General features: G+C 48.9%; 2 protein-coding genes across 8 annotated transcripts; both read right to left on the minus strand.

Moving 5' to 3' along the window:
* Window positions 1-31,868: 31,868 nt before the first annotated feature.
* Window positions 31,869-37,454, minus strand: ECM1 (extracellular matrix protein 1). Its single transcript, XM_003817305.5, has 10 exons — window positions 37,151-37,454; window positions 35,848-35,898; window positions 35,667-35,768; window positions 35,427-35,507; window positions 35,247-35,327; window positions 34,230-34,552; window positions 33,596-33,970; window positions 32,857-33,077; window positions 32,617-32,704; window positions 31,869-32,192 (listed from the first exon to the last, which is right to left on the minus strand). Exons 1-10 carry the CDS (start codon window positions 37,218-37,220, stop codon window positions 31,962-31,964), a joined length of 1,623 nt encoding a protein of 540 aa, XP_003817353.3. The 5' UTR covers window positions 37,221-37,454; the 3' UTR covers window positions 31,869-31,961.
* Window positions 37,246-58,142, minus strand: TARS2 (threonyl-tRNA synthetase 2, mitochondrial). Of its 7 annotated transcripts, none has more exons than XM_063605548.1 (18): window positions 57,930-58,081; window positions 57,392-57,588; window positions 56,359-56,482; window positions 54,723-54,847; window positions 53,938-54,055; window positions 53,787-53,851; window positions 52,961-53,039; window positions 48,785-48,931; window positions 48,505-48,603; window positions 47,666-47,883; window positions 46,752-46,914; window positions 46,382-46,519; window positions 46,123-46,200; window positions 40,971-41,071; window positions 40,674-40,775; window positions 40,429-40,501; window positions 39,702-39,816; window positions 37,246-37,451 (listed from the first exon to the last, which is right to left on the minus strand). In XM_063605548.1, the coding sequence occupies exons 1-18, from the start codon at window positions 57,993-57,995 to the stop codon at window positions 37,246-37,248; spliced, it is 2,214 nt and encodes a 737-aa protein (XP_063461618.1). In that variant the 5' UTR covers window positions 57,996-58,081. The 7 variants fall into 7 exon arrangements, with proteins under 7 accessions (XP_063461618.1, XP_063461623.1, XP_063461630.1 ...); XM_003817303.4 differs by lacking the exon at window positions 37,246-37,451 and adding an exon at window positions 37,828-38,505 and having other exon boundaries at window positions 57,930-58,142; XM_063605553.1 differs by lacking the exon at window positions 40,674-40,775 and having other exon boundaries at window positions 57,930-58,059.
* Between the last annotated feature and the right edge of the window lie 7,169 nt (window positions 58,143-65,311).

Below are 65,311 nucleotides of genomic sequence, written 5' to 3' on the forward strand. Positions count from 1 at the left end.
AGACTCTGCCTCAAAAAAATAAAGAAAAGAAAAGAAAATGTAAGAATTGTGTCCCGAGCTGGGTACAATTGCAGGCACCTGTAGTCCTGGTGATTTGGGAGGCTGAAGTGGGAGGATCACTTGAGGCCAAGAGTTCAAGTCCAGCCTGGGCAACATGGCAAGACCTCATATCTAAAAAAAAAAAAAAAAGAAGAAAAAAGAAAGGAGAAAAAGAATTGTATCATTATTTGAAATTTAACATGCATATTTTTTTCTCGGTAAATCACTAAGTTCTTTCAGAATAAAGGACTATTTGTGCTACTTTGTATCATCTATACTTTTTCCTATTTTATATTAGAGTTTTGTTTTTTTGATAAGTCACTGAAACAACAACAACAACTTGAAAACACGAAGTACACCACGAAACATGAAGCGGGTCAGATCGACCTGCGCCTCTGGGAGGTGCCTCTCCTCATCCTCCATCTGAGTCCTGAGTTCCTACATGGGTTGAGAAGATAAAAGGTTAATGCCCCTCCCAGAGGGGTGGTTTATCTAGGGACTCCTGGTGACAACCTGGAGACATATTTATAGTGCTAGCTTTGAAGGGGAAGCCCCTTTCCCCAGACCTCAGAGTATGATATAGATGATGAGAAGCCCAGCCTTCTGGGCAGAGGAAGATATTTTAGGCCAGGGACCCTTCAGTCCTGGCCCAGTCACACCCCATCAGCATTCACTTATCTACAGGGAGGGAAGCTGCAGGACAGGAGTGTGGGAGGGGAGCCTGGGAGGAGAGAAAAGGTCTGCCTTTGACATTTGTAACTGCTGAGAACTGAAGGTCAGATACAGTCCTTTCCACTAAGAAATGGCTGCTGACCGAAGAGCTCATGAGATTTGCTACTGCTGTCACCTCTCATGGCTTGGTGGTCTGAAAATATTGTAGAAAGAAAAGAGTTTCCTATGCCTCAGCAACTTGTGAAATACCAGATTAAGTTTGTGGACACTGTCTCCAGGATAGAAAGTTTTTAGGCTGGGTGCGGTGTCTCACACCTGTAATCCCAGCACTTTGGGAGGCTGAGGTGAGTAGATTGCTTAAGCCCAGGAATTTGACACCAGCCTGGGCAACATAGCAAGACCCTGTCTCAAAAATAAACAAATACATAAATAATTTTTAAAAAGAAGTTTTTAAGGCCGGGCACTGTGGCTCACACCTGTAATCCCAGCACTTTGGGAGGCTGAGGTGGGCGGATTACCTGAGGTTGGGAGTCCAAGACCAGCCTGACCAACCCTGTCTCTACTAAAAATAGAAAAGTAGCCAGGCGTGGTGGCGCATGTCTGTAATCCCAGCTACTTGGGAGGCTGAGGCAGGAGAATCACTTGAATCTGGGAGGCGGAGGTTGCGGTGAGCTCAGATTGCACCATTGCTCTCCAGCCTGGGCAACAAGAGTGAAACTCCGTCTCAAAAAAAAAAAAAAAAGAGAAGTTTTTTAAAAGATTATGTAATAAGTAGATGTTCATCCAGCCTGTAATCCCAGCACTTTGGGAGGCCAAAGTGGGCAGATCGCTGAGGACAGAAGTTTGAGACCAGTCTGGCCAACATGGTGAAACCCCGTCTCTACTAAAAATACAAAAATTAGCCAGGCGTGGTGGCAGGCGTCTGTAATCCCAGCTACTCGGGAGGCTGAGGCAGGAGAATTGCTTGAACCCGGGAGGCGGAGGTTGCAGTGAGCCGAGATCGTGTCATTGCACTCCAGCCTGGGTGACAGGGCTAGACTCCATCTCAGAAAAAAGAAAAGTAGATGTTCATCCAAAATTATCTCTAAAGATTGGACAGATAAGGAAAAAAAGAGGGGACAGGCTGACATTGGTCTGACTTTGAGCTCAACATACTGATTTAATAATAACAATATAGCTAACATGTATATAGCACTTACTTTGTGCCCCTGACCGGGCTGTTAGAAGAGCTTTACACACATTACCTCACTCTGTCCTCATTGTAACCCTGTGAGGTGGAGACTGTTACACCATTTACAGATTTGCAAACAAAGACACAAAGACAAATCCACTAATTTGTCTCTAATCTCTCAGCTAGAAAGTGAGAGAGCCAGGATTCTAAATTAGGCGCTGTTATTTGTATACATTGTATGCAAATAAAATTTCCAGAAATTTAGCTGAATTTACTTAATAATTTTTTCCCCTGGCAGTAGCATAAGGAAGTTTTATAAATTAAATAACATTTTGAATGAGTGCCTCATATAAGACGTTGTCCCTATTCCAAGATAATGCTGATGCTAATACCAATAATATGTACAGTTGGGGCCCAGAAATGAACATGCCGCTGTCTGTCTTTAGGTTTGTGGTCATAGCAACCATTTTCGGAAAGCCTGGTGTTTGCTTTTCTGCCTCTCCGAATCATGGTTGCTCAACTCCTTTGTTCCAAAACAGACACCCCATTCCCAATTGCTGCGCGCCAGGCTGGCTTCCAGCCGTTGAGTCCGTGTCCTGTCATGCTGTCTCCACTGTTTTGTCTCACTGATGCTGTTCTTCTGACCATTCCGCTTTGGCTTGACCCAGCCGCCCATACTAGGCAGCTGCTATGAGAGCAGCCAGTGGTGACCTGTGCTCTTCCAGGGACTGGAGGGTGAGACCACCTTGCTGTGTTTACCTTTGTATTCACCACCTCACTCTGCACACAGTAGGCATTTAATGAATGTGTGTGGGGTGAGCACTGCCTCAGCTCTGGCCACATTCCAGCATTTTCTGGTTGTTGTCCTGCCCCATCACGGCCCAACTGCCTTGCACCTGATGAAATGATGAAGAAACAGGATGTGATCCATTTGGTACGATGAGGACCAAGACATGAATGGGATATTCTGGTCTCCCAGTCACCGCTATGTAGACTTTATTTCTTTATTTATTTTCTTTTTAAAAAAAGATATACTCGGTCAGGCGCGGTGGCTCACGCCTGTAATTCCAGCACTTTGGGAGGCCAAGGCGGGTGGATCACGAGGTCAGGAGTTCGGGACCAGCCTGGCCAACATAGTGAAACCTCGTCTCTACTAAAAATACAAAAATTAGCTGGGCATGGTGGAGGGCGTCTATAGTCCCAGCTACTCGGGAGGCTGAGGCAAGAGAATTGCTTGAACCTGGGAGGCGGAGGTTGCAGTGAGCCGAGATCACGCCACTATACTCCAGCCTGGGCAACAGAGCGAGACTCCATCTCAAAACAAAAAACAAAAACAACAAAAAAAGATATACTCCTATATTTTTTTCTTTTCTTTTTTTTTTTTTTTGAGATGGAGTCTCGCTCTGTCACCCAGGTTGGAGTGCAATGGCAGGATCTCGGCTCACTGCAACCTCACCTCCCAGGTTCAAGCAATTCTCCCGCCTCAGCCTCCCAAATATGTGCCACCACCAGCTAATTTTTGTATTTTTAGTAGAGACGGGGTTTCACCATGTTGGCCAGGCTAGTCTCAAACTCCTGGCCTCAGGTGATCCACCCGCGTCAGCCTCCCAAAGTGCTGGGATTACAGGCGTGAGCCACTGTGCCTGGCCAACTTCACAGGTTTTCATAAAACCCCAAATACAACTGATGGAATATGTATGAAAGCCGTGGAGTCATATACAAAACGAAGGCAGCACTATTGTTAATGATGCTGTGCAAAATTATTTTGTAGCTGATGTTCTAGGTAGATCAAGACTGCATTAAAGGAAGACTTCATGCTGCTCCTCTGTGATGCTCAGAGTTCTTTGCTGGGGATGCTCTCAGAGTCCAACAAGACTCTGGTCAGGATTTGCCAGTGACAGAGAGGACATAATGTCTTTTCACAGTAGGTTGACAATAATGGCTCAGCCTCTGTGCCAGGAATTGGGGGGAAAAAATGATGCTGCCATCTGTACAGGACCTTTCTTTTCTTTCTTCTCTCCTCTCCTCTTTCCTCTTTCTTTCTTTCTTTTTTTCTTTCTTCTTTCTTTCTTTCTCTCCTTTTTATTTCTTTTCCTTTTTTTTTTTGAGACAGAGTTTCACTCTTGTTGCCCAAGCTGGGTGCAGTGGCGCAATCTCGGCTCACTACAACCTCTGCCTCCCAAGTTCAAGTGATTCTCCTCCCTCAGCCTCCTGAGTAGCTGGGATTACAGGCGTGCACCACCACGCCTGGCTAATTTTTTGTATTTTTAGTAGAAACGGGGTTTCACCATGTTAGCCAGGCTGGTCTCAAACTCCTGACCTCAGGTGATCCGCCCCCAAAGTGCTGGGATTATAGGCGTGAGCCACCGCGCCGGCCCTTTCTTTTCTTTCTTTCTGTTTTTTTTTTTGAGACGGAGTTTTGCTCTTGTTGCCCAGGCTGGAATGCGATGGCATGATCTCAGCTCACTGCAACCTCTGCCTCCCTGATTCAAGCGATTATCCTGCCTCAGCCTCCCGAGTAGTTGGGATTACAGGCCTGCACCACTACATCCAGCTAATTTTGTATTTTTCGTAGAGACAGGGTTTCTCCATGTTGGTCAGGCTGGTCTTGATCTCTTGACTTTGTGATCCACCTGCCTCGGCCTCCCAAAGTGCTGGGATTACAGGTGTGAGCCACTGCACCTGGCTTTTTTTTTTTTTTTTGAGATGGAGTCTCGTTGTGTTGTCAGGCTGGAGTGCAGTGGCGTGATCTCAGCTCACTGCAACCTCCGCCTCCTGGGTTCAAGCGATTTTCCTGCCTCAGCCTCCCGAGTAGCTGGGACTACAGGTGCACGCCACCATGCCTAGCTAATTTTTTTTTGTATTTTTAGTAGAGACAGGGTTTCACCATGTTGGCCAGGATGGTCTCGATCTCTTGACCTCGTGATCCACTCGCCTTGGCCTCCCAAAATGCTGGGATTACAGTCATAAGCCACCACTCCTGGCCTTCTTTTTTCTTCTTTTTTTTAGATGGAGTCTTGCTCCGGTCACCCAGGCTGGAGTGCAATGGTGTGGTCTCAGGGCTCACTGCAACCTCCACCTCCTGGGTTCAAGCGATTCTCCTGCCTCAGCCTCCCAAGTAGCTGGAATTACAGGCACCCACCACCATGCCCAGCTAATTTTTGTATTTTTAGTAGAGACGGGGTTTCACCATGTTCGTCAGGCTGGCCTCGAACTCCTGACCTCAGGTGATCTGCCCATTTCAGCCTCCCAAAGTGCTGGGATTACAGGCATGAGCCACCACGCCTGGCCCCTCTATTATCTCTTTTCTTTTTCTTTCTCTCTCTCCTTCCTTCCTTCCATCTCTCTCTCTCTCTCTCTTCCTCCCTTTCTTGCTTTCTCTCTCTCTCTTTCACCCTCTTCTCCCTCTTTCTTTTCTTCTTTTTTTTTTTTTGGAGTCTCGCTGTGTCACCCAGGCTGGAGTGCAATGGCGCGATCTCGGCTCACTTTAAGCTCCACCTCCCAGGTTCAAGTGATTTTCCTGCCTCAGCCTCCTGAGTAGCTCGGATTACAGGTGTGCACCACCATGCCCAGCTAATTTTTTGTATTTTTAGTAGAGATGGGGTTTCCCCATGTTGGCCAGGCTGGTCTCGAACTCCTGATCTCAGGTGATCCACCTGCCTGGGCCTCCCAAACTGCTAGGATTATAGGAGTGAGCCACCATGCCGGGCCTTCGTGCCTGCCTGCCCTCCTGCCTGCCTGACTGCCTTCCTTCCTTCCTTCCTTCCTCCCTCCCTCCCTCCCTCCCTTCTTTCTTTTCTTTCTCTCTCTCTCCCTCCCTCCCTCTACTTCCCTCCCTTCCTCCTTTCCTTCCTCTCTTTCTTTTCTTTTCTTTCTCTCTCTCTCTTTCTTCTTTCTTTCTTTCTTGATGGAACCTTGCTCTGTCGCCCAGGCTGGAGTGCAGTGATGCAGTCTCAGCTCACTGCAACCTCCACCTCCCAGGTTCAAGCCATTCTCCTGCCTCGTAGTAGCTGGGATTGCAGGAGCCTGCCACCACATCCAGCTAATTTTTGTAGTTTTAGTAGAGATGGGGTTTCACCATTTTGGTCAGGCTAGTCTTGAACTCCTGACCTCAAGTGATCCACCCACCTCAGCCTCCCAAAGTGTTGGGATTACAGGCATGAGCCATCATGCCTGGCCCTTTCTTTCTTTCTTCTTTCTCATTTTTTTTTTTTTTTTTTTTGAGACAGGATCTCACTCTGTTGCCCAGGCTGGAGTGCAGTGGTGTGATCATAGCTCACTGCAGCCTCAAACTCTGGGGCTCATGCAACCCTTCTGCCTCAGCTTTCTGAGTAGCTGGGACTATAAGGTGTGCACAACCGCGTCCGGCTAATTAAAAAAATTTTTTGTAGAGACGGAGTCTTACTATGTTGTGCAGGCTGGTCTCGAACTGGGCTCAAATGATCCTCTCACCTTGGCCTCCCGAAGTGTTGGGATTACAGTCATGAGCCATGCACCCAACCAGAACCTGTCCTCTTTACTGCGAATTCTGGTGGCAGATATGCCAGTAGAACTGAGTTCTGTGATGACTTCTCAGCTTGGCAGGCTCCTTGTGCTTGGGGGTTCTGGACAGAATGTGAGGTGGTTGTGAGGGCAGATGCTCTGGGAAGAGGGGTGAGACCACAGAGGAAGGATAGGCGCTGCCTAGTGGTTGGGGGGCCAGGCCTGAGGACTCAAGGCATTTTGAGAAAACAGAGCATCCTATTGTTTTGTTCTGGAGTCTGGAATCACACTACTGTCCTGACCCCATGGCACTGCACCCAATTCCCAGGACAATTGTAGATGCTGAATTAAGAGCAGGAAATAGTACATTTTGTCTCAAATAAGGAAGGTGAGAGAAACCCAGTTTCCTTCCCCAAAGAGGCTCCTCCGAGAACATAAACATCCAACCATGATGGCCCCAAATTGCAATCTGTCGCCCCAGTCCAAAAGTAAATGAATACTTTTTTTCCAGCAGAGCAGAGCCTTACAGAGAGGTGAGCTCTGGGGGTGAGAAGGGCCCTAGTCATACTTTGAGGAGGGCCTGTCTCTCTCTGTCAGGAGCAGGGCACAGGGTTGGAGGGGGGGCGGGCGGGTGCAAGACCCTGAGCGAGCTGTTTCCCTCCAGACAGGGCCTCCCCCTCCAGGGTGCTATCCCGGCCTGGGTCGGGTCAAGGACTCCAACCCCAGGACTGCCTTGAGGAAGGGGCCATGAGCATTTTCCCCAAAGGAATTTTGCTCTTGTGCCTAGAAGTTTCCTTGAATTTCCAGAGAAAGCCAATTTGGTGTCAAATTAATCTTGACACATTGGGCTGAAGGCCTGAGAAAGGCAGACATAAAAGGGTAGGAACAAGGGACAAAACTGTAACTGCAGCCAGGGAGGCAGGCAGGGCGGCCAGAGGAGAGGCAGGAATTTCATACATACCAAGGACTTGAAGTCAGAGGCAGGAGAGCCCGGGCCTGCTGGGAAGGAAATGCAAGTTGAGGCAGGAGGTGCTCACCCCTCCCACCACAGGCCCAGCTCATCTCAGTGGACAAAGGGTGGACGGGAAGGTGTGTATCTGCTTTTTGTTTTTTGTTTTTTTTTTTTTTGAGATGGAGTCTCGCTCTGTTGCCCAGGCTGGAGTGTGGTGGCATGATCTCAGCTCACTGCAACCTCCGCCTCCTGGGTTCAAGTGATTCTCCTGCCTCAGAAAGGCCTCCCGTCCCTGCTCACAGCGCCCCCTGTCCCGGCAGCTTCAGGATCTGACCCTGGCCCCTTGCTCAGCTGCAAAGCCTGTGCCCTCCGGCCTCCACTGCCTCTCCAGCTTCAGCCCCTCTGCCCAGGGCCACCCTCCCTCCCCTGCCCTCTGTGGAGAGACAGCTCAGTCTCACTCTGAGGAGCCTGTTGCCTCTTTGGAGGGCCCCTGCCCCACCGCTCTCCCAGCCCAAACCCTCTGGGCAGCTCTATCCACCCCAAAGAGTCTCTCACTTTAGTGTGCCTAACAAGTGCCTGGGAGGCTATGAAAATAAAGGTGCCTGGTCCCCTCCTCTGGGTGGTCCTGTTCATGAGCTCCACAGGGGTTCTTCTTTATTTTTTGGGACAGGGTGTCTGTCACCCAGGCTGGAGTGCGGTGGCATGATCTTAGCTCACTGCAGCCTGGATCTCCTGGGCTCAAGCGATCCTCCCGCCTTGGCCTCCCAAAGTGCTGGGATTACAGTTGTGAGTCACTGTGCCCAGCCTCCACAGGGGCTCTTATACACACCCAGTATGAGATCTGCCCCGTTTGTTGGAAAGTTTGCCTGTGAACCAGGTATGAGCTAATTGGGGCCCTCAAACAGAAGTATGCAGGGACCATATGTTAACTGATTTCTCAATAACAGCCTGTTTCTGTTTCCAGTGCCCATTTCCCTGGGGTAAAGGAACTTAATTGTGAATTTAGGGGATCCCCACCTTCACCTGCAGGCTCTCCAGTGCTATCGTGGCAAGATGGTGTTGGTGATGATGGTGCTTCCTCATTGGGGAAAAGCTGGGGCAAGGGCCACTGCCTCTCATTGCTCTGGCCTTGATGTAGCCAGGCTCACATCTCAGGGAGAGATGTAGGGAGGCAACACACGTCCCATGCAAGTCTGAGAACAGGTCAGCCTGTGGCAGCGCTGGAGGACCCCAGCAGAAGGAAGAGTCGTGAAGGGGTCCACGCATTTTATCTAAAGCCGAAGGCCTCTCCCCAGATCTGCTGTTCTCCAGACTCCTCACCTCCTGCTGCTGGGCCTGTTCTTCAAAATCCTAAAGTCATCTTCACTCCTTTCTACCCTGATTCTAAAGTAGTAAGGAACTTTGTTACTTGTTTATTTATTTATTGCCCAGGCTGAAGTGCAGTGGTGTGATCACAGCTCACTGCAGCCTCGACCTCCCAGGTTCAAAATATCCTCCCCCCTCAGCCTCCTGAGTAGCTGGAACCACAGGTCCTGCCACCATGTCCAGCTAATATTTTTAATTTTTTGTAGAGACAAGGTTCTCCCTGTGTTCCCCAGGCTGGTCTTGAGGGAGCTCCAGTGATCCTTCTGCATCAGCCTCCCAAAGTATTGTGAAGATAGGCGTGAGCCACTGCACCTGGCCCTAGGAACTTTAGAGACCGTCTTGCCCAGTCCCTTCATTTTACAGGTGAAGAAACTGCCTCGGAAGAAGGGTGACTTGCCTTGGGTTTACAGACAAACACAGGGTTAGATTCCAGGTCCTCACAGGTGTCAAGTCTTGGCCTTTTAACCCAAAGGCTACCTTCTTTCTCCACATATTTATGTGTCCACCTCCATTCTATGGCCACCACCTCCCTGAGCTGTCCTTGCTCTTACATGGATGACAGTGATCAATGCAAAACTGTGACACTTTGCTCATGGCATCCCAGGAATGCCTTCTCCTTCCCATCCCTCATCTCCTGCTCATTCTTCAAGTGACTCAAATGCCACCTCTTCCAAGAAGCACATACTGGCCCGATGTGACCTCTGCCCTTCCAGCTTCATTTAGCACTTGGAATCCACACAGCTCATGCCATGGTGTGAGCACAGATAGGCTGCGTCCTTATGTTATTAACTTTTCAGTACTGAGATTAGAAATTCCTAAGAGCAGGGCTTGCCTTACATATCTTGGTTTCCCCACAGGGCCTGGCATGGAGGACTGTGTGATGAAATTGCAGTCACTGATTATGTGGTGGCTGCTTCTCAGCCCCTTGCTATGTGCTCTAAGCCCCAGGTGCAGAACCAGTCATCAGGATGTGGACTTTCGTTCTCCAGTTGCTGGACCGAAGGTGGGATTCCATTCAGTGCCAGACTGTGGGGCCCTTTTGTGGATCACTCTGTTTTTGTTTACGAGCAGCTCCAGGCAGAGCATTTACAGGCTGCCTCGGCTCCCTGGCCAACTGGCTGTGTGGAGGGGGCCATGGACCATGCCAAGCGTCAGGGTTCTGTGGAGTTTAAATGAAAAGATGCACATAAAGCCCGTAACTGAACAGTGCCTGGCCCACCATAAGTCCCACACACATATTGGCTATTTGTATTACTACTTAATTTAGAGTTAGAAGATTTGAGCCTGGGCGCGGTGGCTCACGCGTGTAATCCCAGCAATTTGGGAGGCCAAGGCTGGCAAATCGCATGAGCTCACGAGTTCGAGATCAGCCTGACCAATATGGTGAAACTCTGTCTCTACTAAAAATACAAAAATTAGCCAGGCGTGGTGGCAGGCGCCTGTAATCCCAGCTACTTGGGAGGCTGAGGCAGGAGAATTGCTTGAACCTCGGAGGCGGAGGTTGCAGTGAGCTGAGATTGCGCCACCGCACTCCAGCCTGGATAACAGAGTGAGACTCGGTCTCAAAAAGAAAAAAAAATCAAGTTAGAAGATTTGGCATGAAAATACTGTTTGTCGACACAAGTTTGGGTGACTGTGCTCTTATCCCTCAGAGGAAGCCATTTCGAAGGCCTCAGGAGGAAGCTATGCAACAGTCCCAATTGTTCTCAAGCAGAGGAGAGCAGCACTTTGGCTTACCCAAGTGCTGGCCCAGGAGGCCCTCAGCCGCTTTGCATCCTGCCAGGGACCTGTCATCACCAGTCAACTCTGTTTCCCAGCTCGTGAACCCAGATTACTGGGGATCTGAACACCAGGAGGGGCTGGCTGATTGCTGAGAACAGGTGGGTCCTGAAGGCCAGGCCAGAGCCTATTTGTGGGGAGGCAAAGTCAATTCCAGCCAAGATTCTGGAGAGAGTTAGAGAGGACATTTTTTTTTTTTTTTTTTTTTTTGAGACAGAGTCTCGCTCTGTTGCCAGGCTGGAGTGCAGTGGCATGATCTCAGCTCACTGCAACCTCCAACTCCCTGGTTCAAGCGATTCTCCTGCCTCAGCCTCCTGAGTAGCTGGGATTACAGCCACGCGCCACCACACCCAGCAAATTTTTGTATTTTTAGTACAGACGGGGTTTCACCATGTTGGCCAGGATGGTCTCGATCTCCTGACCTCATGATCTGCCCACCTTGGCCTCCCAAAGTGCTGGGATTACAGGCTTGAGCCACTGTGCCAGGCTAGAGAGCACATTTCTATCTCAGCCTCCATCTCCTGAGTGGGGGCTGGGGGGGCACAGATACCAGGCATAGTGAGGTGAACTTTGACAGAAAGCAAAATGACCAACCAAGACTTTGGGACTGAGCCCTTCATAAGAACTCAGGTCTGAGCAAAGCGATCCTGTTGGGGCCAGCCAGGTGCCTCTTTCTATGAAGGTGCGGGGCTCAGAAGAGCTTGGGGCATGCTCAGAGGACGACAGCGGCTTCAGTGGCCTGGACAAAGGGCATCCCTCTCCAGGGAGTCTCTTGCAGAGCAGTGCAGCCCACACCTGCAGGGCAGCTGCAGCCTCCTCGGGCTCAGGGGAGGTGCCGCCCTCCTGCACCCCACCTCTCCAGGACCAGCTCCTCAGAGTTGAGGCATGTGAGCACAGGTTAGGGGTGGGGTGGGGCCACCTGGGTTAGGATCTGACCGTGGGTTTGTCACTGCCCCACCCTGGCCCAGAAGGCTGAGTTAAGGATGGGAAGGGCCTCCCTGCAGGTTCCTGCCATGCCGAGACTTCAGCACCTTTCTCCCCACGCCATCCTTGTCCACAGTGTTAGTCCTTTACGCCAGATTTTAAAAACAGGTAAAGCACACACAGGATCCACGACACGTCTCCTTCTTCCAGCCTCCCTCTCTCCTCCTCCAAGGCCACATCTGAACATCCTTATTAAAATACCCCATGCATATGGAAGCACAGGTGTCATTATTCTCCTTTTTCTATCTTTTTTGGTCACAGAGACTCTGCTGAGAGGCTGATAAAAGCTCTGGGTTCTTAGTGCTTAGGAGTTAGAATCTGAAAAAACAGGCTGGGCACGGTGGCTCATGCCTGTAATCCCAACACTTTGGGAAGATGAGGTGGGTGGATCACCTGAGGTCAGGAGTTTGAGACCAGCCTGGCCAACATGGCGAAACCTCATCTCTACTAAAAATACAAAAATTAGCCAGGTGTTGTGGCACACCACCTGTAGTCCCAGCTACTCGAGAGGCTAAGGTAGGAGAATCACTTGAACCTGGGAGGCGGAGGTTGCAGTGAGCAGAGATTGCACCACTGCACTCCAGCCTGGGCAACAGAGTGAGACTCCATCTCAAAAAAAAAAAAAAAAAAAAAAAAAAAAAAAAAAGCTCTGGTTCTCTTCCTAAGATAGGTATACACAAAAAAACATTTAGCATAGAGTTTCGGAGTTTCCACACTCCATGTGGCCCATCTTGCCCTACTCAGCAAGGGGTTCAGTTGTGGCTTACAGCAGTGAGGCTGATCTATACTCCATCCCCTCAAGGCCATCCCCCAACACCCACGGGTCCCCTCTGCTGCAATCCTGACAGGAGCTTGGCAAAGCAGCTCTTCTAAGGCCCTGAAAAAACGGCTGAGGCAGGCTAGCCATTCAGTGCCTTTTTGAATAAAATGAAATCTAAACTCTTGACATGGCCAAGAAGGCTCTTCACGCCTGGCCAGGCGTGAGCCTCCTCCCTGGCCTCATCCCAACGCTATTACTGCTACTCCGGCCGCACTGGCCTCTCCGTTCTTTATCGGACATGTCAATCCTGGGCCACCTCAGGGTCTTTGCCAAAGCTGTTCCCCATGCCTGGAAAAGCTCTTCCTCTCTAGTTGCACTGCTGGCTCCTGGCTGCTAGGGTGTTAGCACAGATACCTTCCTCCAAGAAGCAGCATTAGAAAGAGGCATGTGTCCCCACCCCCCAGCACCCTTTTTCTCTGTTGCACCATCTTAGTTTATTTTGCTCAGGGCACTTGCCACTTCTGAAATTACCTTTTTTTTTTTTCCTTAGTCATTCACTGTTTGTCTTCACCGTTAGGGGGCGAGCTCCATGAAGTCAGTGGCCTTGCCTGTCATCTCCCAGAACAGGGCCTGGCGCACACACTATGCACTCAGTGAATATCTGTGGAATGAAAAAAGGATCATAGTGGAGGTGAGATAAGAATCTTGACTCAATTCTCTGTCCCACCAAGGCGGGTGCTGGCAACCCCTGGCCCCCATTCTAGGCAAAGTTCCTGCCTTTCCCTCATGTCTCTATTGCCGGCCGGCCTGCTCTTTTCCCAGATCTCTGGAGCCACTCCCTCCCAACCAGCATCTAACAAAAACTCTTTTGTGATTTTATGCCTGGGGTATTTCATCTGAGTCAATTGGCTTCTCCAGCCTTAGCTCAGCTGAGTCCAAAGGTCTGATCAGTGTTTCCAGTGTAACAGCCAACTCTGTGGTCCCAGGGCTCAGAGCTCCACTCCAGGGGAACGAGGGAACTGACAGAGGACGGTCCAGCCTCTGCTCCCTGCGCTTTCGTTCCTGGGTCTTGTGGAAATAAAGGAAAACCAACTTTAAAAAAGCAAAGGCTGGCCGGGTGCAGTGGCTCATGCCTGTAATCCCAGCACTTTGGGAGGCCGAGGCAGGCGGATCAGGAGGTCAGGAGATCAAGAGCATCCTGGCTAACATGGTGAAACCCCGTCTCTACTAAAAATACAAAAAAATTAGCTGGGCGTGGTGGTGGGCACCTGTAGTCCCAGATACTCGGGAGGCTGAGAGGCAGGAGAATGGCGTGAACCCGGGAGTCGGAGCTTGCAGTGAGCCAAGATCGCGCCACTGCACTCCAGCCTGGGCGACAGAGCAAGGGTGTCAGCCATCTGCACTTGCATTTTGACAGAGCTTCGAAGGCAGGCAGAGGAGTGGGACACCTTTATAGCTGAGGAAAGTGAAGGCTTCAGGTGTGCCCTGATTGGAGGCTGTTGGTGTGGGGAAGCTGCCCGTGCATGGGCTAACTAGAAGCAGGGCATCCTGTGTGCTTGGTTAGGGGTGCATTTTTGGCTTTCCCTGGTTGGTCCTAAAGTGAGAACAAAATTAAGGAAACTGTCAGTTACTAATCAAATTCTGGCCATTTGGGGCTGATTGTTACAGACATTACTGGTTATTGTTTAGCTTCCTGGATTGTCACTAGAGATAGCAATCTGGCTTCTTGCAAGCCTGACTTAGAGCAGGAAGACCTCCCAGGTTAATTGTTGCAGCTAATGAGTTAGTTTCCCCAGCAAGTGACCGCAGGCTGTGGGTGGGAGTTGTATTTTTTTTTTTTCTTGAGATGGAGTTTTGCTCTTGTTGCCCAGGCTGGAGTGCAGTGGCGAGATCCCGGCTCACCGCAACCTCCGCCTCCCAGGTTCAAGCAATTCTCCTGCCTCAGCCTCCAGAGTAGCTGGGATTACAGGCTAATTTTATATTTTTAGTAGAGACGGATTTCTCCATGTTGGTCAGGCTGGTCTCTAACTCCCAACCTCGGATGATCTGCCCACCTCGGCCTCCCAAAGTGCTGGGATTACAGGCATGAGCCACTCTGCCCAGCCTAGAGTTGTATTTTAATATATGGTCTGGCCATTGTTCATTTGTATAATCAGTTTCTTAGTGTACAGATCAGTCATTTGGGGATTCTTTCTCCCTTCCCTTAGATGTGTGAATGCCTTGGAATAGTGGAATCATTGAGTATTTCATTTCCTTTATTCAGGAGCTCTCTACCAAAGGTATTCTCTGTGCAAAGATGGTGACAGATGTGGTAAAAAGAACAGGAAGGGGCCAGGCCTGTCCCCAGAGACTGCAGTGCAGTTAGGGAACTGAGGCGTATTGTTCCTGAGAACTGCATATGCCACATGACTGGCTCAGAACAGGGGCTTCTGATGAGAGGAATTAGGAAGGCGTTATGGACAGTGTGGTTTCTGGAGTTCCGCTTTGAACCAAAAGCTGGATATCTATAGATGGAAATTGGGAAGGGAAGGGCGAGGGCACTCTTGGAAGGGAATACTCTGAGGAAGGGCGCGGGTGTTGCGGGCCTCCGTTTGGTCACTCGCTCTCTTCTGTGCTCAGTGCTTTGGCCCGTAGAGCCACTGGACACTGGAGACAGTGTAAAGATGCCTGCTGGGTTGTGACGGCTTCAGTGCGGGGCAAGGCCTGGTGGGAAGAGCCTTTCTTATCAAGATGAGGAGCCTGAATTTGGGCCCTGGGCAGTAAAAATCACAATAATAACCAGCACTTAGTGAGCACCGGCCTCAGAGAGTCCCTGCAAACCATGAGGCAGTTACTGTTATCATCTCCATTTTACAGATAAGGAAACTGAGGCAGTGATTAAGGAACCTGCATGGGACCACACAGTATCAGAGGGGAGAGAATGATCAGATGTTGTGCTTAGCAAAAAAATTGTCTGTAACTGTGCTCCCCCAGATGCTGCCTCCCGATTCAAAGTCTTTGTTCTTAAATGAGCATCCTATTAGTAAGTACCCAGCCGTTACTAAGTACCCAGCATGGCCTCAGCATTTGCATGTATTATCTAACTTAATCTTCACAGCCCTCTGAAATAAGGAACTGGGATTATCATTCCCATTTTACAGAAGAGAAAACTGAGGAGCTAAGTAGCTTCCCTGAGGTGGTGCAGTCCAGGCCCCTGCACATCTACCTCTGTGCCACACTGCCCCTTGTCAAGAGGCAGGGATGTAACTGCCCATCAGTCAGGCCCTGATCCACAGCAGTGAATCCAGGGCCTGGGCTACGAGCTGACCCAAGTTAGGGGCTCTTGTCTTTCTGGATCACCCTTTAAAGAATTTGATGTAAGCTACAGATACTCGCCCCAGAAAAATGCACACACACAGACACACCGCATTTTGCATACTTTAAGAAATTCACAGGCTGGGCGCGGTGGGTCACCCCTGTAATCCCAGCACTTTGGGAGGCCGAGGTGGGCGGATCATGAGATCAGGAGATCGAGACCATCCTGGCCAACATGGGAAAACCCCGTCTCTACTAAAAATACAAAAAATTAGCCGGGCGTGGTGGCAGGTGCCTGTAGTCCCAGCTACTCGGGAGACTGAGGCAGGAGAATGGCGTGAACCCGGGAGGCGGAGCTTGCAGTGAGCCGAGATGGCGCCACTGCACTCCAGCCTGGGTGACAGAGCGAGACTCCACCTCAAAAAAAAAAAAAAAAAAAATCACAGATCCCCACAAATCTTTCCATGGGCCCTGCTAGGCAAGCAGGCCATAGGGGAAGACGTTTGGGGTAAATGCTTCAGCCTTTTTGGCTCCAGTCTAGGGCCAAAGGGCAAGCCTTTGAGTTCTACAAGGTTTCATTTTGGGGACAAGGAAAACAAAATTCCACATCTATTTTCATTTACTTCATCTGAGAAAGGAACAAAAGGCAGCAGCCTGCCCACCAAGCCCCCATTTTGGGGCTGACCTAATTACCCAGCTTCTCTCCCACACTCAAATGGCTGAACGCTGCTGGAGGAAATCTTCTAATTCTGCTGGTTTCTGCCAATGCACACGTATGGTTTCTAATCCCAGCTGGGCCTTTAACACTACTTGGCAGCTCTTACTGTACCAGATAAACACTCACACCCCGTTCCCACAATGGTCATTCCAACCCTTCTTTAATGATTCATTAAGCTTTAAAGTTTCCATGTGATAGCAGAAGCCCAGCTGCACATATTTCAATTCACACCTTTCATGGATTTATCCTGCTTCTCCCTCCACCTGTGCTCTAGATCCTTTGATTTTTTTTTTTTTTTGCTATTTATTTAGTGGCTCCTGTGCCTGTCATTGGGCTAGGCTCTGGGATGCCTGTCATAGTCTCTGCTCTGGTGGAGCAAATAGCCCTGAGACAAAGACCATCATTCAATAAATATTAATAATTACAAGTGCCAGGCACAGTGGCTCAGGCCTGTAATCCCAGCACTTTGGGAGGCCGAAGCAGACGGATCAAGAGGTCAGGAGATCGAGACCATCCTGGCTAACATGGTGAAATCCCATCTGTACTAAAAATACGAAAGAAAATTAGCTGGGCGTGGTGGTGGGCGCCTGTAGTCCCAGTTACTACTCGGGAGGCTGAGGCAGGAGAATGGCGTGAACCTGGGAGGCGGAGCTTGCAGTGAACCGAGATTGCACCACTGCACTCCAGCCTGGGCGACAGAGTGAGACTCCGTCTCAAAAAAAAAAAAATTAATAGTAATAATAATTACAAGTGTGATGAGGACCACTCAGGGACAGTGGGGAGTGTTACAGAATGTGTTGATCTGGGGGTTTCAGGAAGGCCTCCCTGAGGAATGACATTTAAAGCTGAGACTTCAGGGATGACATGTCGGCTGGGAATGCTTTGGCCTACACATAACAGAAAACCTGACTAACAGCAAAACCATAAGGATGTTGACTGTTTCCTCAAGAAGCCCAGAAGCAAAAAGTTCCAAAGTTTTTAAGAGGCTTCACAATATCAAGAAGCAGGAGTTGACATCTTTGCAATTTTCTTCACTTCTCTCTCAGTTATAAGATGTTGCCACAGAATCAACTGTGCCTTCCTTATATAACATCATCCCAATGCAAAAAAAAAGAGAAAGGGCTCTGGTTCCTCAACAGCTCTCTTTTATAAGGGCACAAAAATTCATCCACAAGTTCCCTGGAGTCTTCCTCTTGTGTCTTTTTGGTGAAACCTGGGTCATATGCCCACCCCGGATAGGCGAAGAGGAAGAGGGTTACCATGATTGACTTAGACCAATCATGATTTCTTCCATAATACAGCGAGGACCCCACCTTCCCTGAAAATATTTGCTGCCTATTGGATGCCTCACTTGAGGGTCAATGGGACCACCAATTCTGCATATATATGACTAGATAATTCAAGCAAGTCCTCCTACCAGTGAAAACTTTTATTTATTTATTTATTTACTTATACATTTTTTGAGACGGAGCCTTGCTACGTCGCCCAGGTTGGAGTGGAGTGGTGCGATCTTGGCTCACTGAAACCTCCGCCTCTCGGGTTCAAGCGATTCTCCTGCCTCAGCCTCCTGAGTAGCTGGAATCACAGGTGCCCACCACCATGCCCAGCTAACTTTTGTATTTTTAGTAGAGGTGGGGTTTCGCCATTTTGGCCCCATGTTGGCCAGGCGGGTCTCAAATTCCAGGTTCCAGACCAGCCACCACGCCCAGCCTCTGGTGCTTTTAAAATGAGTTTTTCAAGCTTTTAAGTTTTTGGCCAGGCACAGTGGCCCACACCTGTAATCCCATCACTTTGGGAGGCCGAGGCGGGCAGATCACCTGAGGTCAGGAGCTTAAGACCAGCCTGGCTAACAGGGTGAAATCTCATCTCTACTAAAAATACACAAATTAGCCAGCCGTGGTGGTGGGCACCTGTAATCCCAGCTACTCGGGAGGCTGAGGCAGGAGACTCGCTTGAACCCGGGAGGCAGAGGTTGCAGTTAGTCAAGATCATACCACTGCACTCCAGCCTGGGCGACAGATCAAGACTCCATCTCAAAAATAAATAAGTAAATAAATAAAAAATAAAAATAGGCCAGGCTCACATGTGGTGGCTCACATCTGAAATCCCAGCACATTGGGAGGCTGAGCCAGGCTGATCACCTGAGGTCAGGAGTTCGAGACCAGCCTGACCAATATGGTCTCTACTAAAAATAAAAAAAATTAGCTGGGTGTGGTGGTGGGTGCCTGTAGTCCCAACTTCTCGGGAGGGAGGCTGAGACAGGAGAATTGCTTGAACCCGGGAGGCGGAGGTTGCAGTGAGCCGAGATCGCACCACTGCAATCCAGCCTGGGTGACAGAGCAAGACTCTGTCTCAATAAATAAATAAATATATAGGCCAGGCGTGGTGGCTCACACCTGTAATCTCAGCACTTTGGGAGGCCGAGGCGGGTGGATCACGAGGTCAGGAGATCAAGACCATCCTGGCTAACATGGTGAAACCCCATCTCTACTAAAAATACAAAAAAATTAGCCGGGCGTGGTGGTGGGCGCCTGTAGTCCCAACTACTTGGGAGGCTGAGGCAGGAGAATGGCATGAACCCGGGAGGTGGAGCATGCAGTGAACCAGGATCGCGCCACTGCACTCCAACCTGGGCGACAGAGTGAGACTCCGCCTCAAAAAAATAAAAATAAATATATAAAAATAGAAATAAAAATACAAAAATTAGCTGAGCATGGTGGCATGTGCCTGTAGTCCCTGCGACTCGGGAGGCTGAGGCTGGGCAACAGAGCAAGACTCAGACTCAAAAAAAACAACATTAGGTTCAATAGATAACAGAGACATACTCGCCGTGTGCAGTAGCTCAAGCATGTACTCCCAGCAACTTGGAAAGATGAGGTGGGTGGATCACTTGAGCCCAGGAGTTTGAGACCAGCCTGGGCGACATAGCGAGACCCTGTCTCTACAAAAGAAAACTTTTTTTTTTTTTTTTTGAGACAGAGTCTCACTCTGTCACCCAGGCTGGAGTGCAGTGGCATGATCTCGGTTCACTGCAAGCTCCGCCTCCCGAGTTCACACCATTCTCCTGCCTCGGCCTCCTGAGTAGCTGGGACTACAGGTGCCTGCTACCGCGCCCAGCTAATTTTTTATATTTTTAGTAGAGACGGGGTTTCACCGTGGTCTTGATCTCCTGACCTCGTGATCCGCCCGCCACAGCCTCCCAAAGTGCTGGGATTACAGGCGTGAGCCACTGCACCTGCCCAAAAAAAAACTTTTTAAAAAAGGAATGAAGTACTGATGCATGCTGAACATGAATGAACCTTGAAAATATTATGCTGAGTGAAAGAAACCAAACAAAAAAGACCACATATGGAATAAATCTATTTACATAAAACGTACATGGCTGGGCACGGTTGCTGACACCTGTAATCTCAGCACTTTGGGAGGCCGAAATGGGAGAATTGCTTGAAGCCAGGAGTTGACACCAGCCTGAGCAATACAGCAAGACCTCTGTCTCTACAAAATTAGCCAGGTATGGTGGTGTGTGCCTGTAGTTCCAGTTACTCGAGAGCCTGAGGCAGGAGGATCACTTGAGCCCAGCAATTTGAGGTTGTAAAATCAACTCTAGGTGGTTACTAGCCTTAAATAAGCTAGGCAAAATGAGCTGTAACTGTACCACTGCATTCGTGTCTGGGTGACAGAGGAAGACACCATCTTTATGAAAACAAAAAAATAAAACATAGAATGGTGGGACCAACCAAAACCAACAGATTTAAGTTTTTAAAAATCAGGATTTGTATTAAGTGTAAATGGACAAAATATTTCATTTAAAAGGCAGTGGTTGCAGACTGGATTTTTTTTTTCCATTTGAACTGTATGCTTTTTGTTTGTTTGTTTGTTTTTTAAGACATGGTCTCACTCTGGGACCCAGGCTGGTGCAATCATGGCTGACTGCAGCCTTGATCTACCAGGTTCAAGCGATCCTCCCACCTCAGCCTCCAGAGTAGCTGGGACCACAGGTGCATGGCACCACACCTGGCTAATGTTTTGGGTTTTTTTGTTTTTTGTTTTTGAGACGGACTCTTGCTCTGTCGCCCAGACTGGAGTGCAATGGTGCCATCTCAGCTCACTGCAAGCTCCGCCTACTGGGTTCAAGCGATTCTCCTGCCTCAGCCTCCTGAGTAGCTGGGATTACAGATGCGTGCCACCATGCCTGGATAATTTTTAGCAGAGATGGGGTTTCACCATGTTGTTCAGGCTGGTCTCGAACTCCTGACCTCGTGATCTGCCTGCCTCGGCCTCCCACAGTGCTGGAATTACAGGCGTGAGCCACTGCACCAGGACTTTTTTTTTTTTTTTTTTTTCCAAGACAGGGTTTCACTCTGTTTTCAGGCTGCAGTGCAGTGGTGTGATCATGGCTCACTGTACCCTCAAACTCCTGGGCTCAAGAGATCCCCTCAGTTCAGTCTCCTGAGTAGCTGGGACTACAGGCAAGTACCACCACACCACTCTAATTTATTTTTATTTTTCGTAGAGACAGAATCTTGTAAACTCCTGGCCTCAACTGATCCTCCTGCCTGGGCCTCCCAAAGAGCTGGGATTACAGGCATGCGTACCTGGTTGCTTTTTTTCATTATAGCCATTTTAGTGGGTGCAAAATGGTACCTTCTTGTGGTTCTAATTTGCATGTCTCTAATCACTAAAGATGTTGAGCATTTTTTCATTGCTTATTAGCAGTCTGTATATCTTCTTAGATGAAATGTCTATTCAAATCTTTTGTCCATCTTTTGATTGACTTGTCTTATTATTGAGGTATGAGTTCTGGATATTCTTTTCTGCATATACACCCATGTTGTTTTTCAGTAGAATTATGTCTTAAACTCAACTATACTCTGGTTTTGGATTTCACTGTCAAGATGATGTGACTTTTTTTGACATCTTTGTAGAGGTAGTCTAGTTATTCTTAATAACTTATGATGCTGTGGAAGCCTGAGATTTTTTTGAGTCTCTGGTGTATATAATATTTAAATTTAAAGAAATTTGGCCAGGCACAGTTGTGCACCACACCTGTAATCCGAGTGCTTTGGTTGGCTAAGGTGAGAGTGTCTCTTGAAGCCATGAGTTCAAGGCTGCAGTGAGCTCTAATCGCACCACTGCATTCCAGCCTAGGTGGCAAAGTGAGAGACCATCTCTAAAAAAAATTAAAAATAAAAAAATTAAAAAACAAATCTAGCAGCGTAAAACAACAGTCATTTATTCTCTTATAGTTCCAGAGGCCAAATGTCCAAAATGAGTCTTATGGGGCTAAAGTCAAAGTGTCATCAGGACTGGTTCCTTCCGGAGGCTCTGGGGGAGAAAGATTCTTTTGCTTGTTTCTTCCTGTTAATGGTGGCTGCCCACATCAATCACCTTGATCTCTGCTTCCACAGTCAAATTCCTTCTCTTCTGTTGTCAAATCGCATTCTGCCTACTTTGTGATGCCATTTAGAGTCCGCGCAGATAATTCTGGATAAGCTCCCATCTCAAGATCCATACCCTTGGCTGTATCTGCAAAGTTCCTTCTGCCTTGTAAAACAAAATTCACGGTTTCCAGGGAGTAGGACCTGGAAATCTTTGGGGCCATTATTCAGCCCACCACACTGTCCAGCAGAAATATAATTCCAGTCACCAATGTAAGCCACATATGTAATTTTTTTTTTTTTTTTTTTTGACGGAGTCTCGCTCTGTCACCCAGGCTGGAGTGCAGTGGCATGATCTCGGCTCACTACAACCTCTGCCTCCCGGGTTCACGCCATTCTCCTGCCTCAGCCTCCCGAGTAGCTGGGACTACAGGCATGCACCACCATGCATGGCTAATTTTTGTATTTTTAGTAGAGACAGGGTTTCACCATGTTGGTCAGGCTGGTCTCGAACTCCTGACCTCAGGTGATCCTCCCGCCTTTGGCTTCCCAAAGTGCTAGGATTACAGGCATGAGCCACCGCGCCTGGTCACCACATATGTAATTTAAAAAAATTTTAGTAACATTAAAAAAGTAAAATGAGACAGATGAAATTAATTTTAATAATATATGCCAGGCGCAGTGGCTCACACCTGTAATCCCAGCACTTTGGGAGGCTGCGGTGGGCGGATCACTTGAGGTCAGGAGTTTGAGACCAGCCTGGTCAACAATGCAAAACCCCATCTCTACTAACAATATAAAAATTAAGTTAGCCGGGCATGGTGGTGCATGCCTGTAGTCCCAGCTACTCAGGAGGATGAGGCAGGAGAATCGCTTGAACCTGGGAGGCAGAGGTTGCAGTGAGCCAAAATCATGCCACTGCACTCCATCCAGCCTGGGTGACAGAGCAAGACTCTGTCTCAAAAAAAAAAAATATATATATATATAGAGAGAGAGAGAGAGAGAGAGAGAGAATTCATTAATCCAGTATACCTCCAAGTTTTCATGTAAACAACAGGAAAAATATTGATATCTTGCATCCTTTATTGTAGAAATCCATTGTGTATTTTACACTTACAGTACATTGCAATTCAGACCAGTCACATTTCAAGTGCTCAGTAGTCACAAGTGGCTGGTGGATACTGTATTGGACAGTGCTGCCAACTTCTTGTTTTTTTTTTTTTTTTTGACGGAGTCTCGCTCTGCTGCCCAGGCTGGAGTGCAGTGGCGCCATCTTGGCTCATGGCAACCACCCCCTCCTGGGTTCAAGCGATTCTCCTGCCTCAGCCTCCTGAGTAGCTGGGACTACAGGCATGCACCGCTATGCCCAGCTACTTTTTGTATTTTTAGTAGAGACAGGGTTTCACCACATTGCCCAGGCTGGTCTTGAACTCCTGACCTTGGGCGATCCTCCTGCCTTGGCCTCCCAAAGTGCTGGGATTACAGGCGTGAGCCACCACTCCCGGCCAACCACTACCAACTTCTAAGCTGGAAAGTCACTGGAATGACTGTTCAGAAAAGGATTACAACATGGCTTTTCTTTCTTTCTTTCTTTTTTTTTTTTTTTTTGAGACAGTCTCACTCTGTCACCTAGGCTGGAGTGCAGTGGCATAATCTCGGCTCACTGCAACCTCCATCTCCTGGGTGCACGCGATTCTTCTGCCTCCACCTCCAGAGTAGCTGGGATTACAGGCACAGGCCACCACACCCAGCTAATTTTTTTGTATTTTTAGTAGAGACGGGGTTTCACCATGTTGGCCAGGCTGATCTCGAACTCCTGCCCTCAGGTGATCTGCCCACCTTGGACTCCCAAAGTGCTGGGATTACGGGAGTGGGCCACCACACCTGGGTGGCTTTTCCATTTTTAAGACTTAAAGAATTTGTATATACTGTTCCTACAATTTGTGTCCAATCATTAAACAATAGCCAAGACTTTCCTGAAGAACAAATTGGGAGGGAGTGCTTGGCCTATAAATATCAAACTTTAATATAAAGCTACCAACTGTGCAGTATTGTGCAAGGAGGAACAGATAGTAGAATGGAAGGTCCATAAATAGACCCATGCAAATATGGACACTTGATTTATGACAAACATGGCCTGCAGAGGGGTAATAACAGTCTTTTCAACACATGGTGCTGGAATAACTGAATCTCCAAATGGAATAATATGAATCATGACCCTCTACCTCCCAGTAAATGTCAAAATCAACTCCAGGTGGTTACCAATCTTAAATGAGCAAATAAAACAATAACACTTTCAGAAGATAGGCAAGGGACTTGAGCAGACATCTCACAGAAGATATCCAAATGATCAGTTGACATATCACAAGGTGTTTAACCTCATTTATAAACACAGAAATGCAAGTTAAACCCATACTGAGGTACCATTGCACCACAAACTCACCAGAATGGCTAACCACATTGACAACCTCAAGAATTGGAGAGGGTGTAGAACAAGTGGAACTCTCATACACTGCCTGTGGGAAGAAAAATTAGTACAACCACTTTGGCATTCTCTAGTTAAGCCAAATAAACTCTCACCCAGCCATTCAACTCCTAGCTGTATACCTGACAGAAATTCATGCAATATCTACCATTTTTATAATAGCATATTTGAAATAGCTTAAAACTGGAAACAATTCATGTATCTATCAACAGTAGAATGGATAAATTGGCATATTTCTGAAATAGAATTCCATATGAAAATGAGGCCGGGCGTGGCGGCTCACGCCTGTAATCCCAGCACTTTGAGAGGCTGAGGCAGGCAGATCACCTGAGGTCGGGAGTTCGAGACCAGCTTGACCAACACGGAGAAACCCTGTCTCTGCTAAAAATACAAAATTAGCCAGGCGTATTGGCAGGCGCCTGTAATCCCAACTACATGGGAGGCTGAAGCAGGAGAATCCCAGGAGGCGGAGGTTGCAGTGAGCTGAGATCGCGCTGAGCCAAGATTGCACCACTGCACTCTAGCCTGGGCAACAAGAGCAAAACCCTGTCTCAAAAAAAAAAAAAAAAAAAAAAAAAAAAGAAAAGAAAAGAAAAGAAAATGAATGAACTACAGGTATATAAAATAACATGAATGCATATTTAAAAAGTCAGACATGCACAAAAAAATATGTTGTAATTATTCTGATTCCATTCTTATGAAGTTCAAAAATTGGCAAAATGAAATAATTGTGCATTATTCACAATAGTTGAAAGATGAAAACGACGCAAATGTCCATCAACAGATGAATGGATAAGCAAAATGTGGCATATACACACATCATATGTATACACATACAATGGAATATGATTCAGCCATAAAAGGGAATGAAGTTCTGATACATGCTGTAACATGGATGAGCCTTGAAAACATTATGCTAAGTGAAATAAGCCAGATGCAAAAGGACAAATATTATAGGCACATTATATGAGGTACCCAGAATAGGCAAATTCATAAAGACAGTATATTAGGAGTTATCAGGGGCTAAAGCGAGGGGGGATGCCAGTTATTGCTTAATGGTTACAGAGCTTCTGTTTGGGGTGATGGAAAAGTTTTGGAATAGATAGTGGTGATGGTTGTACAATATTGTGAATATAATTAATGCCACTGAGTTGTACACTTAACAATGGTTAAAATGGCAAATTTTGTCATACATTTGTTTATTTATTTATTTTTGAGACAGAGTTTCACTTTTTGTTGCCCAGGCTGGAATGCAATGGTGTGATCTTGGCTCATCACAACCTCCACCTCCCGGATTCAAGTGATTCTCCTGCCTCAGCCTCCTGAATAGCTGGGACTACAGGCATGCACCACCACACCCGGCTAATTTTGTATTTTTAGTAGAGATGAGGTTTCTCCATGGTCAGGCTGGTCTCGAACTCCCGACCTCAGGTGATCCGTCTGCCTCGGCCTCCCAAAGTGCTGGGATTACAGGCATGAGCCACTGCGCCAACCTATTTTATTATTATTTTTTGAGACAGAGTTTCGCTCTTGTTGCCCAGGCACAATCTCGGCTCACTCCAACTTCTGCCTCCCAGGTTCAAGCGATTCTCCTGATTCTCCTGCCTCAGCCTCCCGAGTAGCTGGGATTACAGGCGCCCACCACCATGCCCGGCTAATTTTTTTGTATTTTCAGTAGAGACGGGGTTTCACCATCTTGGCCAGGCTGGTCTCGAACTCCTGACCTTGTGATCCATCCACCTCAGCCTCCCAAAGTGCTGGGATTACAGGCGTGAGCCACCGTGCCTGGCCCTAATTTTGTATTTTTAGTAGAGATGGGGTTTCTCCATGTTGGTCAGGCTGGTCTCAAACGCCCCACCTCAGGTGATCTGCCCACCTCGGTCTCCCAAAGTGTTGGGATTACAGGCATGAGCCACCGCCCTTACATTTATTTTACCATACTTTTTAAAAATTAATAATGTAATATACCAAAAACCATTGAATTGTACATTTTACATGGGTGAATTAATGGTATGCTAATTATATCCAATAAAGCTGTTTACAAAATCTGAAATGACTGCTTTTAGGGTTCATTTTTAGGTGGTAAACTAGTTTTAACAAGCGATTGAGTGATAACTCTAAATATCAAGGGAGCAGGATTCCTTCATGGGCACGGGAGGAGGGCGTCATCAGGAAGCAGCACTGTGGGGGCCTCTGGGATGCTTTGGCTTGACTTAGGCATTTGTTGCAGGAGGTTCATTTTATAACCATCCATTGAGCTATACATTTATGTTTTGCATACTTTTATTATTAATTTGTTTGTTGAGACAGAGTTTCACTCTTGTCGCCCAGGCTGGAGTGCAATGGCACGATCTCAGCTCACTGCAACCTCTGCCTCCTGGGTTCAAGTGATTCTCCTGCCTCAGCCTCCCAAATAGCTGGGACTACAGAGGCACGCCACCACACCCAGCTAATTTTGTATTTTTGGTAGAGACGTGGTTTCACCATGTTGGCCAGGCTGGTCTCAAACTCCTGACCTCAGGTGATCTGCCCAACTCGGCCTCCCAAAGTGCCCAGATTACAGGCGTGAGCCACAGCGCCCGGCCAGGGATTTTCAAAGGTTATGTTAACTATGTAATTTTGGCCTTATGTACTGACTTATAACCTAACTTTGGTGTAAGGTGTAACTCTATTGCTGGGCGCGGTGGCTCACGCTTATAATCCCAGCACTTTGGGAGGCTGAGGCAGGCGGATCACCTGAGGTCAGGAGTTCGGGACTAGCCTGAACAACATGGAGAAACCCCATGTCTCTACTAAAAAAATGCAAAATGAACCGGGCGTGGTAGTGCATGACTGTAATTGCAGCTACTTGGGAGACTGAGGCAGGAGAATCACTTGAACCCAGGGGGCACAGGTTGCGGTGAGCCGAGATCACGCCATTGCACTCCAGCCTGGGCAACAAGAGTGAAACTCCATCTTAAAAAAAAAAAAAAGAGACTTGGCAACTGATTAGACTACAAGGGGAAAGGAGAGAAACTAAAGAATGATATTCCCAGGCCTAACAACTCTGATATTCTCTGGCCTAAACAACTGACTAAACAGTTGTTCTATTTATTGAAATAGGGCACATGGGAAGAAGAATAGTTGGAGGGTAAAGAGGATGGGCCCACTACTTTTTTCTTAATATTTTATCATGAAAAATTTCAAAAATACAGAAAAACTGACAGATTGTACAGTAAACAACCATATACCTACCGCCTAACTTATTGCTATATTTTCTTCTTCACATCTTTCCATATACCTAGAAGAATTCATTTTTGAAGCTGAATTTGTGATATCTAGGAGACATCCAAGTGTCCTGTGTAATAGGCTGCTAGTGTAGAGTGCAGAAATACATTAAGAGCAGGCTACAAGTGCTGCCTCCTTTTCTTCATCTCCCATTCATACTCAACTCTCCAGAATTTGACTTTTGACACCTTCCGTTTGAAGGTGCTACCACTGAGGACACCGACTACTGAGAAGTCCAAAATTGAACTCATGTCTTCCCTCTGTGAAACCTGCTCCTCTTCCTCCTGTATGTTCTGCTGCCTTAGTCAGTATGAGCTGTGAAGTACCATAGACAGGGTGGATTAAACAGCAGAAATGTATTTCTCACAGTTCTGGAGGCTAGAAGTCCTAGATCATGTGCCAGCATGGTCAGGCTCAGGTGAGGGCCCTCTGCCAGGTTGCAGCCTGCCAACTTCTTGTATCTCACAGGGCAGGAAGAGCTAGAGAACTCTCTGGGGTCCCTTTTATAAGAGCACTAATCCCATTTATGAGGGCTCCACCCTCATGACCTAATTACCTCCCAAAGGCCCCACCTCCTAATACCATCACACTGGGGGTTAGGATTTCAACAAATGCATTTAGGGGTACACATTCAGTCTGTAACACTTACCTTAGTTACCACAGCCTCAAACTTGGTAGTCACCCTAGACACCAGCAAACAGGTTCTCTCAACCCTATCTCCTGAAGAGCTTTTAAAAAAAGTCCCCTCCCTCACCATGCCCTCAACCTTTTTTTTTTTTTTTTTTGAGATGGAGCCTGGCTCTGTCACCCAGGCTGGAGTGCAATGGCACAATCTCGGCTCACTACAACCTCTGCCTCCTGGGTTCAAGCAATTCTTCTGCCTCAGCCTCCCAAGTAGCTGGGATTAGAGGCATGCGCCATCACGCCTGGCTAATTTTGTATTTTTAGTAGGGACGGCTTTCACCATGTTGGTCAGGCTGGTCTCGAACTCCTGACCTCGGTTGATCCACTGGCCTCGACCTCCCAAAGTGCTGGGATTACAGGTGTGAGCCACCACGCCTGGCTAGATATATTTAAATATACCACACTTTCTGTGTTATTTCCTCTTCCTGGAAGATCTCCCTGAAGGCCAGGCTAGGTGGCTGTCTCAGAATTCTGAGAATATTTCTAACATTAGATGTTCAAGTCTCCACAGACGCTAACGTCCCTGAAGGTGGTGTTGTAGTCTTCGTTATAGCCAGAGTACTTTTAGCACTCTGCCTAACACAAAAAGGACTGTTTACTTTAGCTGAACTTTGCATACATTCAATGCTTTGTATATCCTTCCCTTTCAACAAAACCCTACTCAAGCTTGAATTCTGTGAAGCTTTCCCTGGCCTCTCCAATAATTAGGAGCTCTGACTCCTTTACTTTACTCACCGCCCCTGAATTGAGCAAGTTATATTTTAATAGTGTATACAACGAATTGCAGTGAATGTTAACACGTTCACCTTTTATTGCTAACAGCAATGCTACCCGTGCTTCCAGGCTCTATCCAAAATCACTGCTTCCAGATAATAGCTGGCTGGTCCCTAGGGAGAATTCTTTAACTCTCAGCATTTGATGCTCAATTCAGTACCTCCTCATATTCAGCACTGTAGCTTACAAGTGCTCTCCGGGTTCCCTTCCTCTCCTCCCCGACAGACTAAACTGCTAGGGTTTGGGACCGCAGTCCTCCTCTCCTCTGACTCCCACCTCTCTGCAGCATTTGGCGCTGCACTTTGCAAACGCAGCTCTAAAGCATCTCAGGGAAGCTCCTGCACAGACCAAAGCCCCCCCCCGCTCCCTTTCTTTTTTTGAGACAGAGTCTCCTCTCTCGCCCAGGCTGGAGTGCGGTGGCGCGATCTTACTGCAGCCTCCGCCTCCCGGGTTCAAGCAATTCTCTGCCTCAGCCTCCCGAGTAGCTGGGATTATAGGCGCCCGCCACCACGCCCGGCTAATTTTTTTTTTTTTTTGTATTTTTAGTACAGACGGGGTTTCACCTTCTTGGCCAGGCTGGTCTTGAACTCCTGACCTCGTGATCCACCGCCTCGGCCTCCCAAAGTGCTGGGATTCCAGGCATGAGCCACCGCGCCCGGCCCAAAGCCCTTTAAAGACAAGTCTCCGCTTGCGGATTCGCCCGCCAGGTGACAAGGCTTCGTGGGCCAGGACTCCGCCCGCTCCCCGTGGGCTGGGGCGACCCAGGCCAGGAGGTTACACGTGGGACCGGGGGGTAGGGGAATTGCTGGGCCGGCCTTTTCCCCCTGCCTCCCCCGGTTCCTCTGTCCTGGAGGCCGTAGGAGATGCGCAGGACGCCCGCACATGCGCAGTGTCACTCTCGAGCTCCAGACTCGAGCGCGGCGGGCAGGAGGCCCAGGCGGCCCCGGGCTCCGGAGACTGGGCTGCCGGCTCAGGGGCGGGGCACAGCGCTGCCCTCGCCCGCTCATTGGCTCGCGTGCTGACGGACAGGTGGGGCGGACAGCCGGCGAAAGATCTGAGGGGCCGCTGGACTGGAAACTGCTACTGGGCTAAAAATACTTAAGTAAATAAATGAAAGCCTGTGGAGGAGGAGAGGAAGGAGAGGCGGGCGTGGGTTTGGGAGCAACTGAGGCTCCGCTTGCCCCTGGCTGGCGCAGGATGATGGTTCTTGGTTCACTCTCTCCGTCTCCGCTAGAACTGGAGCGGAGAAGTCTGCTTTCTGGAAGGTCGTCCTGGCGGCGGAGTCACACAGGACTTGTCCCCCTGGGACTCTTCATTCCGAGTCTTCATTCCGATTCTTTCAGATCCAGCCTTGAGGCCTCGGGTTCCTGGGAGCAGCTTTGTAGGGCTTGAGAGTCCTAGTCACCGCCACCCTCGGGTCCAGCTCAGGTTGGGGACTACAGCTCCGTCCCTCCGGCACTTGGGACGACACTCTTTGAACTGGCCTCCCAGCGTCCCGCCTTGCTGGCTGCCGACTAAACTTTTTTTTTTCTTTTTGAGACTGGGTCTCGCAGGTTGAAGTGCAGTGCCGAGACCATAGCTCATTGGGTGGCTGGGATTACAGGCGCGCGCCACCTCCCCGGCTCTCCGACTAGACATTATTTTATTTTATTTTATTTTTTGAGGCACAGTCTCGCTGTGTCGGCCAGGCTGAGTGCAGTGGTGCGATACTGGCTCACTGCAACCTCCACCTCCCAGGTTCAAGTGATTCTCGTGCCTCAGCCTCCCGAGTAGTTTGGATTATAGGTGGGCACCACCACGCCTGGCTAATTCAGTAAAGATGGGGTTTCACCATGTTGGTCGGGCTGATCTCGAACTCCTAACCTCAAGTGATCCGCCCGCCTCGGCCTTCCAAAATGCTGGGATTACAGCGTGAGCCAGTGCGTCCGGCCTAGACATTCTTAAAAGGCAAATTGGAACACATCCTCCGATTGAAAACGCCAGTGCTCCCTGGGCCAGGGCACCAAGATCCACTTAAAACCCTGCGGGTGAGGCATTAGTGATGAGCTCTTGCTTATCATTCCAGCCATATCTGAGAGGAAGGCCACCAAAGAGTCAGGCCCTTTCAGCCTTGACCCTTGTGCGCACTCTGCCCGCTCACACCCTCTACTTCTTTACTGGAGAAGCTCTGACCTCAACGCCCCTCCTGTGCACCTGTGCTGCCCCCAGCCCCACTCCCACCTCAGGACGTTCCTGTCATGCTCAGAGCACGCTGGGGGCCCTGTACCACAACACTTGTCACACCTGCTAGGCTCAGGGACAGTGAACAACCTCAGGGCAGGGGCTGTGTGTGTTCTGGATGTGTATCCCCAAGTCTAGCAGAGTGTGCATAGATAGGGGTTCAATAAATGGATATTGGCCAGGCACAGTGGCCCACACCTGTAATCCCAGCACTTTGGGAGCCTGGCCAACATGGTGAAAACCCGTCTCTACTAAAAACACAAAAATTAGCTGGGTGTGCTGGTGCACACCTGTAATCCCAGCTACTCGGGAGGCTGAGGCAGGAGAATCGCTTGAACCCAGGAGGGTTGCAAGTTGCAGTGAGCCAAGATCGTGCCACTGCACTTCAGCCTGGGCGATAGAGCGAGACTGTGTCTCAAGAAAAAAAAAAAGGATATTGAATGAATGAAGGCATGAATTCTAAGGATCAAAAGTGAAGCTTTAAAAATGTTAGGCTGGGCTGTGGCATTTTGGGGGCTCACCAAGGCCAAGAACCATATCTTCTTTGAGTCCTGATAGCTAGCTAACAAGGTGGCACTCCTTTCAAAATATGTGAATAAATTCAAGATGGCAAAGTGACGTCAAGCTGTTTAGTTATGGTCCCATCCCACAGCCTGTGAACATCTGCTCAGTGAAGGGGGCAGGGCCGTGGGCCTCAGGGGCCAGGCACTGAAGGAAATACAAGCAGGCTTAGGAGGGTGTGTTTGTCTGTGATGTGTCTGAAAACGCCAGTGCCCTCCTGGGCTAGGGCACCAAGATCCACTTAAAACACTGCGGGTGAGACATTAGATAGACAATGAGGACACCAAATCCAAGAGGTGTTTACTGTAATGAGTGTTCAGAGGGGTGGGGCAGGGTGGGGTTCCCCCCATCTGACCCTCTAGGGCTCTGGGGTGACTCATTCTTCCTTGGGCTCAGAGGTGGAGCTGATATTTGTTCCTCCAGTTGAGCCCTGCTCCCCCTGGCCCTTGGCGTTCTCAGTGTCTCCAGACACTAGAGCCACGTTCCTCAGATAATTCATGTTGAAGCAGTTGACCTGTTCATCCCCAGGACTCAGGTAACAGCAGAGGGCAGGGTCTCGCCAGAAGTTACGTCGGGGACCACACAGATCATTGATGAAGGTTAATTTCTGATGAATGAGAAAAGTAAAACAGATGATGGGGTGGGGAGGTGGTCCAAGGACAGATGTAGATACTTGGGTGCCAAAGTCCCCCTTTCATCAGCTTCTACTGCTCTCTCCCTCGTTCCCCTCCTGGGGCCCAGAGAGAGTGCAAGCCTGCCTTGCACAGCTGGATTCCTTGTGACTGACAGATGTGTACATCTGGAAATGCCAGAAGCTTGTGGCCCGGAGAAGGCATAATAGGAACTTAGAGATGGGGAGCAGGCCAGGTCAGAGTGAAGACTTTTCTGGAACCAAGAAAAAAACACCTCCCCCACTAGTCATTATAACCAAAGGCTGGTTTGAGGTACTAAAGAGAAGGGGTGGCCTGCAGTTCTAGCTCTTTCCCTCCCCTCCCCTGCATTCCTCCGGAGACTAGACTCCACACACTCACCTCCTCCTCTGCACAGCAGGCCTGTTCTGGAAATGGCAGGTCACAGCAGCGGGCAGTCATGTTGTGGATCAGCCCAGGAATATGTTTACTATGTTGGTGTGAAAGGGGCAGGGGTTAGGGTCTTTGGGCATCTTCTGGCATCAGATGGGGTTGGGATATCATGATTTTGCTTTTCCCAAAGGTGTCCCAAAAGGAAGTTTTCGGGAAAGGAAGAGTGGGGAAGGACTAGGCAAGACTTACTGCTTGGTGAGAATTCTTTGGTTTCCACAGAGGTGGCCCATGAGGTTGGGGGTGACTCGACTGATGTCAATGGTCAAGATGTCCCGGTCATAGTTGGGGTAAGGAGCCCGACGGGCAAAGCACTCATCCCGAGTAGGGCTGGGAGGGTGGCGGCAACACAAGTGGTGGTGGGTCTTCACAGCATACTCCCGGTCACAGTATTTGTCAAGGGTATCCTCCCACTGTGGACCAGAGAGAGGGAAGTCAGAAGCTGGACACTTGGCCCCTTCTCTCCTGACCATTGACTTCCCTTATCGTCCCTGGCAACTAGATGAGGGGCTCCCAGCCCGAGGGGCCCAAAGGGAATGGCAAAAAAGTAGAGGGTTAGGAGGCAACTGTTGATGTGTGGGCTTGGGAAGGTGGACGGGTGGAAGCCTGGATGAGGTTCCAAGCTGGTGCCGGGAGATGAGCTGGAACAGTGGATGGAGAAGGTCAGGTGAGGCCAGAGCTGGACGGATGGATGGATGGTAGACAGATGCGTGTGTGGATCATGAGTGGAGGAGGCCAGAAGTGTAGTACGAAGCTCAAGATGAACAAACTCAGGTGACAAACACAATGGATGGACGGACAGCCACAAGCAGATGAACGGGTGGACGCACTCACAGCAGGGGGTACATGGATGGATGGACTGGCAGGATCAGAGGTCGAAGATGGGCAGGCAGGCAAACAGGCTCTCGGGGAGGCTGGGACGCCCACTTACGGCCTTCCATGTACAGGTGTGATTGTTCCCCTGGCGGCAGCAGCGCTGGAACTCCCTCTCCAGCTGGATCAGTGCCAGCAGCTCCCTTTGTAGGGGGTCAGTAGCTGGCAGGTTGCGTGGCACAGAGCGGAAGCGCCTCAGGTGGCAGATGTTCTTGATATTGTCCAATGTGGGCACCCCAGGAGGGAAAGGCAGCTCAAGACCCGAGGAAATATCAGGCTGATGGCTGGGGCAGGCCCGGAGCTGGTAGTGTGGCTGGGGAGCTTCCTCCTGGAAGCAGGAGAACCGAGCCTCCCCCTGCCGCGTGCAGCACCAGTGGGGTCGGGTCTTGACCGAGAACTCGGCCTCACAGAATCGGCTCATTGCTTCCTCCCACTAGAGCAAGAGGGGAGGATCAGCCCACTTTCCACATTCCTGCCTTCCTCCCAGGCTCCAGGAAAGGACACTGGGCAGGCAGATAAAAAAGAAACAGTGGTTGTCCTCCGCTCCCCTGGCACATTGGGGAGGCCCAGGGTAGGGCCAGTGAACGGGACCTGAGGTTCCTCTAGACCCAGGCCTAGTGCTCTAACCCTTAAAACACACATACTGTCTGGGGGTTAAAGGACACCCCCCGGCATCAAGAACCCAACCTTACCACAAGTTTGGCACACTCTAGGCGGTTTGTGTGGCTGCGGCAGTGGCAGCAGCGGGAATATCCAATCTCCAGGAAATTGAGGGTCTCACCCTGGCGAGTGAGGTGGGAGTAGCTGGACTGTGGTAGGTTCCAGGGACCATATACCACATGCTGACGGTTAGGAAGGCAGATTTGGTTCAGATTGTCTGGAGAAGGCCGCCCAGGGGGGAAGCCATCCAGCCGGTGGCCCCAGCCCCCTTGAGACCGGTCCTGTTGGCAGTGCTGGGCTGCATTCCAGGACTCAGGTTCTGGATGGCTCTGGTCCCCAAATGGAGCTGGCGTTCCTGGAATGGGGAAAACAGTGGGAAGCGGGGACATGTGAAGGAACCCACAAAGGCTGGATGAGCTGGGAGGATTGAAAGAATCTGGGGTGGAGGAGAAAGGGTTGGGAGGATATAGGGGAAATGAGAAAGAACAATTTGTGGCTCTTCCTTTTAAAATAACTGAAAGGAAAAGAGAAGCGAGGTGTGAAAGGTGTCAGCTCACAGCCTGCCCCCACCTCCTGCTGCTTCTCAAGGCTCGGGCTTCCTGCTCCTCTCCCCAGGGTCCTGAGCACTAAGGCAGGAGGATGGACAGACCAAAGCTGTCACTCACCCTCTCTCGGCATGGATTGGATGATTATCTCCTCCTGATATGGAAGAGGTGGGTCTACTGGGGTAGAAGGAGTAAGCAAAAGCCATGTTGGGATGGCCATCTCTAGCAGAGAAAGCCTGGCTAGTTTACATGCACAAAGAAGAACTCAGCAGAGAAGCAAGTGAAAATAGATGCTATTTTTGCACATCTAATCACATAACTTTCTAAAACAGGTATGTCCTCAATTTTACAGATGAAGAAACAAAGGCTTGGAGAAGTATGTAACTTACCCAAGGTTATACAACTGGTGAGTGGCAGAGCCCACCGTCTTGTCTGCCCCGAAGCCCATGCTCTGGGGGAAGGCCATGAGGTAAAGGTGGGTAAAGAAGAGAGGGAGCTGCTTACCTTCCTTCTGTTCATTGGGGTGCTGGAGAGAGGGCAGCTCTTTTTGGAGGGGGACAGCTTCCTGAGGGAGAGGGGGACCCACTGCAAGATAGGGGTGAGGGCACCAAGGAGCAGGGATCAGCCTGGTGTCAACAGGATCCATAGTGGGATAGAGGTGAGGGAGGGTGGGCAAGCGCTCACCTTCCTTTTCAGCAGGGAGTTGGGCAGGTAGCAGCTTTTCCTGTTGGAGAGGGGTGGCCTCCTGAGAGGGAGGGGGCTGCACTATAGAAGGGGGAATGTGTGAGCAGCCCACCCTTTCGCCTAGCCAGGGCTGGGAGTGGGGGCGAGGGCCTCTTCCCTCCTTCCCACCTGAAAAGTGGGATATAGGCCAGATTAGAAACCTGGAGGGTCACTGAGGAGGGCATGGGGTGGTGACCTTACCTTGACTCTGTCCCTCAAAGGGAGGGCCATGCTGAGAGGAGTCAGGGTGATCCATGGGGAAGCTTCGGGATAGGGGTGGGGAGGGGGGAGCTGCGTAGCCAACTAGAAGCAAGAGGGGAGACATCAGAGCCCACAGTGCCTCCTGGAGTCCCAATCCCATGCTGCTCCCCCAAACTCTTACCTTCTTGAAAGTGCTCTGGCCTCAGCTGCCTCTGTCCTGTAGCCGTGAAGCCTGGAGGGAAGAAGGGCAAGTCAGGGGCCACTGGGAGGGCCTTCCCTGGACTTCAGCAAGGGATGGGGAGGCTGTGGAGATCAAGAGTGTAGGCCAGACAAGCAAGACACGAGATGCCCCTCTGTATTCACCTGCCCCGTGTCCCCTAATCCTCTCCCAGCCCCAACACACCTAGACATGACCAGCTGGGTTCTGAGAAAGCCTGTGGCGGTCTGATAGCTCCACCTCTACTGGCTCAGAGGTTGGGCCTAAAGGGAGTATGGCATACGGGATTGGGGAGGGAGGCCCTCATTTCCTCTGCCAGCTTCTTTCCCTCAGGGCTGTGGGTTGTCCTCCCCAGTCTCTGCTGGGATGCGTCTCTAGCTTTCAGAGGAAAAAGTCTGGACCTTGAGCTGGTTGGAGCCTACCCAATCCACCTCCTCCACCCACCCTCCTACTTCAGGCCCTTGAAACATCTTTAGGCCTTTGGTTAAGGAGGCTTCCTGAAGGTTGAGTGCTTCCCCTTCAGCCAGTCTCAGCTCCGCCTTAGTTTAGGTCTCAATTTAGGGCCTGGGGGACTGGGACAGGCACAGGGAAGGGTCACTTGTAGGTGATCTGCAGACACAAAAGACCAGGAGCTGGGAAGAATGATGGCATGGGGCTTCACAGAGAAGTGGACAGATTTGCTGACATCCTCAGCAGCTTCCTGCAGGAGTGCCCTGGGTGGTTTTTTTCCTTTTCTTTTCCTTTTTTTCTTAGTTTCCACCCACAGCATTGAGGGGTTCCTGTTTTGTTCAGGCATCAAAGCAGATAAAGAATGTGTTTGTGCTGGATGGAGGGTGGCTCTGTGGATGGACACCCCTCAACTCCTCTAATCAGACAGGGAGTCAGTCAGGCTTGCTGGGCCAGCAATCCGGTTTTGAGCAGCCTGGGGGCCCCTTTTCCCTCCCTTGCCTCTCCCACCAGCCACCTCCCTACATCCTCATCAGCAGGAGACCCTCACTCTGTGAACCCACCCCCCACTCAGTTGTCTATTTGACTGGGATTCTGTGTTTCTTGGCAGCAGTTTCTAGGAACCCCTCTCCTTCTGTGCCCCTGCTCTCTGCCTCCTTGGTTAAAGGCTCCACTGGCCTAGGCCCACTTTGGGCCTGCTCAGAAAAGGGAAGCCAAACGGAGAATCACTCTGCTAGTGATGAGCCGTCTGGGATGCCTGGACCCAGACCCCTGCCATGCAAGCCCAGACCCCCTCCTAAGTGCTGATCCCCCAACTCACCTCCCTCAGAGGCAGCAGAAGCAACAGCCAAATAGGTCAAGACCAAGGCTGCTCTGGCTGTGGTCCCCATCCTGGGGCAACTGACCACTGGATACTCAGAGGTGGGTCCTCTCAGGCAAGTCTGGATGTGAAGGGCCGGCCACTGAAGCTTGTCTGGTGGCTGTTACGGTTGTGAGCTTCAGGACCAGCTCTTCTTTTATAATTGTCTGGTGTGATCTCCCGCCCTCCTCAGCTTCCTGCCATGACTCAGTCCCAGCTGCTCCTCCTCTGGAAGCCACTCCTCCCAAAGTCACCCTGAAGCCTCCTCAGAGGATTGAGAAGAATGGGACTGATTAGAGGAGAACATTCTTATGACCTTCAAGAGAAACTGATTCAGAGAATCAAGGAGCAAGAGGTGTTTGAGCCCCTAGTTTGTGCCTCAGTTTCTCCATCTACATGCTGCCTTCTGTGGAGAGGGGATCTGCCAACTCATGAACTGGGGTTGGGGAAACAGGGCACAAAGGAGTTTACAGCGGGGAGCAGGAAACCTATCCAAGGGATCTCCCCTACCAGTGTGAGGTCTGGACTGTCCCTTTTCAATTTCCCTAACTCTCTGGGACAAAAAAGAGGGAGACAAAGTGGAACATCCTTTTATCCCACCTCTCCAGAGTCAGAGATGAAGACATATGACCAGCAGCTTCCAGTTTGTATTTATTTATTTATTTAGAGACAGAGTCTCGCTCTGTCGCCTAGGGGAGTGCAGTGGCGCAATCTCAGCTCACTGCAACCTCCACCTCCCGGGTTCAAGCGATTCTCCTGCCTCAGCCTCCTGAGTAGCTGGGACTACAGGCGTGTGCCACCATGCCCGGCTAATTTTTTGTATTTTTAGTAGAGACAGGGTTTCACCGTGTTAGCCAGGGTGGTCTTGATCTCCTGACCTCATGATCTGTCCGCCTCAGCCTCCCAGAGTGCTGGGATTACAGGCATGAGCCACTGCGCCTGGCCAATTTATTTTTTTTTGTAGTTTCATTCTCCTCACACCCAAACAGCTACAGCTTCCCTCCTTTTGTGGGGTCCCCAAACCAAGTCTCTTTTCAGGAGAGCAGACATGTGCCTCCACACAGTTCTGAAGTTCTGGGGGCTCCACACTGTCAGCTGGGTTGGGGTCTCCCATGTGAGGGAGGCTGATGGCACTCGCAGGTTTTTGCCTCATCTATGTACAAAGGCTCAGAAAATTTCTTCGGCATTTGGGACCCTCGTGTTCTGTAGCTCCACCAGTCGCTGCACAGCCTCAGGCAAGTCCCACTCCCCAAGGCGACGATTATCTCGAGTCCGAATGTTCACTGTTCTCTTACTTTGCTCTTTCTGGCCAACCACTGCAGGTAGAGGAAGTTTGGGAACCTCAGGGCAAATTCACCCACATGGAACAGTTTCTTTTGCTCTGCAGAAACTTGAGAGACCTAAATCTTTAGGAAGGGTGGGAGCAGAGCCCAGATATGGTTCACAGAAAGGAAGTATTCAGCTGTGTCTGCTAATACTAAATGACCAGTCCTGCTCATCCTGAGGAGACAAGGAAGTGCTTCAGTCCCCGCAGGCCTTATCACTTCTGGTCAAGAGCCCCAGGGTCAGAGACATAAGAGTCAAGCAGAGAAAGACAAACACTGAGAACCCCACAGAGAGAAAGTGTGTGTGTGTGTGTGTGTGTGTGTGTGTGTGTGTGTGTGTGTCAGAGACATTAGAGTCAAGCAGAGAAAGACAAACACTGAGAACCCCACAGAGAGAAACTGTGTGTGTCTGTGTGTCTGAAGGGGGTATTAGAGCAAATGGAAGGTGGCAGGAGTGGTGTGGCCTTCACACTGCCCCGCCTCCCCCCAACCACTCTGACCCTTAGAACAGTTTCCTCTCATCAGTCCCACTCTGGCTCTTGGTGTCTGTTAGGGCTGGATTCACAGAGTGAGGGGCCTCTGCTGAGGAGGATGTATGCAGGGGCTGACTGGGCGGTAAGGGAGGGAAAGGGGCCATGTACAAGTCCCTGGGATTGCAGCACAGCTTGCTCTGGGTGCTTGTGGGGAGAGTGGGGTGTGCAAAACTCAAGAATCAGGTAATCTGGCTGAGGAGTTTCTGCTCCTCGCCTTTGAGATAGAGCCCTGAACCCTGGAAAATGAAAAAGGGAGCATGGCAGTGCCAGAATTTTCTCCCTAAGGCCTTTCTCCTCATCCCTTAGGGCTGATTCCATCTAGGTCTAAAATAAACAAGGGTAATTAACGCTGTATTAACCCTCCCGTCCCTTTCTCTCTGATGCTCCCTTGGTTAATTAACCTAACAGACACCAACAGCTAGAGTGGAGTTAAAAAGAGGAAAACTATTTTGAGTGTCAGAAGTGGTTATGGGGAGGGCAGGGCAATGTGAAGGAACACAGGGCCCAAATGAGTCAGGTGTCCTGAATCCTGGCTCCTACCTGCTCAGGTAATGAGCCCCAATTAACCCAAATGTGCATTACCAGACTTGGTAAACTTAACAGCAAGAATGCAGACGGCAGGTGGGAGAACATTGGCTCTGAGGTTCAGCTTACCAAACTGAAAATTGTAGTGGGCAAGCTGGGCCCGGCGGATTCTCCGGCTGAGGGTCAGTCCAGAGTCTGCATCCAGGTCACTGACCAGTCCGGCAGCCCGCAGGCTCTGCTGTGCCTGCAACAGAGGTTTGGTGACAGGAAGTTAATTTACTGGAAAGTTAAGGAGCTAGAACAGTCTGATGCTCTTTTCCCTCAATGCCCCCATCTGTTCCTCCTTTCCCTGCCTCGGGGCTCTCCACTTCTCACCAGCAACCTCTCCTCATTTCATCTCCACATTGAGGCCTCCTCCCCATTCATCCCCAACCCCACAACCTTTCTGCCTCCTACTGGAGATGACCCCCCAGTTATTCCGTGGACTTTGCCTTCTAGCCACTGCTCTACCCAACCAGCTGTTTGACTCTGGTACCATCCATATCCTCAATTCTCTCTAGAAAGGAAAAATAAAACTGTGTACTCAATCCCAGTTTTGTGCCAAGTGCTCTTTTGGTGGCTTTCAACATTTGTTAATTTGTTTAATTTTCATACATCTCTACAAGGTAGGCATTAGTCACATTTTTTAGATACAGGATTTCCAGCATCTAGGACAGCAGCCACTCGAGCCCAGTCTTGTGGCTGCGAGGGCTGTGCTCCTTCCTCTACCACCCCTGCGGCCTCCTCCTGCCCACTGCAGGGCACCAGACTCTCTACTGGACCTGCTTCTGCCCCCTCCCTTACCTCAACTCCTTACCTCTTTGGCGTATTCCTCTTGCTCACTCTCCACAGGGATGACCACCACCTGGAACGGGGACAGCCACAGTGGCCTGGTAGGGAAAGAACAGATGATGGCAAATTAGTCACTCTGGCTCTGGCCAGAAGTGTGCTTGTATGGAGCAGACTTGAGAAGGAAAGAGGCTGGCATATGAAGGGGGACAGGATCTGGAGCATAACTATCCGGTTTGGGGCCAGAACAGAAATCCAGGTCAGAGGTCTCACCATTTCCCCCCGCAGCTTTCTGCCAGCACTCCCAACAGTCTTTCCACAGAACCGAGCACTGCTCGGTGAATGAGGACTGGACGCTCCAGGGCACCCGCCTGCCTTGAAAGGAAAAAGGGGGGGTGGATGGAATGGTGGAAGTATCACGAATTGTGTACCCAAGATCACCTTCCAGTTTTTAAGAAATATTCAGCTCTGGCAGGAGAGGGTGTGGAGGGTTTAGTTTTTAGGGCCAAAGGCAGAAGGACTTATTCCATGCACTGTCAAGGGAAAAGAGGATAGGGCAAGGTTTTATACCCCTTATACTGGAGGTCAAATCTCAGGGGCAGTTGGAAGTCAAGCTGAATTGTCCCACACTGATGTGGCCGGCCCAGGGCATCGTGGAGGTGCACGTCAATCTACAGGAAACAGATGGGAAGGCACGAGATAAGCCAGAAGCACTATCCAGAACCACTATCCTCCATTACCTGTGCCATCCCACCCTTTAACCTACCCTCATCCCGGGCTACTACCTTCATCATGTCACCTAGCTCTATCATACGCTACCCCTCCACTTCACTCTACTCAACTCACTCTGGCAGTAGTTCTCAGCAGCTCTCTCCATCTAATAATGGTGTTATAATATTACCTGATGTCCACACCCTGGCCTCTCAATTCCTTGAGCTCCTCATCTCAGAGATCTTCACCACCACCCATCTATGGCTACACCCTTTATCCTGTCATCTCCCCCAATGGCTGTACCTCTGAAACTGTCCATCAGACACCCTACTCTGATTACTGTCTCTTGGTCAGCCAGCTCTGACAATTATTCCTTTTTTTTTTTTTTTTTTGAGACAGAGTCTCACTCTGTCACCCTGACAGGAGTGCAGTGGCACGATTTCAGCTCACTGCAGCCTCCGCCTCCCGGGTTCAAGCGACTCTCCTGCCTCAGCCTCCTGAGTAGCTGGGACTACAGGTACATGCCACCATGCCCAGCTAACATATATATATATGTATGTGTGTGTATATGTGTGTGTGTGTGTGTATATATACACACACATATACATACACATATATATACACACATATATACATATATACACATATGTACACATACATATATACACATATACACACACATATATACACACATACACACATATATACACATATATACACACATATATATACACACACATATATATACACACATATACACACACACATATATATATATACACATATATGTGTATTTTTTTTTTTTCAGTAGGGATGGGGTTTCACCATGTTGGCCAGGCTGGTCTCAAACTCCTGATCTCAAGTGATCTGCCCACTTCGGCCTCCCAAAGTGCTGGGATTATGGGTGTGAGCCACCACACCCGGCCATGACAATTATTCCTATTAATGGCACTTCAACCCACCGGTTCTTTAACTCCTCTTTTTCTCTCCCATCCTCAGGCCCCTCCCACCTTTGTTTCTTATCCCATGAAGCTGTACCATTTTCCCTAGTTCCCTTTGTGCCATTCATTGTTCTTCTGCACCTTAGCCTCCTACATCTTTGGCCCTGCAAGAGAACTGCTCAGTGCTGCCCAATATGTCACAAACCACACAGATGCAAATGCAGAGATTGATGCCACCATGGAAGTCAGTATTTCGAGATTCAGGTGGTCCCTGTCTGCTGCCAGCAATCCTTTGGATTGCCCTAATAAGCTCTATGCTCTGTTCTCCTCAGGGATTTTCCAGCTTTTTGCTCTCTCTTTTTATAGCAGTATCTGAGCCAGCAACTTATTAGACTGATTCAACATAATACACACTTTATGACTGTTATCTCTGTAACCTTAAGCACATTGTTTAACCTCTCTCAATTCTTTTCTTAGTAATAAAGATATTTTATTTGCCTACTGTTATTGCTGAAATAAATCAGAAGACACACTTTCATTACTGTTAATATTTTAATTTACTAACTACTTAGTGAAGCAGGTAAATAAATACCATATGCTGGAATAAACACTTGGGACATAAAAATGAGAATACACATGTTACCTGAATAAAAGACCCCAACACAGTCAACAGCAACTTTGAGTACTCAAAAGATTTTAGCCAGGCAAGGCACATGGCCCACTCCTGTAATCCCAGCACTTTGGGAGGCCGAGGTAGGTGGACCACCTGAGGTCAGGAGTTCGAGACCAGCCTGGCCAACACGGTGAAATGCCATCTACTAAAAAAGGGAATACAAAAATTAGCTGGTGTGGTAGCGGGTGCCTGTAATCCCAGCTACTGGGGAGGCTGAGGCAGGAGAATCGCTTGAACCCAGGAGGTGGAGGTTGTGGTGAGCCGAGATTGTGCCACTCCACTCCAGCCTGGCGACAGAGTAAAACTCCGCCTCAAAAAAAAAAAAAAAAATTAGCTGGGCGTGGTGGTGCACACCTGTCCCAGATACTCGGGAGGCTGAGGCAAGAGAATCGCTTGAACCTGGGAGGTGGAGGTTGCAGTGAGCCAAGATCCGCCACTGCACTTCAGTCTGGCAACGGAGCAAGAGTCTGTCTCGGGGAAAAAAACAAAAACGAAAAAAACGCTGGGCAAGATGGCTCATGCCTGTAATAATCCCACCACTTTGGGAAGCCAAGGCGAGCAGATCACCTGAGGTTGGGAGTTCAAGACCAGCCTGGCCAACATGGTGAAATCCCATCTCTACTAAAAATACAAAAATTAGCCGGGCGTGGTGGTACATGCCTGTAATCCCAGCTACTCGGGAGGCTGGGGCAGGAGAATCGCTTGAACCTGGCAGGCAGGGGTTGCAGTGAGCCGAGATTGCGCCACTGCACTCCAACCTGGGCGACAGAGCAAAATTCGGTCTCAAAAAAATATATAAAAATAAATAAATAAAACAAAACAAACAAAAAAAAGATTTTAGCTATATAACAGTTTTTGAGTAATTTCCTTTCTCTTTTTATTTATTTATTTTATTGAGACAGGGTTTTGTTCTGTTACCCAAGCTGGAGTGCGGTGCCTTGATCATAGCTCATGCAGCCTCAAAATCCTGGGCTCAAGTGATCCTCCCACCTCAGCGTCCTGAGTAGCTGGGACTACAGGTGCCCACCATCACATCCAGCTAATTTTAAAATTTGTTTTAAATTTTTTGTAGAGACGGCCGGGCGCAGTGGCTCATGCCTGTAATCCCAGCACTTTGGTAGGCCGAGGCGGGCAGATCATGAGGTCAGCAGATCAAGACCATCCTGGCTAACACGGTGAAACCCCATATCTACTAAAAAAAAAAAAAAGAAAAAAATTAGCCAGGCATGGTGATGGGTGCCTGCCTATAGTCCCAGCTACTCGGGAGGCTGAGGCAGGAGAATGGCGTGAATCCAGGAGGTGGAGCTTGCAGTGAGCCAAGATCGAGCCACTGCACTCCAGCCTGGGCAGCAGAGCGAGACATAGTCTCAGAAAAAAAAAAAAAAAAAAATTTTTTTTGTAGAGACGAGGTCTTATTATGATGCCCTCTTACTATGTTGCCCAGGCTGGTATCAAACTCCTGGATTCAAGTGATCCTCTCAGCTCAGCCTCCCTAAGTGCTGGGATTACAAGAGGGGGCCACTGCACACAGCCTTTTCTTCATATCTTCAGCCCCCTCACTGACAACTCTCCTCTTCTCCACTCTCATTTCAGCAAATGATCCTGCCTCATGAAGAATTCAGATAATTGATACCATGGGATGGGAAGAGCCTCAACTTCCTGTTACCATGCCTACAAACTTCCTTGCATCTACCTTCAGCCTTTCCTTCCACCCTGGATACAATGGCAATGGTGATCCTTTCTATGAAGGCTTCTCAATCCTACCTTAAACCTCTCCAGGAACTTCCCTTTACAACAACTTCTCCCTCCAAATAGACTTCCTCTCATTATAGCATTTATTTTATTTTTCATTTTATTATTATTTTTTTGAGATGGAGCCTCACTGTCGCCCAGGCTGGAGTGCAGTGGTGCGACCTCGGCTCACTGCAACCTCCGCCTCCTGGGTTTACAGGTGCCTGTCACCACACTGGGCTAATTTTTGTATTTTTAGTAGAGACAGGGTCTCAAACCCCTGACCTCAGGTGATCCACCTGCCTCAGCCTCCCAAAGTGCTGGGATTATAGGCGTGAGCCACGCCCCCGGCCTGTTTTATTTTTACTTTTTGGGATGGAGTCTTGCTCTGTTGCCCAGGCTAGGGTGCAGTGGTGTGATCTTGGCTCACTGCAACTTCCCAGGTTCAGCGATTCTCCTGCCTCAGGCTACTGAGTAGCTGGGACTACAGGTGTGTCCTAACACCTCACCCGGCCAATTTTTATATTTTTAGTAGAGATGGGGTTTCGCCACATTGGCCAGGCTGGTCTTGAACTCCTGACCTCAAGTGATCCACCCACGTCGGCCTCCCAAAGTGCTGGGATTACAGGCGTGAGCCACCACACAGGCCTCATTTATTCATCTTCTAACTCCACCCTCAGGCCCTACTTTACTGAAAATGGTCCTTTGAAATCCAGCAGCCTTTTTACTAAATCCAGTGGACACTTTTCAGTCCTTTTTTCCCCTTGACTTCTTTTTTTTTGAGAAAGGGTCTCACTCTATCACCCAGGCTGGAGTGCAGTGGGGCGCAATCTCGGCTCACTGCAGCCTCTACCTCCTGGGATCAGGTGATCCTCCCATCTCAGCCTGCTGGGTAGCTGGGACCACAGGCACAAGCTACTGCACCCAGCTAATTTTTTTTTTTTTTTTTTGGTAGACACAGGGTCTCCCTGTGTTGCCCAGATTGGTCTGCCATGTGTTTTCATCCTTATCCCCAGCCTCTGCCTACACTGTTCCCTCCTGAAACACACCTTTACTTGGCCAACACTCACCTTTCAGATTGGGAAGTGATTCCTGCAGGACACCTTTTGTAACCTCCCCGAGTAATGCTAACCCCAGCTAACGTGCTCTCTTGGTACCTACACAGCACAGATCTCGCAGCACTGATATGGCCTATTTACCTTCAGCAGCCCTCACTAGATTGTAGATGCCAAGAGGGCAGAAAGTATATTGTTTTTCTTTATATCCTACGTAAGTTTAAAAATATTTCTTTGTGGCCGGGCGCGGTGGCTCACGCCTGTAATCCCAGCACTTTGGGAGGCCGAGGGGGGTGGATTGCCTGAGGTCAGGAGTTCGAGACCAGTCTGGCCAACATGGCGAAACCCCATCTCTATTAAAAATACAAAAAAATTAGCCGGGTGTGGTGGCGTACACCTGTAATCCCAGCTACTCGGGAGGCTGAGGCAGGGGAATTGCTTGAACCAGGGAGCTGGAGGTTGCAGTGAGCTGAGATCACGCCACTGCATTCTAGCCTGGGTGACAGAGTGAGACTGTCTCAAAAAAAAAAAATTCTTTGTATCTATTAAATATTTACTAAAACAAAGCAAAAAATAAATAAATACAACACTAACCAGGGTCCCAAGCTTACCTTAGGTCCATAGAAGGCACCATCTCCAGAGTTGAGGTCCCAGGGTTCTCCAAATTCCTTCAGGGCCTGTTTAAGGACCTTTGAAGGAATGAGACAAGAGTGGAATACATCATCTTAGACTTCAAAAGCAACACATCCGGTCAGTCCCCAACAAATGACCCACTCACCAGATGCCTCTGAGAACCTTGATTACTGTATTCTCCACTCCTTCCCACCAGAGAGTGGTTTATCTGCCTCTATTTCTCTACCTCCTACTCACCTGTTCGGCCTGGTCCCAAAGGCAAGGGTCCCCCAGGAAGCCAGATGGCCGGGTGGACAGTGCCAGGCGGAAGGAGAAGCCAAGAACGGCATAGACGGAACGGAGGAAATCAAGACAGCTTTGGATCTCTGCTTCCAGCTAGGGGCAGGAAATAAGGGTCAGTGAGCTGTGAGCCCGCTAGAGATCAGGGATGCTGGCAGTTTGAGGAAAACAAAGGGCAAAAACAGAGAGGAAGCAGAAGCAAGCTAGGGGTAGAATGTAGCTGAATTATAGTACATACAGGGGGCAAATAAAGATCAGGGGTTTGCAGGTTCATAGGGAGAAAGAAAGGTGGTTTAGAAAAGCTTTGGTGGAGCCAGGGAAAGGCCACCTGATCTGTTGTACAGAAGATGTGAGCGTCATCCTGCTGGAAGCACCGCAGTCGGGTCAGTCCCCTCAGACCACCAGAGGCTTCGGCCCGGTGTAGAGCCCCAAAGTCAGCTAGTCGCAGGGGCAGTTCCCGCCAGGATCTGGGCCGGTGGGCGAACATCAGGCTGAGGTTGGGGTGCAGAGGGGTCAGGGCCATAGGGAGGACTAGCCCCCGAAGACTGCTCCTCCACCCAATCTGCTTGCCTACTTTCTCTGCACCATCTGCTATAACCCTCTCCAGCCTCAGCACATCCTCCCACTGAGTCCTATCAATCCCACTCATCACAGTCTGAGCCCTGAGGTTCAAAAGTGGATTTCTCAGTAACACAATAACAGACATCGTTTACCATTTCCCTGTTCTGTGATGGTCACTGAGCTGAAGGAGAAGCCTTAGATAGCAACTTTAAGGAGACTGAGACCTAAAGAGGTAAAATGAGTTTCCCAAATTTACATGGTTAGCTAGGGGGAAGACTGTAGGCTCAAATCGGTGTCCCAATACTCTTTCCAAGGTGCTTTCTTTTTTTTTTTTTTGAGATGGAGTCTCGCTGTGTCACCCAGGCTGGAGTGCAGTGGCGCGATCTCGGCTCACTGCAAGCTCCACCTCCTGGGTTCACGCCATTCGCCTGCCTCAGCCTCCCGAGTAGCTGGGACTACAGGCGCCCGCCACCGTGCCCGGCTAATTTTTTGTATTTTTAGTAGAGACAGGGTTTCTCCATGTTGGTCAGGCTGGTCTCAAACTCCCGACCTCAGGTGATCCACCCGCCTCGGCCTCCCAAAGTGTTGGGATTACAGGCATGAGCCACCGTGCCCGGCCCCAAGGTGCTTTCTATTATTTAATATTTAGCAACCTGATTGTAACCCTAGCTCCCAGCTTACCAGTGTGCAGGGCAGTTCATAGGCTTGAGGGCGAGTGTATCTGTGATATGCCTGGTAGAATCGTCACTCTGGGAGCTGGGAGGCCTGTCAGAGCCTGGGGGCTGCACGGCAAACATGTCTTCCTGATAATGCTCCCAGTGCCCTGACTGTTCCCAGAGCTTCGTAGAAAACAGTGTGGGAGTTTTCACCTCGGAGAAACCACGATGGGCATACTCAGCCTGGAGAGGAGGGTACAGACATGGAAGGTCAGAGTAACTGGAAGGAAAGCAGGTAGGGTGTCAGCTGTGTGATCTTCCTGGGCCCTCAGGCCATGCTGATTGCAACCACAACCTATTAAATACCAGGTCCCATCTCTATGCTCCCCAACTGCAGACCACACAATTGTAGTATTAAAGGTCACCAGCACTTTCAATATTTATGTTTATGATTCCAAACCAGCCCCCCCGCCTTTTTTTTTCTCTTCAAGACGGAGTCTCACTGTATCACACAGGCTGGAGTGCAGTGGCTCAATCTCAGTTCACTGCAACCTCCCCTTCCTGGGTTCAAGGGATTCTCCTGCCTCAGCCTCCCCAGTAGCTGGGACTACAGGCACAGCCACCACACTGGCTAATTTTTTGTATTTGTTTTAGTAGAGACAGGGTTTTGCCATGTTGGCCAGGCTGGTCTCGAACTCCTGACCTCAGGTGATCTGCACGGCTCAGCCTCCGAAAGTGCTAGGATTATAGATGTGAGCCACTGTGCCCGGCCCCAACCCCCATCTTTTAACACAAACACCTTAGCTTCTTCTAGTCCCTCAGCCCCTCCCTGGTCTTCTTTCCTCTAGACCTGGGTCCCCTTACCCTGATAAACGCCACTAGTGCATTATACACCCTTGTCCCTCGTGGCAGGAAGAAGCAGCTCCCAGGGCTCAGTTCATGGAAGAAGAAGAGCTCCTGTTCCTGGGGTCAGGAATAGCAATATTGGGTCACTTCAAGGGCAAGGAGGTGGCTTTGGAACTCAGAACAACTGACGGAGCTGCTCAGTCTGTGTGACTGAATCTGCTCCCAATTTCATAATCAGGTTCTGTCATCTCTCTCCAACCCTTATCACCATCCCTCCCTATCTTCCCAATCCCTGTACCTTCCCAATGCGCCGGTGGTCCCGCAATTCTGCTTCCTCCCTCCATGCTTCCCAGGCCCTCAGCAATTCTGTTGTGGGGAAGGAAATCCCTGACACTCTCTGCAGTGTCTCTGGGGCCCCTGAAGACCTCCATAAGGATGATGAGTTCTGTGTGAGGACATAGGGGATCAAAGGAAAGATGAGGACTGAAGGCCCCCAACCTTTTTCAAGACTCATATGATACTCTCAGTGTTAAGTGTCACAGGTATGCCTCTTGACAACAATCCCACCAGTAGGATGAACACCTCCATCCTCTAGACACCCTTCTTCTAGATTAAAGTGTTGAAATTGCCTGACTCTTAATTCCTACATACAACCTGGTCAGGCCTAACCTTACCTTGCCTTCTCTTTTTCTCCCCATTCTCATTACCCCTTTACTTAGTTCCTTCCCATTCTAATCAATGACTGCTTAGAGGAATAACCATAAGCTCTGGTCAAATGTCAGTCTATTCCTCCATTTATCAATATCCTATACAGCTGCTAGAAAAGTCAGTCTTCTATACCATATCCCATTCCTGGCCACATGAAATCCAAAAGCCTCTGCCTGCTCTCTCCTTTAACAGTACTAATGAGCCGGGCGCGGTGGCTCACGCCTGTAATCCCAGCACTTTGGGAGGCCGAGGCGGGCGGATCACGAGGTCAGGAGATCGAGACCATCCTGGCTAACATGGTGAAACCCCGTCTCTACTAAAAATACAAAAAAATTAGCTGGGTGTGGTGGTGGGTGCCTGTAGTCGCAGCTACTCGGGAGGCTGAGGCAGGACAATGGCATGAACCCGGAAGGTGGAGCTAGCAGTGAGTCGCGATCGCACCACTGCACTCCAGCCTGGGCGACAGAGCAAGACTCCATCTCAAAAAATAACAAACAAACAAACAAACAAACAAACAAGTACTAATGAGAGGCCGGGCGCAGTGGCTCACACCTGTAATCCCAGCACTTTGGGGGGCTGAGGTGGGTGGATCACAAGGTCAAGAGTTCAAGACCAGCCTGACCAACATGGTGAAACCTTGTCTGTACTAAAAATACAAAAATTAGCCAGGTGTGGTGGCACGTGCCTGTAACCCAGCTACTCAGGAGGCTGAAGCAGAAGAATTGCTTGAACCTGGCAGGCAGAGGTTGCAGTGAGCCGAGATCGGGCCACTGCACTCCAGCCTGGGCAACAGAGCAAGACTCTGTCTCAAAAAAATAAAAATGAAATAAAATAAAACTGTTAAACAGTACTAATGAGAAACAGTCTATACGTGTGTGTGTGTGTATATATACATCTGTCACCCAGGCTGGAGTGCAGTGGCGCGATCTCGGCTCACTGCAAGCTCCGCCTCCCAGGTTCACGCCATTCTCCTGCCTCAGCCTCCCAAGTAGCTGGGACTATAGGCCACCACCACCACACTCGACTAATTTTTTTTTCTTTTTTTTTTTTTTTCTTTTTTTGAGACGGAGTCTTGCTGTCGCCCAGGCTGGAGTGCAGTGGCGTGATCTTGGCTCACTGCAGGCTCCACCCCCCAGGGTTCACGCCATTCTCCTGCCTCAGCCTCCCAGGTAGCTGGGACTACAGGCGCCCGCCACCTCGCCCAGCTAATTTTTTGTATTTTTAGTAGACAGGGTTTCACTGTGTTAGCCAGGATGGTCTCGATCTCCTGACCTCATGATCCGCCTGCCTCAGCCTCCCAAAGTGATGGGATTACAGGCGTGAGCCACCACGCCCGGCCACACCCGACTAATTTTTTGTATTTTTAGTAGAGACGGGGTTTCACTGTGTTAGCCAGGATGGTCTTGATCTCTGGACCTCGTGATTCACTTGCCTCAGCCTCCCAAAGTGTTAGGATTACAGGCGTGAGCCACCACGCCCAGCCCCTATATGTATATTTTTTGAAACAGAGTCTCACTCTGTTGCCCAGGCTGGAGTGCAGTGGTGCAATCTTGGCTCACTGCAACCTCTGCCTCCCAGTTCAAGCAATTCTCCTGCCTCAGCCTCCTGAGTAGCTGGGACTACAGGTGCATGCCACCACGCCCAGCTAATTTTTTATTTTTAGTAGTGACGAGGTTTCACCATGTTGGCCAGGCTGGTCTTGAACTCCTGAGCTCAAGTGATCCGCCCAACTTGGCCTCCCAAAGTGTTGGGATTACACGTGTGAACCACTGCACCTGGCCGACAGTCTATATTTTACAGCACTTTTTAACTTTTCCTTTTTCCTGCATTAGTTGGTTTTCATTATCTTTTTTTTTTTTTTTTTTTTTTTGAGATATTGTCTCGCTCCGTGGCCCAGGCTGGAATGCAGTGGCACAATCTCAGCTCACTGCAACCTCTGCCTCCTGGCAGAGTTCAAGTGACTGTCCTGCCTCAGCCTTCTTCATAGCTGGGATTACAGGCGTAGGCCAGCACACCCAGCTAATTTGTGTATTTTTAGTAGAGACAGGGTTTCACCATGTTGGCCAGGCTGGTCTCGAACTCCTGACCTCAAGTGATCCGCCTGCCTCACCCTCCCCAAAGTGCTGGGATTACAGGTGTGAGCCACCATGCCTGGCCTGGTTTTCATTATCTTTATGAGGTGAATTTACTGGTAGGACAAAAAGGAATAGCCTCATTTTATAGATGGGGAAAATAAGATTTACCCAAGGCCACCGCGCCACGGGGTTTTGCCATGTTGGCCAGGCTGATCTCAAGTGATCCACCCACCTTGGCCTCCCAAAGTGCTGGGATTATAGGCATAAGCCACCATGCCCAGTCTAAGTTCAGAGCTTTTTGCTCTACACATCTGCATTTCCCCTTGCTCCCTTGTAACTCATCCCATTCCATCTAGTAACTCATCTTGTCCAGAACAGTATTTTCTTTTCTTTCTTTTTTTTTGAGACGGAGTTTTGCTCTTGTTGCCCAGGCTAGAGTGCAATGGCACGATCTTGGATCGCCACAACCTCCACCTCCCAGGTTCAAGTGATTCTCCTGCCTCAGCCTCACAAGTAGCTGGGATTACAGGCATGTGCCACCACGCCCAGTTAATTTTGTATTTTTAGTAGAGACAGGGTTTCTCCATGTTGGTCAGGCCGGTCTCGAACTCCCAACCTCAGGTGGTCCACCCACCTCGGCTTCCCAAAGTGCTGGGATTATAGGCGTGAGCCACCATGCAGAACGGTATTTTCATAAAAAGCATGCCCTTCACTAAAGGTATTCTCCCTGTGCCTGTCAAATGGTGTTCATCTTCCTCCTGGACCATGCCCCCTCTCTCTACAACCCTTCCCTGTATAACCCATCCAGCTTGCTCACACCCTCCTGCTCCACCCCTCCACCCCCCTTAATACTGACATCATATTACGGCATCTGAATTGGCTTCTGGGCCCTAGCAGGCTGTCCAGTGTGTGCCATCAAACTGGGGTTTTTAGAATGTGGGGACAAAGTTTCTTTCTCCTGTATTCCCCGCTCAGCTTATGAGAGTAAAGAAAGGGCTTACAGGGCCAGGCTCAGTGGCTCATGCCTGTAATCCCAGCACTTTGGGAGGCTGAGAAGGGAAGATCACTTGAGATCACCCTGGCCAACATGGTGAAACCCTGTCTCTACTAAAAATACAAAAAGTAGCTGGGCATGGTGGTGCACACCTATTATCCCAGCTACTCGGGAGGCTGAAGCAGGAGAATTGCTTGAATCCAGGAGGCAAAGCTTGCAGTGAGCCAAGATCGCGCCACTGCACTCCAGCCTGGGCGACCGAGAAACTTGGTCTCAAAAAAAAAAAAGGGGGTGCCGACAGAAAGTATCACCTTCCGATTCTCCTGCTCATCCCAGTGAAAATAGGAATTTTTTTTTTTTTTTTTTTTTTTTTTTTTGAGATGGACTCTCGCTCTGTTGCCCAGGCTGGAGTGCAGTAGTGCAATCTCGGCTCACTACAACCTCCGCCTCCCAGGTTCAGGCAACTCTCCTGTCTCAGCCTCCCGAGCAGCTAGGACTACAGGTGTGCGCCACCACACCCAGCCAATTTTTGTATTTTTAGTAGAGACGGGGTTTCACCATATTGGCCAGGCTGGTCTCAAACTCCTGACTTTATGATCCATCTGCCTCAGCCTCCCAAAGTGCTGGGATTACAGGCGTGAGCCACCATGCCCGGCTCAAAATAGGAATCTTAACCTAACTCTGTCCCACAACTGACCGATAGCAGCTTCAGTCCTCCAATCTGTCCAGTATGCCGAAGGTGGGGGCCCTGGCAAAGGTCAACCAATGTGCCACACCTAGGAGAAAGAAGAGGCCAGTTAGTGATTTTCAGAATCTTCAGCTTCTAGCTTTCTCCCTCTCATGGTCTTTAGCTGACAGAAGAGGTGAAGAGAAAGGAACTGTCCTACTGAGAGAGGGCAATGGCAGATAAAAATCAATTCCCCGGCAGGGCGCGGTGGCTCATGTCTATAATCCCAGAACTTTGGGAGGCCAAGGTGGGTGGATCACGTGGTCAGGAGTTCGAGACCAGCCTGGACAATATGGTGAAACCCCGTCTCTACTAAAAATATAAAAATTAGCCAGGCATGGTGGTGCACGCCTGTAGTTCCAGCTACTCGGGAGGCTGAGGCAGAAGAATTGTTTGAACCCGGGAGGCAGAGATGCAGTGAGCCGAGATCGCGCCACTGCATTCCAGCCTGGGTGACAGAACAAGACTTCATCTCAAAAAAAAAAAAAAAAAAAAAACTAGCCAGGCATGGTGGCACATGCCTGTAATCCCAGCCACTCTGGAGGCTAAGGCAGGAGAATCACTTGAACCCAGGAGGCGGAGGTTGCAGTGAGCCGAGATCGTGCTACCGCACTCCAGCCTGGGAGACAGACCAAGACTCCGTCTCAAAAAAAGAAAAAAAAAAAATCAATTCCCATTCCCATTTCTTTTTCTGGAGCAACACAAATTACCTTCTATCTTTTTTCCCTTATCGCATTTCTGGCCTTCTTCAATGCTTCCCCACCTCTCTGTTTGCCTTAATCTTGACAACTCTTACCCATATACTGTTGCTGTTGGACCTGTCACTTTCTCCTCAATCAAGTGAAGCTTAAAGGGGTTATCCTGGAAAAAGGTAGAAGGGAGATTGAAGAAAAGTGTTTATTCCCACAAAGATGTCCTGGAAGAGCCACCTCTTCCCTCCACCCCACCTTGAACAACTGGCGAAGCTGATCCCGTGAAGCCTCTAGCCTCCGGAAGGGTCGAGCAGCAGCTGTAAGTTCCTGGCAAATCCGCTCCAAAACAGGCAGCTCTGAGCCCCGGATTGTCCTGGAAAGAGGAGAATTGGTTGGGTTGCATCCTATGAGGTGCATCAATCACCTGGGTGACAAACCTGTTGGCTAGCGGGTAAGGTCCTGTCCTTCAAGAGAAATCTAGAGTTATAGGCAAAGACAGACAAACTCAGAGAAAATATAAATAGGAAATCAGGTAACAGATATTACAGCTGGAGAAAAAGCTCTATGCATGAAGTTAAAAGTTGAATGCAGGAAATCTGGATAGACAAATTTAGAACAATAGTAATGAGGGCGATTAAGTAAAACTTGAATTTATGAAAGCTAACAAGTAACAAAGTAAGTTGTTTCTTCTTTTTCTTTTTGTTTTTTTTTGAGAGAGTGTCTTGCTGTGTCACACAAGTTGGCTGCAGTGGTTAAGATCATGGCTCACCACAGCCTCAACCTCCCAAGCTCAAGTGATCCTTCCACCTCAGCCTCCCAAGTAGCTGGGACTACACGTGCACCAGCCAAGAAGGTAAATTTCAAGCAAAGTTAGAAGAGGGACATGGACTAGCACAGAAGGAGATACTAATGTCATAGTTGAGACCTAGAGAAACCCTTCTCCTCCAGCTTCCTCATCCAAATGGAGCATGCCCAAGGCCCCTGAAAAGAGCCTCAGAAACCATCCCAGAATCATTCTCCTCCTTCCTTTCATTACTCACCTCTCCTTTCCCAGGAAGAAATCATGGTAAAAGCCATATTCTGTACTTGGACCTCTGCAGAGAACAGCACCTAGGAATTGTTCAGCTGCTGCCCCCAGGACATGGGTGCTGGAGTGCCAGAACACCTGGGTTCACAAAAAAGGGGTTCACAAGTTCATAAACTTCTCCCTTAACCCCTAGATCTCTGAGCTCTTCCTCACAAAAGCTGGTAGGAAAGCCGGTATGGTTCTTCTAGGAATAACTACCACAAAATGGGGATCCTAGATTTTGGGGGTGACCACTAAAAAGTAACAAGCTTAAAAAAAAAGGCTGGGCACAGCAGCTCATGCCTGTAACCCAAACACTTCAGGAGGTCAAGGCAGGCGGATCATCTGAGGTCAGGAGTTCGAGACCAGTCTGGCCAACATGGTGAAACCCTGTCTCTGCTAAAACATACAAAACTAGCCAGGCATGGTGGCGTGTGTCTGTAATCCCAGCTACTCAGGAGGCTGAGGCAGGAGAATCACTTGAACCCGGGAGGTGGAAGTTGCAGTGAACCAAGATCGCGCCACTGCACTCCAGCCTGGGTGACAGAGTGAGACTCCATCTCAAAAAAAAAAGACTGAATAGAAAAGAAAGAAGGCCAGTATTTTTTCTTCTTTCAGTGCATAGAAGCTCCAGCCCCACCCCTCAATCCTTGGTGCTTCCCAGTTCCAAAGCATAGAAGCTGGAGGCCAGTCAATCTTCTGCTGCTCCTGTAAGCTTTTAGGGCTTCAGAATAATTTTTCTTTTTTTTTTTTTTTGAGACGGAGTCTCGCTCTGTCGCCCAGGCTAGAGTGCAATGACGCGATCTCAGCTCACTGCAACCTCCGCCTCCAGGGTTCAAGCAATTCTTCTGCCTCAGCCTCTCAATTAGCTGGGATGACAAGTGCTCACCACCACGCCCAGCTAATTTTTGTATTTTTAGTAGAGACGGGGTTTCTACTATGTTGGCCAGGCTGGTCTTGAACTCTTGACCTCAGATGATCCACCTGCCTCGGCCTCCCAAAGTGCTGGGATTACAGGCGTGAGCTACTGTGCCTGGCCAGAATAAGCTATCTTCTTAACACAGTGGTTACTTAGGTCTCTGTTTGGTCTTTTAGTCCTATTTTTTTCTGTCCCAACGAATCTAGTGCGATATATTCCTCTTGGATTTGGTCACTATTTACACATAGATGGCAGGAGAACTCTATTTTTCTGGATCCTAATAGGCAAGGTCTGTGCTACCTGAGCTGACATGAAGAAGACAAGGTGGGGAGGTGACCAGGTTGTTTGCTCAGCTGTATAAGCCATGTTAGAATTGAATATACACTACAGATGACTTATAATGTACGTGCTCAAGAGTTGAGGGGGCTGAATTTACATATTTATCCTTTCGTTTTTCAACATATCATCTCTCTCCCTTTCACTAGCACAAATGTTTGCTTAATAGATTGAAGCTAAGTTAAAAACTTTCACCATAAGTTTCCTAACCAGAAATAGTCAAGACAGTCTGTGGTAGGTCTCCCTCCCAACTGCAAATGGAGAAACTGCGGCAAAAGAATAAAATGTTAGAATTTCCTGCTTCAATATCTCTTGGTTTAGTAGTCACTGTATTCCTGATAAGAAAGAAACTTACTGCTTTCCCCTCTGGGGAATCGAATGTCAGAAATCTGAGGTCAGAATCTGTCTCCAAGGGCCGCTCCAGATCATAAGGTTCTCCATTCACTTGAGCAGCCACTGCAGTATCTGCCAGTGTTGAACTTCAGCAGTGGAAGGTGGGGATGAAGAAAAAGACAGGGTTACAAGGCACAAAAAGGGAAATATCACATGTTCTGATTCCTATATGAGAGTTTAAAAAGTTGATCTCACAGTGGTAGAGAATAGAGTGATAGTTACCAGAGGCTGGAAAGGATGGGGGAGGGGAGATGAAGAGGTTGGCTAATGGGTACAAAAATAGAGTTAGACAGAAGGAATATGCTCTAATGTTCCATAGCAGAGTTGGGTGAATACAGTTAATAATAATTTATTGTATATTTCAAAATAGCTAGAAGATTTGAAATAGTCCCAACACAAAGAAATGATAAATGTTTGGGGTAACAGATATCCTGAACACCCTGATTTGATCATTACATATTGTATGCATATATCAAAATATCACATATATCCATTCATATGTTCAATTATTATGTATCAATTATTAAAAAGTAAATTAATGATTTAAAACAGACAGGGTTACAATCCACAGTGGGGAGAAAGTTGCTCATCTCTCAGCAACTGTAAACTTGCAAAGGTGAAATGAGTTACCAGAGCAACAGAAGCTTTCATTTCTTTCCCCAATGAAAGGACAGAGACTCTGATGCAGAAACTAATACAGATAAAACAAATCTCAGGCCGGGTTTGGTGGCTCATGCCTGTAATCCCAGCACTTCGGGAGGCTGAGATGGAAGGATCGCTTGAGCCCAGGAGTTCAAGACTAGCCTGGGCAACATGGAGAGACCCCGTCTGTATAAAAGAACAACAACAAAAAACAAAAACAAAATCTTCAGGAAAGGCTATCTTAATGGGGATGGAACAGAAACAAGCAGACCAAGTTTTCTTCCCCTGCTCAAGTGAAGAGAAAGTAAAGGGGCAGAAGGATAATCCTGGTAGTTACAGGATGGGCCTGTTACCTGATCTGCCGGGCTAGTTGGTAGGGGGTTGTGTTCCATGCCACAGCATCAATTTTCTGGCCTCCAGGAAGTGATATCTTAATAGTCCGGGGTTCCTTCTGTGCCATGCTTGCTAATCTCTTTACCTGAGCAGCCCATAGCTCCTCAAAAAGGCCAAGCCGCTCTGCCAACCAGCGTGGAGGGGTCGACACAACTGCCTGGAGGGAAAGATATATTAGCAGGTAACACACGTCCCATCATTCTTTCTTAGAATTGCAGATGATGGCACTTTGGGATGGTTAAGTGGACTTCGTCCGAATTCCTACTTTTTAAGGGGATTGGGTGATACAAGACCCTAGGCTGGGGGTCCTTCGAGCTCAGAGCCCCCCAGACCGCTAACTCGAGAATTAGATAACGAGTTTAGATACGAATCCTTTTCTGGGGACTCGGAGGACCAGGGAGAGGAGGAGTGGCGTGAGGCTGGGTTAACATAAAAATTTGGGGGCTTCGGCTGGGCTAAGTCTGATGCGGATCGGAGCTTTGGGGGTGCCTCACGCACCGTGTGTAGCCTGCAAGCCTGTAAACCTTGGAGCCGGAGACACCGCCACCTCTGATACAGGGCCATGTTCCTTCACTCCAGTGCCTACATCCTCAAACAGATTATCGCCGCTTCTCCTCCACGTAATTCTTCATTGGCTTCTGGTCCAACAAAGTCCGTGTCTATTGGTTACTACAGCTGCCACTCTAGTCTGGCACCACCTCCAGGAACTCCGAAGAGGTACACCCTACACAGCACCAGCAGCGGTGTGAGTGGTTCCGGCTGACCGGAAGACCGAAAATGTAACACACCCTCGCTATCCCCCAGACCCGTGGCGTTTCAGCTGAAACCCAAAAATAGCAATTAGGCGTCCTGTGGCTTTGAGGACAAGGGCAGGTGAACTTTTGAGGGCGAGAGTGGGAGAAAACCAGACAGTAAATGGTAGTAATTTCCCTTTAACTATACATTTTATTTTACGTGGTCCTTACAGCAAGTAGCAAAACTTAAGAGCATAGACTGGGGAACCAGACAGACCTAGTGTAAATTCTGGATCTGCCATTAACTATGTAATTTTGGGAAAATTATTTAACTTCTCATATTTATTTAATAGAGACCGGGGGCGGGAGGGGGGGGCGGGTCTCACTATGTTGGCCAGGGTAGTCTCGAACTCCTGGCCTCAAGCAATCCCTCCCCTCCCCCCCCACCAAACTGCCACCGCGCTCCGGCCTCCCAGAGTTCTGGAATTACAGGCATGAGCCACCTTGCCTGACCTATTTAATTTCTCTAAGCCTCAATTTTCTCAACTATAAAATGAGAATAGTGTTACTCCCAATTGTTGAGTTAAATTTTATGTAAATCGTCTAGTGTGGCCCATGGTTTTTTGGTAATGGGCAAAAGCAACAAGAAGCTATTATGATAAATGAGTGTAACAGTTTTATTTTTTAATTTTGAGACAAGGTCTCACCGTTGCCCAGGCTGGAGTGCAGGGGTACAATCATGGCTCACTGCAGTCTCGACCTCCTGGGCTCAACTGACCACCTCAGCCTCTGGAGTAACCACTTTAAAGCTGGAGCAAAGATGGCCGCGCGCAGTGGCTCACGCTGTAATCCCAGCACTTTGGGAGGCCGAGGCAGGTGGATCACCTGAGGTCAGGAGTTCTAGACCAGCCTGGCCAACATGGTGAAACCCCGTCTCTACTAAAAATACAAAAATTAGCTGGGCGTGGTGGTGGGCACCTGTAATCCCAGCTACTTGGGAGGCCGAGGCGGGTGGATCACCTGAGGTCAGGAGTTCTAGACCAGCCTGGCCAACATGGTGAAACCCCATCTCTACTAAAAATACAAAAATTAGCTGGGCGTGGTGGTGGGCGCCTATAATCCCAGCTACTTGGGAGGCTGAGACAGGAGAATCGCTTGAACCCGGGAGGTGGAGGTTGCAGTGAGCCGAGATCACGCCATGCACTCCAGCCTGGGGGACAAGAGCGAGACTTCATCTCAAAACAAAACAAAAACAAAAAAGCTGGAATCAAGAATCTGCAGAGGTCAGTTTGAGTCCCTTTATACTCATGGTGCTTAATAGGGACTTTATAGACCTTTTAATCTTTTTTTTTTTTTTTTTTTGAGATGGAGTTTCACTCTTGTTGCCCAGGCTGGAGTGCAGTGGCGCGATCTCGGCTTACCGCAACCTCCGCCTCCCCAGGTTCAAGCGCTTCTCCTGCCTCAGCCTCCCGAGTAGCTGGGATTACAGGCATGTGCCACCCCAGGCCCAGCTAATTTTGTATTTTTAGTAGAGACAGGGTTTCTCCATGTTGGTCAGGCTGGTCTCGAACTCCCAGCATCAGGTGATCCGCCTGCCTCAGCCTCCCAAAGTGCTGGGATTACAGGCGTGAGCCACCATGCCCGGCTGAGACCTTTTAATCTTACAGATGAGGAATTTAAGGTCAAACAGCAAGTGCTGATGGTGATTTCTGAATCCAAGCTTGGTTCTCTTTTACCACACCATGCTTTCTCTAGAAGAGTTTGCTCCCAGTATACTCCCCCATCACCTCAGAAAGAGGTGCCTGACTAGAATTTTAGCTCTCTGCTCCCTACATAAGCCCTTTGCCTCTAACTCCTATCCCAGCTCTCAACTTCCTTTATCCTTTCTCTTCCCTCTCCCTGATACATCTAGGACACAGGACTAGGTAAATTTCATCAAATTTACTCAGTAAATATGGGAACATGGTCAGATTTGTAGTAAAGTATGAAGGGAAACTGACTTGGGGGTAGCCATCAGGCTGTCAGTAATTCTCATTAGTCCCCTCACCTGGAGGTGGGGATGGTTAGAGTTGGTTCTGAAGTTTCAATGGTGATAGAATCAAGGGTTGTAGAGGAAGAGGTGTCAGAAAAAGCAGTTTAATCAAGGTTTCCAGAGAGACCAGGTTTCCCGGGCAGGGCAGTTGATCTGAGTCACAAGAGCCTCCATGGATCTTGGGTCCATCTTCTGGTAGACACCCTGAAATACAAAGAGAAAGAGACAAGAGTGCGGGAGAGGAAGATAACTTGTGTGTGTGTGGTTTGGAGAAGGTAGTTAAGAATTTTTAAATGGCATTCAGAAAGGGTGGCAACAGGCAGAATTCTTCTCATGCCTCTGCACCAAAAGGGGAAAGGTGTATTGCAGGCAACAAAATGGTAGGTGCCCAATAATTATTGAATCAAGTATGTACCAATCACTGTATTGATTTGATGCTCTCATTTACTAACTGCTTACTGTGTGCAATGCAGTGAGCTGGGTGCTGAGGGGATGCCGATCAATCAACTACCACATCATCACCTATGTAACTTGTGTTGCAGTGGAGGAAGGAAGGAATGTTGAGTTATTCCATCCGCCCTCTGTAAGAAGCAAGCAAGCAAGTAAGCAAGCGCAAGAGCAAGCTAAGGCCAATTCATGAGTTACTGGTTCTTCTACAACTTCGGACTTGTGACTAGCATATGCCTCAGTATTGGGGAATTTTAATCCATTAGTCAGCCTAGGAAAAATCTATTCTTTTTTTTTTTTTTTTTTTTTTTTGAGGTGAAGTCTTGCTCTGTTGCCCGGCTGGAGTGCAGTGGCATGATCTCGGCTCACTGCAACCTCCGCCTCCTGGGTTCAAGTGATCCTCCTGCCTCAGCTTCCCCAGTAGCTGGGATTACAGGTGTATGCCACCACACCCAGCTAATTTTTTTTGAGTCAGAGTCTTGCTCTGTCGCCGAGGCTGGAGTGCAGTGGTGCTATCTTGGCTCACTGCAACCTCTGCCTCCCGGGTTCAAGTGATTCTTCTGCCTCAGCCTCCTGAGTAGCTGGGATTACAGGTGCGCGCCACCACGCTCGGCTAATTTTTGTATTTTTAGTAGAGACAGGGTTTCACCATGTCAGGCTGGTCTCAAACTCCTGACCTTGTGATCCGACCACCTTGGCCTCCCAAAGTGCTGAGATTACAGGCGTGAGCCACTGTGCCCGGCCTGTTTTTTGTTTTTTGAGATAGAGTTTCACTCTTGTTGCTCAGGCTGGAGTGCAATGGCACGATCTTGGCTCACTGCAACCTCCGACTCCCAGATTCAATCGATTCTCCTGCCTCAGCCTCCCGAGTAGCTGGGATTACAGGCGCCCGCCACCACACCTGGCTAATTTTTTGTATTTTTAGTAGAGATGGGGTTTCACAATGTTGGCCAGGCTGGTCTTGAACTCCTGACCTCAGGTGATCCACCTGCCTTGGCCTCCCAAAGTGCTGCGTTTACAGGCGTGAGCCACCATGCCTGGCTTGAAACATCTATTCTTAAAACTTGGGCTGTTGCCCCTCCACCCTAGACTACTACTGAACACCCAGTGCTATGCCTTCACTATTTCACCTAATTCCTAAAACAACTATGTCAAGTATACTCCCTTTAAAACAGGAAAATGATTCTCAAAGAAGTAAAGCCCCCAGTCTATCTGAATGCAAAGCCCTTGTTGTTTATGCTATGCCATACTGCCTCTCAGGGACCAGATTGGTCATAATATGTCAGGTTATAAGATTCTGATACTTGTGGCCAAATAGGCCTTTGATATAGGGTAAAAGAGGTGGGTCCAATAGAAAGCCAAGAAAAGAGGCGTCTTCCGACTTTTCTCTACCAGATTAAGGTTAAGGAAAAAAGTGTGCAGAAAATAAAGCTAGATTTCCACAGAAGTGCAGGAAAAAGGGAATCCACAGTGAAGGGTGTCCTAGGCCCTTAGTAAAATTTTAGGAAATTCTCAGCTTAACTCCACTTTTGGAATAGAAATTCCAAGGTGACTAGAGTCCTAGTTCAGAAGGTATTGTTTTTATAGCTTTAAACTACATGTAACTTTAAACTACATGTAAATATTTTCCACTTGTCCTCAGGATCAGCACATACCTCCAAATCTATCTTACTTCTTAGAAGCACTAAAGATGTAGAAAATATATTTGGCTGGGTGTGGTGGCTCACGCCTGTAATCCCAACACTGGAGGCTGAGGCAGTGGGATTGCTTGAGTCCAGGAGTTCGACAACAGCCTGGACAACATAGTGAGACCCCCATCTCTACAAAAAATAAAAAATTAGCTGGGCATGGTGGTATGTGCCTTGGGAGGCTAAGGTGGGAAGATTGCTTGAGCCCAGGAGATCCAGTGCAGTGAAGCGTGATTGCACCACTGTACTGCAACCTGGGCAACAGAATGATACCCTGTCTCAAAAAAAAAAAAAAAAAAAAAAAAAAAAAAAAAAAAAAAAAAGAGAGAAGGCAGAGGCCGGGCACAATGGCTCATGCCTGTAATCCCAGCACTTTGGGAGGCCGAGGTGGGCGGATCACGAGGTCAGGAGATCGAGACCACCCTGGCTAACATGGTGAAACCCCGTCTCTACTAAAAATACAAAAAATTAGCTGGGCGTGGCAGCATGCACCTGTAGTCCCACCTACTCGGGAGCTGAGGCAGAATGGCGTGAACCCGGGAGGCGGAGCTTGCAGTGAGCCGAGATCGCACCACTGCACTCCAGCCTGGGCAACAGAGCAAGACTCCGTCTCAAAAAAAAAAAAAAAAAAAAAAGAGAAGGCTGGATGCAGTGGCTCACGCTTGTAATCTCAGCATTTGGGAGGCTGAGGCAGGTGGATCTGAGGTCAGGAGTTCGAGATCAGCGTGGCCAACATAGTGAAAGCCCGTCTTTACTAAAAATACAAAAATTAGCCGGGTGCGGTGGCTCACGCCTGTAATCCCAGCACTTTGGAAGGCTGAGGCGGGCAGATCACATGAGGTCGGGAGTTGGAGACTAGCCTGACCAACATGGAGAAACCTCGTCTCTACCAAAAATACACAATTAGCCAGGTGTGGTGGCACATGCCTGTAATCCCAGCTACTTGGGAGGCTGAGGCAGGAGAATGGCGTGAACCCGGGAGGCGGAGCTTGCAGTGAGCCGAGATTGCGCCACCGCACTCCAGCCTGGGTGACAGAGCGAGACTCTGTCTCAAAAAAAAAAAAAAAAAAAAAAAAGCCTGGTGTGGTGGCGCATGCCTGTGGTCCTAGCTACTTGGGAGGCTGAGGTGGGAGAATCACTTGAACCCTGGAGGCAGAGATTGCAGTGAGCCGAGATCGTGTCACTGCACTCCAGCCTGGGCAACCAAACAAGAATCCGTCTCAAAGGAAAAAAAAAAAAAGATATTAGAGGTTAAAAAAAAAAAGGAATAAGGTAAAATATATAAAGAAAGGATTATGAGGCCGGGTGTGGTGGCTCATACCTGTAATCCCAGCACTTTGGGAGGGTGAGGTGAGCAGATCACTTGAGGTCAGGAGTTCAAGACCAGCCTGGCCAACATGGTGAAACCCATCTCTACTAAAAACACAAAAAATTAGTTGGGCATGGTGGTGCACGCCTGTAGTCCCAGCTATTCGGGAGGCTGAGGCAGGAGAATCGCTTGAACCTGGGAGGTGGAGGTTGCAAGGAGTTAAGATCATGCCACTGCACTCCAACCTGGGAGACAGAACAAGACTCTGTCTCAAAAAAAAAAAAAAAAGAAAAAGAAAGAAAAGAAAGGATTATGTCATTGCTAACAAAAACCTTTGGGGCCCAAAGAAGTAGCCAAAGTAGTGGCTAAAGGCACAAGTGGTAGGGAAGTTAGGTTTATTTTTTAAAAAATAATTCCCTAGTAATGTAAGTGGAAGATCTGGGATGGGGCCAATCTTTAACTTTGCTTTAAAATGCCATCATAGGCTGGGCATGGTGCCCCACACCTATAATCCCAGCACTTTGGGAAGCCAAGGCAGAGGACCGTTTGAACCCAGGAATTCAAGACCAGCCTGGATAACATAGTGAGATCCCATCTCTACAAAAATAAAAAAAATTAGCTGGGCATGGTGGTGCATGCCTGTAGTCCCAGCTACTCAGGAGGCTGAGGTGAGAGTTGCTTCAGCCCAGGAGTTGGGTTACAGTGAGCTATGATTATGACACTGCACTCCAGCATGTACAACAGAGTGAGGCCCCCGTCTCTAAAAATAAAATAAAAGGGCTGGGCATGGTGGCTCATGCCTGTAATCCCAGCACTTTGGGAGGCCGAGGCGGGTGGATCACCTGAGGCCAGGAGTTTGAGGCTAGCCTGGCCAACATGGCGAAACACCGTCTCTACTAAAAATACAAAAATTCGCTGGGCGTGGTGGCGGGCACCTGTAATCCCAGCTACTTGGGAGGCTGAGGCAGAATTGCTTGAACCAGGAGGTGGAGGTTGCAGTGAGCCGAGATCGCGCCATTGCACTCCACCCTGGGTGACAAGAGCGAAACTCCATCTCAAAATTAATAAAATAAAATAAAATAAAATCAGGCCGTGCACAGTGGCTCACGCCTGTAATCCCAGCAGTTTGGGAGGCCGAGGTGGGTGGATCACCTGAGGTCAGAAGTTCTAGACCAGCGTGACCAACATGGTGAAACCCTGTCTCTACTAAATAATAATAAAAAAAAATTAGCCAGGCATGGTGGCACATGCCTATAATCCCAGCTACTTGGGAGACTGAGGCAGGAGAATCATTTGAACCTGGGAGGCAGAGGTTGCAGTGAGCCTAGATTTCGCCATTGCACTCCAGCCTGGGCAAAAAAGAATGATACTCCGTCTCAAAAAATAAACTAAATAAAATAAATAAAAATAAAATCAATAAAATAAAATGCCACAATGTGTCCGGGAACAGTGCCTCATGTCTGTAATCCCAACATTTTGGGAGGCCAAGGCAGGAGGACTGCTTGAGCCCAGGAGTTTATGACCAACCTGGGCAACAAAGCATGACCCTGTCTCTATTAAAAAAAAAAAAAAAAAGAAAAGCCACAATGGGAGAGAATGTTCAGCCACATTTGCTGAATGAGTAAAGAGGTAAAAGCTTTCTGTCAGGGGCATGGATAAATTGAACTTTG

This window comes from Pan paniscus, chromosome 1 (genome assembly GCF_029289425.2).
Source record: "Pan paniscus chromosome 1, NHGRI_mPanPan1-v2.0_pri, whole genome shotgun sequence".
Classification (NCBI taxonomy): domain Eukaryota; kingdom Metazoa; phylum Chordata; class Mammalia; order Primates; family Hominidae; genus Pan; species Pan paniscus.

Excerpts from the sequence above, each read along its gene's own strand:
- TARS2 (XM_063605548.1), bottom strand. The coding sequence starts at position 57,995 with ATGGCCCTGTATCAGAGGTGGCGGTGTCTCCGGCTCCAAGGTTTACAG. Across the intron at positions 56,483-57,391 it reads CAACTAGCCCGGCAGATCAG|TTCAACACTGGCAGATACTG; the intron begins GTAACAGGCCCA and ends CCACTGCTGAAG. Across the intron at positions 41,072-46,122 it reads GTGCCTTCTATGGACCTAAG|ATTGACGTGCACCTCCACGA; the intron begins GTAAGCTTGGGA and ends TGTTTCCTGTAG.
- ECM1 (XM_003817305.5), bottom strand. The coding sequence starts at position 37,220 with ATGGGGACCACAGCCAGAGCAGCCTTGGTCTTGACCTATTTGGCTGTT. Across the intron at positions 35,328-35,426 it reads ACTCCCTGCTGAAAAGGAAG|TGGGTCCCCCTCTCCCTCAG; the intron begins GTGAGCGCTTGC and ends CCTATCTTGCAG. Across the intron at positions 34,553-35,246 it reads CCCCAATGAACAGAAGGAAG|GAACGCCAGCTCCATTTGGG; the intron begins GTAAGCAGCTCC and ends TCCCCATTCCAG.